This window comes from Bufo bufo, chromosome 4 (genome assembly GCF_905171765.1).
Source record: "Bufo bufo chromosome 4, aBufBuf1.1, whole genome shotgun sequence".
NCBI lineage: Eukaryota > Metazoa > Chordata > Amphibia > Anura > Bufonidae > Bufo > Bufo bufo.
In genome coordinates, this window is record NC_053392.1 from 598,840,951 (window position 1) to 598,913,039 (window position 72,089).

Sequence of the window (72,089 nt, forward strand, 5' to 3'; positions counted from 1 at the left end):
TCGGTCAAATGCCAACTTTGTATAAAAAAATGGTAAAAGTTGTCATTTGCCAAGATATTTCTCTCACCCAGCATGGGTATATATTAAATGACACCCCAAAACACATTGCCCAACTTCTCCTGAGTACGGAGATACCACATGTGTGACACTTTTTTGCAGCCTAGGTGGGCAAAGGGGCCCACATTTCAAAGAGCACCTTTCGGATTTCACCGGCCATTTTTTACAGATTTTGATTTCAAACTACTTACCACACATTAGGGCCCCTAGAATGCCAGGGCAGTATAACTACCCCACAAGTGACCCCATTTTGTAAAGAAGACACCCCAAGGTATTCGCTGATGGGCATAGTGAGTTCATGGAAGTTTTTTTTTTTTTTGTCACAAGTTAGCAGAATATGAGACTTTGTAAGAAAAAAAAAAATCATCATTTTCCGCTAACTTGTGACAAAAAATAAAAAGTTCTATGAACTCACTATGCCCATCAGCGAATACCTTAGGGTGTCTACTTTCCGAAATGGGGTCATTTGTGGGGTGTTTGTACTGTCTGGCCATTGTAGAACCTCAGGAAACATGACAGGTGCTCAGAAAGTCAGAGCTGCTTCAAAAAGCGGAAATTCACATTTTTGTACCATAGTTTGTAAACGCTATAACTTTTACCCAAACCATTTTTTTTTTACCCAAACATTTTTTTTTTATCAAAGACATGTAGAACAATAAATTTAGCGAAAAATGTATATATGGATGTCGTTTGTTTTGCAAAATTTTACAACTGAAAGTGAAAAATGTCATTTATTTGCAAAAAAAATCGTTAAATTTCGATTAATAACAAAAAAAGTAAAAATGTCAGCAGCAATGAAATACCACCAAATGAAAGCTCTATTAGTGAGAAGAAAAGGAGGTAAAATTCATTTGGGTGGTAAGTTGCATGACCGAGCAATAAACGGTGAAAGTAGGGTAGGTCAGAAGTGTAAAAAGTGGCCTGGTCATTAAGGGTGTTTCAGCTAGGGGGGTTGAAGTGGATAAAACCCTAAGAGCTCTCCCTGACTGCTAAGCACATGCAAGGGTCTCAATGGTAGACGATTGCATGCCCATGTACTTAAGACTGTGTGACACCTGAAAACCCTATAATAGTGAGGGGACACGACCACCGGCTCCCTGCACTTTTTTTTTTTTTTTTTACAAACAAAATATATATATAATTTATTAATACTATATATTTTTTTTTTTATTAAATGTTTTATTTGTTTTATTATTATAATACAAAATTTATATCGATATTGCATTTGTGACATTATAAAATCCATAAGTTCATCAAATCTGATTTATGATCATAATTAACAATAATTGCATACGAGTATCCATAATTATGTGAACATTTAAAAGTCAAGTGGATATCTCTTGCTGAGGAGGATAGCAGGACTCACCCGCATGCGAAAGCTTAATAAAGCGGATGGACAAAGCATCTCATTTAGCGTAATATTATCTATTAGGGGCAGGGATAAGAGACCCGCGGCCCAGACGGCCGCCAAGCAGCGAGCGCGCATCGGGCACGCCCCTCCCCAGACACGGGCAAACACGATCGGCAGGGTTGACACTCATGTGGCCAATCACTTGGTACTCACATACTCCGTGCAAGGAGGGCTTACGGCGATCCTTAATCGCAAACATTTCATAAAGCAGAAAACAGAAAAAAGGGGGTCCAGCAGTCTTCGATCACAGTGGTGGAAAGCCCACTCACATATTTTACTGCCTCATCCCCATGTAGTTAAATTAAATATTAGTGCCGTGATTAGCCGAACCTCGCATATATTCACATTGGTATCTCATGTGCCAAAGAACTCGATTCGAGTATCGCTCGGCGGTCACCGGCAATTAAGAGGATGTAAACAAAAAAAACACAGCCAGAGGCCCACTCTGTCCCATTCAGAACACATGGTAGCACGCCTGCCACACGTGTCATATCTCTGCCCGCAGTCAAACCACATGTCTGGCAGGAAGAGCCGCACCCCGAGTCGCACCCGGTGCCCAGGCGCCCCAAGGTCCCGAGCCCCAGTCCCCCGCCCGTGTGCCGCTCAGTATCATGAATAAAATAAAAATTTCAACCATTGTTTAATGCCGGGAAGTCCTCCCATCCTCCAAAATTCCCAGAGATACTCCTATGCTCCAGTATAACTTTACATTCTTCACCAATACAATGCATATAAAAGAAACCAGACTGATAGGATTTTCCCCAACCCATCCCACCAACCCACCCCACCACCTTGCAGGAAGAAAAAAAAAAAAAAAAAAAAAAAAGGGGAAGAAGGGTCCTAATTAATTGGCCGTGTCCCAATCCTTCCACATATTATTCCACTTTAAGTAGGATCCTCTTTGTTTATACAGAATCTTCTCATAGCTTTTCACTTTCTCAACCAAGCCCAGCCAGTTATTACAATCTGGGGAGGAAGAGGAAAACCATGATCTAGAAATAAGGAGCCTAGCCAAGAACATCACCTTGATCAACAAATGGCATTTAATAGGCTGAAAATTGACCTCCGATAAATCTCCCAGGACCCATATTCTGGGGGACAAAGGGACAACAATATTAAGTTTACGAGCCAGGTTCTTTTGGACCAAACTCCAATACCTACTCACCATTGGGCAGTCCCAAAACAGATGTAAGTGATCTGCCTCGGAATCGCCACAACGTGGGCAGTCAGAGGAGGCTCTTAGTCCTCTTCTATGTAGCCATATGGGTGTCACATAAATTTTGTGCAAAATATTAAATTGTACGACGGTGTGGTTAAAGTTATGTGAAACCAACTTTGAATTTTCCCCTATGTTCTCCCAGTTTGGAGGGCCCACCTCTGAAAGAAGAGAAGACCAGGCTCTCTGTCCTGGAGAAAGAACATCCAAAAAGAAATTATCCATTAAGTGTCTATAACAATGTGATAGTTTGATTCTCGTAACAATTTTCTTACAAATTAAGTCATGTAGAAATACAGGAGTATCTATAGTAAAGAGGTGACTATTCGAAGTGCTAGAGAGTGCGGACCTCAATTGAAAATATGCGTACCAAGCCACCTCCCCTAAATTTGCCCTTAATTCCATGAGGGGCAAAATTTGTCCGCCACTGACTACTTGATGTAAGTACTGAACATTTTTGGTCCTCCAATACTGGCAACAGCTTAGGTCATTTAAGTAAAAAGGTTTTGGGTTATGCCACAATGGGGTGCAGATAACTGATGCCTTAACTCCGCACCAACTCCTTATGGCCAACCAAGTCTTTATAGCCATTCTGCAAAAAAGTGTATACCCACTTAGTGTATTTGATAAATAGTCAGATTCCAGTACTGTAAAAAAATCAGAAAAACCCGAATCTTTCACCACTTTGCTGCAGAAAGGGCTATTTTCCCAGTCGTTAAAAAGGCAGAGTTGGGAGGCCACAAAATAGCCCCTAAAATGCACTTAATACGGACGGAGTCAGGGTCACCTAGAATCAAGCCAGCAAGGAAACACAATAAAGGAAAAGACTTATCTGAGCAAACAGCAGCAGCAGCCTCCAGCAGTGAACACTTCATCCAGGAAGTAGTATAAACTGCAAAGTGAGGCTGTATGGGAGGGAATATAAAGGAAGACAATTAGTCTAAATAAGTGACACCTGGCAGAAGGAAAGGAGATGACAAAGTGAAACCAAAACAAAGAACGTCATACAAGAGGTAGAGAAGAACGTCTGTCAGACCTTCTCACAGAACTGGCGGTGACATCTGCTCATCTTGCATCATGTGCCCAATAGCCATGATGCAAGGGCAGCAGGTCACCACTGTGGCCAGCAGTGGGGTCAAAGTGGATTTTGACAGCGGGGAACCGAGCAAGTTCTTCCTACACCTTGCACTGATTCCTATTGTGATTATTGCATGCTTTGGTGGAAGACCTTTCCAAGTCAAACACAGAGCATTTGGAGTGGTGATTGGGAATCAAACTGTAAATTGTAAAAAAAAAATCTTAGCAAGCAAAATATAGCGATGAGATGGATGTAAGGAGACTACCTTGCTTGCCTCGGTGGTGTAACATGGTTAATATTAAAGGAAGATTTTCAAAAACAAAAATGGGGTCATTTACTTACTGCGTTATGCCAGATTTTGGAGTAAAGAAAGTCGCAAGACCCAAGCCTGTGTGACAATACTTTATCAGACATTTTTTCACTCTGGTGTGGAATCTCGGACAAATACCCCGCTTTTCATGAATATGAGTCTACTATAAAGAGGAAGAAAAAGGAATTTTTCCACTTCACAAAGACCTCAAGACGTCATCTACCTGCGCCTGAAGTCGTAAATACGTGACTCTCACACCGAGTTAACCTCGGAATCAGCTGTGAGATACACGTGGGACGCGACAAACTCCATAGCCGGGACGCCGGCATACAACACGGAGTAAAGGCTTATTCGCGAGTCCCAGCAAACCAAGAATCGAGGCAAAGGTAAGCCCACATAGTGGGTAAAAACTTATGAGGCATCACATTAAGTTATTAGAAGAGGAAAATAACGAACTGTACATATTAAGGACTTCTCTTGCCAGTAATTGAATCCGGATAAATTGGAACATTGTTATACAATAGAGACTGGATACATCTTTTTGCATAAAAGCATCAAGCGCAGAGGAATGCCATATATGTGCAGTGCTATTTGTATATCTACACTTGGATATACCTTACATTAATTAAGGTCAACCAGCGGCATCTCAGCACACACGTGCGTCTTTTATTTAAATATAGGACTGACCTATACCACCATATCTGGTGTGCTTTTAGGATTGGTGTGTAATTATTTTATGTGAAATTTGTAGGAGATATATCACCCATTTGGGCGAAGGCTGACCACACAAATTATCCTCTTCCCTATGAAATCTAGGATCCAGCGGATCCACATTGTGGAAATTGTAGTGAGGATATTTTGGGTCATCGACCTCTGCCTAAACAGTGCAAGCATCCATTTCTCCAATTGTGTTTTATTATATTGTATTTTACCATACTGGTGTTTTACATGTTTTAATAATAAATTTGTCCTATATTTCCGTATATGAGTGCCCATCCATACTTTATTATATTTTTTTTACTCTCGTCGCCATTAGGGAATGACTGGGCCAGCAAGTTGGCCCTGGCACATTCACAAACATTTACGCCAATTTCAGGTGTACAAGTTGACTAACATTTACTCCACTCAGGGAGTGGAGTAGAAGTTCACTTCAGGCGCACACTGCCAGAGTTTACGCCTAAGGCTTCATTCACATCACCGTTCAGCCTTTCCATTCTCCTGCTGCCTTTAGGAGCAGGAGAACGGAAAGGACGGAGAAGGCACATAACTGAGCCAAACGGAGCCTAAGTACTCCATAGTTGTGCATGCAGTACTTTTGTCTCCTCTTCAAAATTATCTTCTGAGCAGAAACATAACGGACTCCATTATAGTCTATGGGGTCCTAAGGGCTCCATTTGGCTCAGTTATGTGCCTTCTCTGTCCTTTCCGGAATGGCTGAATGGTCATGTAAACGAAGTCTAAGGCTACTTTCACACTAGTGTGTTTGCTGGATTTGGCAGGGTTCAGCAAAACCCTTCTGTTACTGATAATATAACCATCTGTCTCAGATTGTGTCAGAGAAAACAGATCCGTCCCCATTGACTTGCATTGTGGGTCATGACGGATCCGTCTTGCTCCGCATCCCATGACGAAAAGCAAACTGCAGCATGCTGCGGTTTGCTCTCTGGTATGAGAACGAAACGGAATGCATTTTGGAGCACTTTGTTCTGTTCAGTTACATCTTGTCCCCATTGACAATGAATGGGGACAAAACTAAAGCGTTTTTTATGGTATTGAGACCCTATGACGGATCTCAATACTGGAAAATATTAATGCTAATGTGAAAGTAGCCTAAGTTACTGTATGATGAGACGTATGTTTTGTGATAAATCAGGCACATCCTCTATAAGTGTAGCGGCTATCAAAGACCAGAGTAAGGCCTCATGCACACGACCGTAGTTTTTTTCCGCATCCGTTCCGCATATTTAGCGGTTATGATGCGGAGCTGTTGAAAATGCGGTTAGTGAACGAAGCCTAAGGCTACTTTCACAGTAGCGTGTTTGCTGGATCCGGCAGGGTTCAGCAAAACCCTTCTGTTACTGATAATATAACCATCTACATCCGTTATGAACAGATCCGGTTGTATTATCTTTAACATACCCAAAATGAATCCGTCATGAACTCCATTGAAAGTCAATGGGGGATGGATCTGTTTTCTATTGTGTCAGAGAAAACAGATCCGTCCCCATTGACTTGCATTGTGGGTCATGACTGATCCGTCTTGCTCTGCATCCCATGACGAAAAGCAAACTGCAGCATGCTCTCCGGTATGAGAACGAAACGGAATGCATTTTGGAGCATTCCGTTCTGTTCAGTTACGTTTTGTCCCCATTGACAATTGATGGGGACAAAACGGAAGCGTTTTTTTTTCTGGTATTGAGACCCTATGACGGATCTCAATATTGGAAAATATTAATGCTAATGTGAAAGTAGCCTTAGTTACTGTATGATGAGACGTATGTTTTGTGATAAATTAGGCACATCCTCCATAAGTGTAGCGGCTATCAAAGGCCAGAGTAAGGCCTCATGCACACTCATTTTTCTCCCGCATCCGTTCCGCATATTTTGCGGTTCTGATGCAGAGCCGTTGAAAATGCGGATAGTCAGCCGTGTGTTTTTCGCGTCCGTTGTCCGTGGTTCCATTCCACAAAAAAAGTAAAGCATGTCCTATTCTTGTCCGCAATAAACGGTCCGCAGCCCCATTCAAGTCAATGGGTCAGCAAAAAATATGGATGCCAAAACGGAAGCCATCCGTATGTCTGCATTTTTTGCGCATCGGTTGCCAGGAAACCGGTGTCCAAGGCCTGTGAACTTGTACAGGAAGTTGAAACTCAGTTTTGCCAGAGTTTTGTCATTAAAGGAGAGTGGATGTCAGTCCTTTGGAAATAATTCCCCGTTGGGATGTTGAGAAGCTGATAACACTTGTCCGGGAACGTCCAGAGCTCTGGGACACCAGGACCAATATATACCATGACCGTATAAAAAAAGATAGGTCCTGGGAGGAAGTGGCTCGATGCATCAAGTCTTCTGAATGAGACAGAGCAGACAGCAGAGGTCGTGCTGATTTAGGTTAGTGCAAGCTATGTCGTTTTGTGTCCTGCCCCTTGTTTTCCCTAATTCTTTTGCTAGTATGTATGGCCAACGCAGGATGATGTGAACACTCTATCAGCATGATGATGGCGTGCCCAGAGAAAAAACAACAGAGCTTCTCAGACAACACTACCTTTAATCTTTGCATGTCATTTGGCTGTTAAAATAAAATAAAAATTTTAATAGACAATGGCACAAAGAAATAAGGGACAAAGACTGGTAACTTGAGCTGACATTAGCACATGTCTAACATCAGGCACTTTAAGAACCATGTTACTAATGACAGAAGCCCTAGACATTACTGTTAGCAATACAATAACATATTGCTTACCTCAGAGTGATGATGAGCCTTTCCTCAGGAGTAATGCAGCACCTCATGTTGGTGTTCTGGAAGCTGAGGACAGTACGGAGAGACAACAGCAGGCAATCAAAAGGTAGACACTGACATCCGACAGGACACCATGAACTTTTCCGGATGCTGACGAAGATCAGTGTAGAGGGTATGGAAGTGGCCTTTCCTGTACCGTTGAGGAAATAATGGGATAAACACAAAGTCTCCTCTTTCTCCTCGGTTCCTCGTCCAGCAGAAGTGACTGCTGTCCGCAACGCCTAGAAAAAAGCCAGTGCAGTAGGGCCTCATCCTCAGAGTCATCTGCCATGGTAAAACCAAGACCCAAAACGCAAGAATCCTATGATAGCAAAGCCAAGGAATCAAACGACACTCTGTAGCCTGGAAACACTGCAGAAAATGGCCACCAAACAGTCAGATGACCAGCATATATGCCTGTATCCTCAGTGGGGATACTTAAAATTCACACAATTTCCTTCTTCCGTTTTTTGGGGTCCACAAAAAGAACAGAACACACACGGAAACACTAATTTGCGGACAGACGGAATAGATGCGGAAGCACAACCGAAACAAAAAACGGAAAAACACGGATCAGCGATCTGCGGACCGCAAAACATATATGGTCGTGTGCATGTAGCCTAAAAAGTCTCTTTGATAAATTACCCTCAAAGTCTGGGATCCATGGTTGAATTCTCTTCTCACCATTTGCACACACAGTGACCACCAACTCTTCCTTAACTCCGTAGGTTCTGGGGCCATATCTTAACATCTAAAGAATAAAGAGACACAGGCCCAAAATGCTGATATTTATTAACAAATGGTAACAACATGTTTGACACAGTTATATAAAGTCTAAAGGAATCATGTGATAGATTCCCTGATTACAGCGCAGAGTCATTTACTTTGTTTCATGCAGTACTTCCCTTAAAATTACTCAGGACCTAAGAGCTTGTGCATGGCTCATTCACACTAATGTATGTTCGCCGTGCCCCTGTTGCAGACTGCAACTAGCGGTCTGCAAGACAAGGGTACCGGTCGTGCGAAGTCCATATGGCAGTGCTGACCTATTGACTTAAATGGGTCCAAGATCCGCAAAATACACTGAGTAAAAATATAAACACAACACTTTTGGTTTTGCTCCCATTTTGCATGAGCTGAACTCAGAGATCTGAAACATTTTCTACATACACAACATTTTCTACATACACAATAGACCCATTACTCTTAAATATTGTTCACAAATCTGTCTAAATCAGTGTTAGTAAGCACTTCTCTTAAATAAATGTTCATTTCTCTACCATAAGCCGTCTCCAAAGGCGTTTCAGAGAACTTGGCAGTACATCCAACCGGCCTCACTACCCAGCCCACGTGTAACCACACCAGCCCAGGACCTCCACATCCAGCATGTTCACCTCCATGATCATCTGAGACCAGCCACCAGGACAGCTGCAGCAACAATCGATTTGCATAACCAAAGAATTTCTGCACAAACTGTCAGAAACCGTCTCAGGGAAGTTCATCTACATGTTCGTTGTCCTCATCGGGGTCTGGACCTGACTGCAGTTCGTCGCCGTAACCGACTTGAGTGGGCAAATGCTCGCATTTGATGCCTTCTGGCACATTGGAGAGGCGTTCTGTTCACGGATGAGTCCCGTTTTTCACTGTTCAGGGCAGATGGCAGAGAGCGTGTGTGGCGTTGTGTAAGTGAGCGGTTTGCTGACGTCAACGTTATGGATCGAGTGGCCCATGGTGGCGGTGGGGTTATGGTATGTGCAGGTGATGTTATAGACAATGAACACAGGTACATTTTATTGATGGCATTTTGAATGCACAGAGATACCGTGACAAGTTCCTGAGGCCCATTGTTGTGCCATTTATTCACGACCATCACCTCTTGTTGCAGCATGATAATGCACGACCACACATTTCTAGGATCTGTACACAATTCCTGGAAGCTGAAAACATCCCAGTTCTTGCATGGCCAGCATACTCACCGGACATGTCACCCATTGAGCATGTTTGAGATCCTCTGGATCAGCGTATACAACAGCGTGTTCCAGTTCCTGCCAATATTCTGCAACTTCGCACAGCTATTGAAGAGGAGTGGACCAACATTCCACAGGCCACAATGAACAACCTGATCAACTCTATGCAACGGAGATGTGTTGCACTGCGTGAGGCAAATGTTGGCCACACCAGATACTGACTGGTTTTCTGACCCCCCCACCCTCCTCCCTTCCCCCCAGTAAGGCAAAACTGTGCACATTTCAGAGTTGTCTTTTATTGTGGGCAGTCTAAGGCCCACCTGTGCAATATTCATGCTGTCTCAGCACCTTGATATGCCACACCTGTAAGGTGGGATGGATTATCTTGGCAAAGGAGAAGTGCTCACTAACACAGATTTAGACAGAGTAGAAGGTCTTTTATGTAGAATTTTTTTTCAGATCTTTGATCGTTCAGCTCATGCAAAATGGGAGCAAAACCAAAAGTGTTGCGTTTATATTTTTGCTCAGTGTACATCAAAAGGTAGGACATGTCCAATCTTTTACGGTGAAGAGGCACGGACTCCAAAGTCCTCGGACGAGCTTCTGAGTGTTTCCGGGGGCTTCCGATCCGTGACTCTGCTCCTCAAAAAATAGGACATGTCCTATCTTTTGATGTATCTTGCGGATTTCAGACCCATTCAAGTCAATGGGTCCGTATCTGTCATATGTAGTAAACACGGTCGGTACCTGAGTTTTGCAGACCCGCTATTTGCTGTCCACAACACGGGCAAGGCGACCATACTGTCATGTGAATGAGCCCTTAAAAAAAAGTACTGAAAGCAAAAATAAAATCTTCACATATTTGGTATTGCAGCATCCTTAACAACCTGCACTACACAATTATCATGTCATTTATCCCTTACAGAGAACGTCGAAAAATAAAATGCCAGTATTACTGCTTTGCCTAAAAAGGAAACCTATGAAAACTACAAGTCGTCCCAGAAAAAATTAAGCCTTCACACAGCTCCATGGAAAAAAAAAAAAGTTGTGTGTCTTGGGATGCGGCAATGCAAAAACATTTTCTACTTTTAAAAAAATAAGGCTTTTATTGTGTAATAGTAGTCAAACTTTTAAAAAAAAAAAACTATGTATTTGGTATCACTATAATCAAATAATGAATAAAGTTATCATGTAATTTGTGCCTAAAAATAAACGCTGCAAATGTTATAGCGTAAAAACAGAGTTAAAGGAGTTGTCCGGGTTCAGAGCTGAACCCGGACCGACTCATATTTTTACCCAGGCAGTCCCACAAAGATGAGCATCGGAGCATTTTGAATCGCGCAGGGAAAAAGTATTTTTAGGAGATCTGGTGACATATCGGGCTCTCCATAGGGCTGCCAGGTGGAGGCTTCTGTCCAGCATGGTCTCCCAGCATGATCACTCGGTGATGTCATCACACTAAGCGCAGGTACTTCAGTAGGGCAGACTGCCTCTGTGCGAGCAAATGGATGAGGTGAGTGATTTTTTTTTAACCCAAAAGGCCATATTGCAGTAGCGCAGGTATGCCCAACGTGCGGTCCTCCAACTGTTGGAAAACTACAACTCTCAGCATTCCCAGACAGCCTATAGCTATCAGCCTACAGCAAGGCATGGTGGGAGTTGTAGTTTTATAACGTTAAAAATGATCCCACTGATTGACAGGCTGAATGGGGTTTTAACATAGTTATTCATGACAAATTAATTCAGAATGAATCAAATTCCTTATCGAATTCCTGACCAAGCTGCAGAATTAAATTTTTGAAAAGTTCCTTCATCTCTCGTTATCACATTCTGAACATTAAAATCGTTTCTTTCCAGTGTGATTTCTCTGATGTGTAACAAGATTTGATTTCTGTATGAAAGATTTCCCACATATTGAACATGAAAATGGCTTCTCCCCGGTGTGAATTCTCTGATGTATAGTAAGATATGATTTCTGTGTGAAAGATTTCCCGCATTCTAAACAAGAAAATGCCTTCTCTCCTGTGTGAGTTCTCAGATGTGAAACTAGACTTGATTTCTGTGTGAAAGATTTTCCACATTCTAAACAAAAAAATGGCTTCTCCCCTGTGTGCTTCCTCTCATGTATAACAAGATTAGATTTTTGGCTAAAACATTTTCCACATTCTGAACAAGAAAATGGCTTTTCCCCTGTGTGAGTTCTCTCATGAGCAACAAGATCTGATTTGTGGTAAAAACATTTTTCACATATTGAACATGAAATCGGCTTTACCCCTGTGTGAACTGTCTGATGTTTAAGAAGATGTGATTTCTGGTGAAAACATTTCCCACATTCTGAGCATGAAAACGGCTTCAGCCCTGTGTGAATTCTCTGATGTCTGACCAGATGTTCTTTACACTTAAATTTTTTTTCACATTCTGAACATGAAAATGGCTTCACCCCTGTGTGAATTCTCTGATGCTTAAGGAGATTTGATTTCCGGTGAAACCATTTCCCACATTCTGAGCATGAAAATGATTTCTTTTCTGTGTGAATTCTCTTATGGCTAAGAAAATATGATTTATCTGAAAAACATTTCCCACATTCTGAACATGAAAATGACCTCTCCTTTGTGTGAATTCTCTGATGTTTGGCAAGATCTGATTTACAGTTAAAATGTTTTTCACATTCTGAACATGAAAATGGCTTCTCCCCTATGTAAATTTTCTGATGGTTAAAAAGATGTGATTTCTGATGAAAACATTTCCCACATTCTGAACATGAAAATGGCTTCTCCCCTGCGTGAGTTCTATGTCTAACAAGATGTGACTTATATTTACATTTCCCACATTCTGAGCATGAAAGAGCATTCTCCCCTGTGTGACTTCTGTGATGATGAACACTTCTGTGGCTTTTATTTTGCTTAACAGTCTGTGATGAATCAGAAGATTGAAATCCATCCAAAGGATCAGATGATAGACCTTTGCTGTGAAAGGCTGAGGATACATCTGGGATAATGGCATGCTCTTCCTGTGTATCTTCTGTGACACCACAATTATCTGTTCTAAAATCTGTCAATATCACATGTTTCTCTGAGGTCCTGGTACAGTTATCTGCCAAGAATAAATCTGAGTTTTATAATTTTTAAATAATATAACCTTAAAATAATATTGCTATTAATATATATATATATATATATATATATATAAAAATAATATTGCTACTAACATTTCTATATTAAAAAAATCCATACAAATTACAAGTCATGGATAGGGATTAGCAAACCCACATTCAACAAGTGATTAAGCTGTGGGTACATGGAAGCCACCACAGTCATGTCTAGTATTGCTGCTGCAGGCAGGGAGAGTGTTAGGCTTTTATTAGTTTTAAAAAGTGTGCTGGTGACCTGTAGGCATTATTGATGGGTGCAATAAAGCTCCTTTGCATCAGTGAGACAGAAATACCATACTTAAATCGTGCTGTTAAGTCCGAGGGCGACCTGCTGAGCTTTTGTCATTTTTCTTTTGGTGCCATCCTACTCTTTTGCACCAGTGACAGGGAAATATAATAGTTAATCAGTCTGTTAATTGTGTGGGCGAGACAAAACAATTCTTTTTTGAGTGAAAAAACCTTTACTTGCCACCGTCACAGGGATATACAGTATAATAGTTATTCAGCCGGCTAATTGGGTCAGTGTGACCTACCTATTGTTTTGGTTTAAAATACACTGTACTTGCCACCGTTATAGGAATATATAATTGTTATTCAGCCGGTTAATTGGGTCGGTCTGACCTACCTATTTTTTTTTGTTTAACACCTTAAGGACCCAGGACGAGAATGCTCATCCTAAATGGCCAGTACTTTGTGCCCCAGGACGAGCGTTCTCCTCCTGCGGTCCTTCCCTATCCCCATGAGCGGTCCGGCAATCAGCAGCACGGATCCGGCTGTTACTGACAGCTGGATCCCTGCTGCATCCACCAGCATCGGTTATCATGCCGATGCTGGTGGATTAACCTCTCATACGCCACGGTCAGCGCTGACCACGGCATATGGGAGGTTTTCACTCCCTCTCCTTAGCCATCGGGTCCCCACGTTGCGGTGGCGGGGACCCGATGATTGCCATGGCAGCCCCAAGCCATTTCAAGGCCTTGGGGCCTGGCATGTACGGAGGCTATGAGGCCCAGCCCCCAGGCTGGGTTTCATAGGCAAACTATCAGTGTATTACACTGATAGTCAAGGCAGTACAATACAGATGTATTGTGCTGCATTAAAACAGGGATCAGACCCTATAATGTTGAAGTCCCATAGTCCCATAGTGGAACATAGTCCCATAGTGGAACAAAAATAAAAAATATTAAAAGGAAATAAATTAAAGTTTCAATAAAAAAAAAAAAAAAAACCTTTCCCATAAAAAGAGACATATAAAATTGTAAAGAAATTGAAAAAAAACAAAAAAAAAACAGACATATTAGGTATCACCGCGTGCGTAACAACCTGCTCTATAAAAATATCACATGATTCACCCCGTCTGGTCAACACCGTGAAAAAATAATAATAAAAATTGCTAAAAAAAAAGAAGATTACAAAAAGTGTAATACCAAGTGAACAAAAAGTAGCATTTACCCTAAAATAGTACCAATCAAACCATCTCACCCTGCAGAAAATGATCCCCTACCTAAGACAATCGGCCAAAAAATAAAAAAAACTAAGGCTCTCAGACTATGGAGACATTAAAACATTTTTGTTTCAAAAATCCTTCTATTGTGTTAAATGTACATATTGTTAAATAGACATATTAGGTATCGCCGCATCCGTAAGAACCTGCTGTATAAAAATATCACATGACCTAATCCCTCAGATGAACACCATAAGAAAAATAAAATAGGAGTGTCAAAAAAGCTATTTTTTGTCACCTTACATCACAAAAAGTGTAATACTAAGCGATCAAAAAAAGTCATATACACCCTAAAATAGTACCAATCAAACCGTCATCTCATACCGAAAAAAATGAGCCCGTACAAAAGACAGTCGCCATAAGAAAAAAAAAATCGTCGCGTCCGTAACAACCTGCTCTATAAAAATACCACATGATCTAACTTGTCAGATGAACATTGTAAATAACAAAAAAAAAAAAAATGTGCCAAAACAGCTATTTTTTGTTACCTTGCCTCACAAAAAGTGTAATATAGAGCAACCAAAAATCATATGTACCCTAAAATAGTACCAACAAAACTGCCACCTTATCCCGTAGTTTCCAAAATGGGGTAATTTTTTTGAGTTTCTACTCTAGGGGTGCATCAGTGGCTCTTCAAATGTGACATGGCAACAAAATTATCCCAGTGAAATCGGCCTTCCAAAAACCATATGGCATTCCTTTCCTTATGCGCCCTGCCACATGCCCGTACAGCAGCTTACGGCCACATATGGAGTGTTTCTGTAAACTACAGAATCAGGGTAATAAATATTGAGTTTTGTTTGGCTGTTAACCCTTGCTTTGTAACTGGAAAAAATGGATTAAAATGGAAAATCTACCAAAAAAGTGAAATTCTGAAATTTCATTTCCATTTTCCTTTAATTCTTGTGGAACACCTAAAGGGTTACCAAAGTTTGTAAAATCAGTTTTGAATACCTTGAGGGGTGTAGTTTCCAAAATGGGGCCATTTATGGGCGATTCCCATTATGTAAGCCTCACAAAGTGACTTCAGACCTGAACTGGTCCTTAAAAAGTGGGTTTTGGAAATTTTCTGAAAAATTTCAAGATTTGCTTCTAAACTTCTAAGCCTTCTAATGTCCCAAAAAAAGAAAATGTCAATTACAAAACGATCCAAACATGAAGTAGACATGTGGGAAATGTAAAATAATAACTATTTTAGGAGGTATCACTATCTGTTTTAAAAGCAGAAAAATTGAGCAAGAGCTTTAATCCCAGCTCTGACTGCACGTGTATATACGTGCTATCTGCACGGGGCATGTGCAGATAGGACGTGTACATACACAGTAGGCAGTCGGGAAGGGGTTAAACTACATAGACACAAACAAATTACTCATTAACATTAACATTGAGCATTACTCATTAACATTACATGCTTATAAAGTATGTGTGTGTGTATATATATATATATATATATATACACACACATACATACATACACACACACACACACACACACACATACATATATACAGTTGCAAGAAAAAGTATGTGAACCCTTTGGAATGATATGGATATCTGCACAAATTATTCATAAAATGTGATCTGATCTTCATCTAAGTCACAACAATAGACAATCACAGTCTGCTTAAACTAATTACACACAAAGAATTAAATGTTACCTTGTTTTTATTGAACACACCATGTAAACATTCACAGTGCAGGTGGAAAAAGTATGTGAACCCTTGGATTTAATAACTGGTTGAACCTCCTTTGGCAGCAATAACTTCAACCAAACGTTTCCTGTAGTTGCAGATCAGACGTGCACAACAGTCAGGAGTAATTCTTGACCATTCCTCTTTACAGAATTGTTTCAGTTCAGCAATATTCTTGGGATGTCTGGTGTGAATTGCTTTCTTGAGGTCATGCCACAGCATCTCAATCGGGTTGAGGTCAGGACTCTGACTGGGCCACTTCTGTTTAAGCCATTCTGTTGTTGATTTACTTCTATGCTTTGGGTGGTTGTCCTGTTGCAACACCCATCTTCTGTTGAGCTTCAGCTGGTGGACCGATGGTCTTAAGTTCTCCTGCAAAATGTCTTGATAAACTTGGGAATTCATTTTTTCTTCGATGATAGCAATCCATCCAGGCCCTGACGCAGCAAAGCAGTGCCAAACCATGATGCCCCCATCACCATACTTCACAGTTGGGATGAGGTTTTGATGTTGGTGTGCTGTGCCTCTTTTTCTCCACACATAGTGTTGTGTGTTTCTTCCAAACAACTCAACTTTGGTTTCATCTGTCCACAGAATATTTTGCCAGTACTGCTGTGGAACATCCAGGTGCTCTTGTGCAAACTGTAAACGTGCAGCAATGTTTTTTTTGGACAGCAGTGGCTTCCTCCTTTTCTTGTTTAGTGTTTTACGTATCGTAGATTTGCTAACAGGGATGTTAGCATATGCCAGAGACTTTTGTAAGTCTTTAGCTGACACTCTAGGATTCTTCTTCACCTCAATAAGCAGTCTGCACTGTGCTCTTGCAGTCATCTTTACAAGACGGCCACTCCTAGGGAGAGTAGCAGCAGTGCTGAACTTTCTCCATTTATAGACAATTTGTCTTACCGTGGACTGATGAACAGCAAGGCTTTTGGAGATACTTTTATAACCCTTTCCAGCTTTATACAAGTCAACAATTCTTAATCGTAGGTCTTCTGAGAGCTCTTTGTGCAAGTCATCATTCACATCAGGCAATGCTTCTTGTGAAAAGTAAACCCAGAACTGGTGTGTGTGTTTTTAAAGGGCAGGGCAGCTGTAACCAACACCTCCAATCTCATCTCATTGAATGGACTCCAGTTGGCTGACAATTAGCTCTTGGAGATGTCATTAGTCTAGGGGTTCACATACTTTTTCCACCTGCACTGTGAATGTTACCATGTTTTTATTGAACACACCATGTAAACATTAATTTTTTTTGTGTGTTATTGGTTTAAGCCGACTGTGATTGTCTATTGTTGTGACTTAGATGAAGATTAGATCACATTTTATGACCAATTTGTGCAGAAATCCATATCATTCCAAAGGGTTCACATACCTTTTCTTGCAACTGTATATATATATATATATATATATATATATATATATATATATATATATATATATATATAGTGACACAGTGAGAGGTTTTGTCTGGGAAACTAGGTATTTTCCTCCTAGCATGTGCTGCTGGGCTGATTTACAGCCAGATGAGGTCAAATACTGGACTGGATTTTACATGCCGGTCCGGGTTTTGGCAGAACCTGGCTGTCCTTAAATAGGCAGCTCGGCTTAGAAGCGAGGTCTCTGTGTTGGCATCTGGGAGCCATGTGTCTGGATGAAGGCTTGCTACCTGTTTGGCGTGAAAACAGGTTGGTGTTGCTATGGTCAAGGACTCTGAGGCTGAATTGCCACATGGTGTGAATTACCACCAACACCGCAAGGTGACTTTTCCTTTGATTATGACTGCTTGTTTTGTCACTTGCCTAAAGTGTGAATAAAACACTGAACTGTTTGATCCAAAGAACTTGTTGTTGCCTCTATACTGCGTCCGCTAATCCGGTCTACCAGAGCGAAACCCCACAATTGGTGGAGGATGGATGAGCAGCGAGGCTGGCGTGAACACCGATTTTTTTGGTTTCTGCATTTTTCAGGCACGGTTGTATGTCGTACATTAAACCAGATGTATTACAACCAGTGTCCCATGACAAAATGGAGGCTGTTGTGAAGGCCCTCATGGAGGCTAATCTGCAGCAGCGAGAGACAAACCTGCAGCAACGCGAGGCTAATAAGCAGCAGCAGGAGACTAACCAGTTGCTGCTACATGTGATGGCTTTGCAGACAGCAGGAGCAAGCCAGAGCGTCCACGATCCCCGGAACGCAGTCCGTGCCACGATTCGTAAGATGACCCCCGCAGACGACATTGAAACCTACCTGGCGATGTACGAGAAAGTGGCCATCAGGGAAAAGCTACCCCGTGACCAATGCGCTGAGGTCATCGCTCCGTTCCTGGCATCCGATTCCCAGCAGGTGTATTTCGACTTGCTGGACAATCAAGCGGCCGACTACCAGAAAGTCAAGGGTGAGATTCTGGCAAGTCTGGGGGTGAATGTGTTGGTCCGGGCCCAGCGGGTGAATCAGTGGCGGTTTAACCCGGCTGAGTCTGCAAGACCCCAGTATTATAACTTCACCTCTTGCAAAAAATGGCTACAGCCTGACATGCTGAGTCCCACTGCTATGCTGGATCGTATGTTAGCCGATATGTTCTGGAGGGCTTAACCATACCCTCTCCAGCACTGGATCGGTCAGGTGTCTCCTGGCAATGCCCTTGAGATGGTGGACCTGGTGGAACGCTATGAAGCCACCAGGAATCTAAAGGAGGGTTCTGTCGGCGGGGGGGGGGGGGGGGGGGATTCGCCAAACCGCAGAAATCTCCACACCAGGCCCGGAGTTTTGAGCCAATAAAACCCGCCCGGGATGTACCCACAGCAGACCTAGCTCCGATAGTCTGCTGGCGGTGTCAGGATCCTGGCCATTTAAGGGCCGACTGTCCCCATCGGGTTGAGCCCATGGACCCTAACTATGGCTACCGTCAGTCGCTATATGCCAGGAGGCTGTGTGCAACAGGTACCCCAGAGACTCTAGATTATTTGTGCCAGGTGGAAGTGGGAGACACTCTGGCAGAGGCTCTGCTGGACTCAGGGAGTCTGGTGACCCTAGTAAGGGCTACCCTGGTGCGGTCCCCTGAGTATACTGGCCGGAAAGTCGGGGTGATGTGCATCCATGGAGACTTAAAGAGGACCTTTCACTTGTATAAACTATGTGAACTGAGTATGCTGCCATATAGAGCGGCGCCCGGGGATCTCACTGCACTAACTATTATCCCCGGGCGCCGCTCCGTTCTCCCGTTATAGGCTCCGGTACCTTTGCTCCTTAAGTTATAGTAGGCGGGTCTTCCCTTGTCCTGTGGGCGTCTCCTTCTCCTAGGCTGCAGCGCTGGCCAATCGCAGCGCACAGCTCACAGCCTGGGAGGTTTTTTTTCTCCCAGGCTGTGAGCGGTGCGCTGCGATTGGCCAGCGCTGCAGCCTAGGAGAAGGAGACGCCCACAGGACAAGGGAATACCCGCCTACTATAACTTAAGGAGCAAAGGTACCGGAGCCTATAACGGGAGAACGGAGCGGCGCCCGGGGATAATAGTAAGTGCAGTGAGATCCCCGGGCGCCGCTCTATATGGCAGCATACTCAGTTCACATAGTTTATACAAGTGAAAGGTCGTCTTTAAAAGACTACCCCACAGCGCTGGTGTCTCTAACTACGGTGGCCGGTAGATGGACCCACGAGGTGGCTGTCGTCACAAATCTACATTATGAACTCATCATAGGGAGAGACTTCCAGTCACTGTAGCCTGCTATGAGTGTGACTGATACCCATGAGACGAGGGTAACCCTAGCACAGTGGCCCGGCTCAGGGTGGAGACCAGAACCCTCGGAGCCTGAGACCAGACCAGCAGTGGGGGGTGACAACCACTTCGGTGGAAGAGGGAGAGACAACCCTGCTAAGTGTGATGGTGGGAGACGTGGAGGACTTGTCGCCGGGTCCCGAATTGACAGACCTCAATGTCTCCAGGGATAACTTTGGTAGCGCCCAACGTCAGCACCCAACCCTATCCCACTCCTGGGAAAATGTGTTAACAGTAGATAGGATATGTTGTATCGAGTTAACCAACTACGGGGTGAGCCTATTGAACAGTTGGTGGTCCCCAAGGCTTATCGCAAGCTTGTGTTAGATCTAGCCCACCAACACGTTCTCGGAGGTCACCTGGGGCTGCAGAAAACTCAGGATCGTATTATACAGCGGTTTTACTAGCCCAGCATATTCAGAGAGGTGGAAGTTTTGTAAATCTTGCCTGACCTGCAAGATAACTAGTCCCCAGCCACATTTCCGTAGTCCCCTAGTACCTCTCCCGATTATCGAAGTACCACTTGACCGAATAGCTATGGACCTCATAGGCCCAGTACCGAAGTCCGCCAGAGGGCATCTTAGTCATTCTAGACTTAGTCACTAGATACCCGGAGGCGGTGCCACTGCGACATACCTCGGCCAAACTCATAGCAAAGGAATTAATGGAGATGTTTTCCAAGTAGGACTACCTAAAGAGGTTCTGACCAACCAAGGGACCCCTTTTATGTCCAAGGTGATGAGGGAACTTTGTAAGTTGCTGCATATAAAACAGCAACGGAAGTCCATTTACCATCCGCAAATGGACAGTCTAGACAGGTTTAACCAAACATTAAAAAATATGTTGAAAAGGGTGGTGGCTAAAGATGGGAAGGACTGGGACCTCCTTCTGCCCTATCTCATGTTCGCAGTGTGAGAGGTACCCCAGGCATCTACTGGGTTCTAGCCCTTCGAACTGCTATATTGCAGACACCCTCGCAGTCTCTTGGACGTTCCAAAGAGGCGTGGGAACAACCCACTCCACATAAAAAAAGTGTCATTGAATACGTTACCCAGATGCAAGATCGGATAGACAGTGTTGCCTCTTGTTAGGGAGCATATGGAGGCAGCTCAGCGAACCCAGAGTAGGATATATAATCAGAAGGCTCGGGTCCGGATATTTAACCCGGGTGATCGGGTTTTGGTTCTGGTGCCGACCGTGGACAGTAAGTTCCTGGCTAGGTGGCAGGGGCCCCTACGAGGTACTTGAAAAAATTAGAGATGTAAACTACAAGATACACCAGCCAGGGCAGCGAAAGCTGGAGCAGGTTTACCATGTGAATTTACTCAAACTGCGGAAAGATAGGGAAACCTGTACAGAAGATAGCCCACGGCCGGGATTTCTAGGAGAAGAGGTACCCGCCCCTATGTCTGATGCAAGAGAGGCGGCTGCCACAGTAAGAATTGCTGACAGCCTCTCCTCTAAACAGACTCAGGAGGCCAGGTAGTTAGTCGGAACATGGATGTGTTCTCGGACCTCCCTGGACACACTTCCATAATCCAGCATGACATTGTCCCTGAGCCTCAGGCAAAAGTCCTGGTACCCGAGGCTCGGCGACAATGTTGCAGCTAGACGTCATTGAGGAATCAAAAAGTGAGTGGGCCAGTCCTATAGTATTGATATCTGTGGCTGGCACAGCACTATGAAGTGCCTTTTGCGCTGTGGCATTAGAAGAATTTTGATATCTCTAACCTTTTTAGTCCAACCAGACTGTCTAATTCTTCTAGCTCCAGTTCTATGGAAACAGTAGGTTTAAAGAGAACACCAAATGCTTGAAATAACTTTTAGTAACTTCAACTTTTCTTCATATATAACACTGCCGCCTCCACAGCAGATAGTCCATGTACAAAACACGTGTTGAATAAAGTATCACAAAATGGCGGTATGCATAAGATGGTGGTTCAACTGTTCAATCTTGTCATTCAACATAAAATGGTGGATATACACTGCTCAAAAAAATAAAGGGAACACAAAAATAACACATCCTAGATCTGAATTAATTAAATATTCTTCTGAAATACTTTGTTCTTTACATAGTTGAATGTGCTGACAACAAAATAACACAAAAATGAAAAAATGGAAATTTAAATTTTTCAACCCATGGAGGTCTGGATTTGGAGTCACACTCAAAATTTAAGTGGAAAAACACACTACAGGCTGATCCAACTTTGATGTAATGTCCTTAAAAAAAAGTCAAAATGAGGCTCAGTAGTGTGTGTGGCCATCACATGCCTGTATGACCTCCCAACAACGCCTGTGCATGCTCCTGATGAGGTGGCGGACGGTCTCCTGAGGGATCTCCTCGCAGACCTGGACTAAAGCATCTGCCAACTCCTGGACAGTCTGTGGTGCAACCTGACGTTGGTGGATAGAGCGAGACATGATGTCCCAGATGTGCTCAATTGGATTCAGGTCTGCGGAACAGGCGGGCCAGTCCATAGCATCAATGCCTTCGTCTTTCAGGAACTGCTGACACACTCCAGCCACATGAGGTCTAGCATTGTCTTGCATTAGGAGGAACCCAGGGCCAACCGCACCAGCATATGGTCTCACAAGGGGTCTGAGGATCTCATCTCGGTACCTAATGGCAGTCAGGCTACCTCTGGCGAGCACATGGAGGGTAGAAATGCCACCCCACACCATTACTGACCCAATGCCAAACTAGTCATACTGGAGGATGTTGCAGGCAGCAGAACGTTCTCCACCGCGTCTCCAGACTCTGTCACGTCTGTCACATGTGCTCAGTGTGAACCTGCTTTCATCTGTGAAGAGCACAGGGCGCCAGTGGCGAATTTGCCAATCTTGGTGATCTCTGGCAAATGCCAAACGTCCTGCACGGTGTTGGGCTGTAAGCACAACCCCCACCTGTGGACGACGGGCCCTCATATCACCCTCATGGAGTCTGTTTCTGACCGTTTGAGCAGACACATGCACATTTGTGGCCTGCTGGAGGTCATTTTGCAGGGCTCTGGCAGTGCTCCTCCTGTTCCTCCTTGCACAAAGGCGGAGGTAGCGGTCCTGCTGCTGGGTTGTTGCCCTTCTATGGCCTCCTCCACGTCTCCTGATGTACTGGCCTGTCTCCTGGTAGCTCCTCCATGCTCTGGACACTACGTTGACAGACACAGCAAACCTTCTTGCCACAGCTCGCATTGATGTGCCATCCTGGATAAGCTGCACTACCTGAGCCACTTGTGTGGGTTGTAGACTCAGTCTCATGCTACCACTAGAGTGAAAGCACCGCCAGCATTCAAAAGTGACCAAAACATCAGCCAGGAAGCATAGGAACTGAGAAATGGTCTGTGGTCACCACCTGCAGAACCACCCCTTTATTGGGGGTGTCTTGCTAATTGCCTATAATTTCCACCTGTTGTCTATCCCATTTGCACAACAGCATGTGAAATTGATTGTCACTCAGTGTTGCTTCCTAAGTGGACAGTTTGATTTCATAGACTTGGAGTTACATTGTGTTGTTTAAGTTTTCCCTTTATTTTTTTGAGCAGTGTATTTCTCTCTTCAGTATCTGTACTCTCACTTTAAGTTATTTAAGCACTTTATGATCTCTGAGAGGTATATCTGAGGTTTAACCAATAGTTCTACTTGCTCTTCTCTAAATACCCATTTTGGCCTCTTGTTCCCATAAAACTGAACTCTGACTGGAACTGTGTGTCTGTTCAGCTCCTCTCTCTGGTGAATAATGATTCCAGCTAGGGGGATTTCCCACACAGGCTGTGTGTAAGGCTGGCTGTGATTGGTCAAGACTCCTGCTCAGTGTGAGGCTGGCTATGATTGGTCAAGACTCCTGGGCAGTAACAGTTTAACTCTATGCTTTCTGTTGTGTCATTGAGATTACCTTACATTCATATAATGAATCTTAAAGGCATCTTTAAAGGAATCTTTTCTGCTTCTGTGAACACAATATATGACTGTTACATGACATCCAAAACATGAAATCACAGTAAATAACTCTGCTTTTGTCTAACATATAAACATGTAAACTGTATTACATTATTAGCAGGTTTAGCTATATACACATGTAAGTCATATTAGCAACCTAGGACAGGTCTTAGCTGTTCAGCTACACTCCCACCAAAATTACCTATAATTCTATGTTCTCAGTAGTAGAACTTAAACATGAATTTGAGGAATTTTCCATCATGTTCTCAACTTCCAAGTGTCTTATCACTCTCAAGTAGAACAACTAACTTCTGTCTAGGACGTTCCAGCTTGAGTGGAGTAGCGAGACGTTTTCCTTTTTTGTCAAGTTTTGAGTCTCCTATTTGTAACAACACTCTTCTTACTAGTTTGTCTTCATCCTTTTGAACTTCTAGAACTTTGGCCAATTTCCATTGACTTCTAGGTAAATCTTCTTCTTTTACTAACACTATGTCATCTTGACACTTGGCAGCAGTGCTCAATGCTTTTACAACTTTTACTTCTGGATCGCCCATTGACAATTCTGTGTAACCTTTACTGGGCGTGATTTCCTTTTCCCACTTGAAGCATGGTCTGCTGGGTTATGCTTTGTGTCAATGTGATGCCAATGTTCTGGATTTGTTATTTCCCAAATTTTCTGAACTCTGTTGGCGACAAAGATATGGAATCTTCGAGCTTCGTTGTTTATATATCCTAGGACAACTTGTGAGTCTGTTCAAAAATATTCTTCATCTATTTTTAACTCCAATTCTTCTCTCAGAAACTAGCTTACTGATGCTAAAACAACAGCTGCGGTCAGTTCATGTCTTGGTATTGTCTGAATACTGGTAGGTGCAACTCTGGCCTTCCCCCTAACCAGGGCACAGTGTATCTTTTCTTCTCCTATTACTCTGATGTAGAAACACTGACCATAACCATAACTACTGGCATCTGAAAAGTGATGAAGTTATATTTTCTTGTACTTTCCGAAATAATTAGGTACAAAACATCTGGGTATTCGAACTTCTCTCAAGTTTTGCAAGTCTCTTATCCAACTTATCCAACCAATTTTCAGATATGGGCTCGTCCCATTCCAACTTCTGTCTGCATAATTCTTGCAGTATTTCTCTTGCTTTGAGGATTACTGGGGCCAAGAATCCCAATGGATCATATATAGAAGCCACTGTGGAAAGAATGGTACTTCTAGTTGCAACGCTCTCTTCAATAGATACTTCAAAGAAGAACTTGTCATTCTTTACATTCCATCCCAATCCAAGTACGTTCTGGACTGGAAGATGATCATAATGGAGATCTACATTCTTTATTGTTGCTGCACGTTCAGAGTAACTGATGGATTCCAGTACCTCTCTGTTGTTTGAGATTAATTTATGAAGGCGCAGGTTTCTTCTTGCACATAACTCTCTTAACGCTTTATTTCATTAGTTTGATTACAGATTCTGTAGACTCTAGACTTATGAGACCATCATCTACATAAAAGTTTTTCTTCAGAAAATTTGCTGCTGATGGGCAACCCTTTTCATTCTGATTGGCCAGGTACATCTTTTCAACGTCACACATGACCGCTACAGAATACTTTCTGAATCTACAGAGTACTCCAGGCAGAGTCTTTGTAAGAGCTGTTTTTTTTAGTAGATGATCATCCAATGCAACACCATCATACTTTGCTGAGCAATCAAATACTACTCTAATCTTATCTGGTTTCTTTGAGTGGTAAACACCTTGCTGTGAGATGTACCACACTTCTTCTTTAGGTTGGTTATTAACTTTCTCTGTATGTCCTTAGTCGAGGATGCCTTCCATGAATTTCAAATAATCATTCTTGAGTTTGGAATCTCTAACCATCCTTTTCTTCAAACATTTCAATCTTGCTAGGGCAAGATTCCTGTTATGTGGCAGAAGAGGTCGTTCTCTAATAGGTAAGGGCATTTCAAGATGACCTTGTTGATTCTGCTGAATACTTTCTTCTAGAGTGTGTACGAACTTTATGTCTTCTTGGGATACACTCTTTTCTTTAGAACTTATGTCTGCAAAGTCGGATTCAAGGATCTTGATTACTTTTGCTGGACTTACAGTTGGTAACTCTTGGACAGATATTCGATGACATAATCCTATCACCTTTCTTAAAGGGAACCTGTCACCTCTACTATGCTACCCTCACTGAGCATTTCTAAATGTTCATTGTGTTACCCTAAACATATAAAATTACACTTTTAATTTAATTTGCAGACGAACTCAATAAGTATTATGCATTTTTGTACTTCCCGCCTTTTATGCAAATTAACATAAAATAGTCATATCTTACTTGTGTGACCAGAGAAGAGTCATATTTTCAAGCTCTGACTCATCTCAGAGTAATTTGCATATGTATCAAATAGTTTTTTTTTTACACAATAAAAGCACACAGAGCTATGGGGACTGGGTATTGTGGATGTGCTAAAGGGCATCTAGCAACCCATGTCCTCAGCTCTATACATAAAATCCAGATGACAGGTTCCCTTTAAGTTTGCAATGTGCCGTTTTCCTCCAACAACAACCCATCCTAGATCAGTTTGAACAGCGTAAGGTTCACCCTTTCCTCCTGTGATTACCTTTCATGGTACCAAGGCTTCAGGACAATCGTAACCTATCAACAGTCCAACACCAAACTCCTTCAGCGGGGACATTTCATGATATATGACAGATACGTGCTCCCATTTATTGGCTGTTTTACAGGTAGATATGCGATCTAGAGGTATATCGTCTTTTGTATAAGCTAGAGGTAGATCTAATGTGAAGTTTGAATCAAGTTCTCTAACTCGGTCCTTTGACCCTTTGACTGTTCACTAATGTGTCTCTTCCCATCATTGTGGTGAGTTTGAGCTTCACTCGTTCTGTAGCTACTTGTCATTTCTTGCAGATTTCTTGATCAATGAAGGTGACGTCATTCTGGGTATCCAGTAGCGCATAGGCGTATACCTTCTTGTTGCTCCTTTTAGGATTTGAAATGCACACTGGTACAACCATTGATGTGCCACTACCTTCTCCTTCCCTCACTCTGCAAGAGAATACCGATACTTTCTTTTCTTCCTCAGTATCTTTAGGTATTGAGGATTTATCTTTCTTTGGACGTTCTTCACGTAGTGGTGTAGGATGGCATCTTTTGCAAACGCTGCATGTGGCCTTTTTCTTACACTCCTTAGTAACATGGCCTTTTCTTAGACATGCGAAACACAGTTGGTTATCTAGTACAATTTTTTTCTTTTCTTCTGGGGACTACTTCAATTGTTGGCACTTGTGTATGGAGTGGTTCTCTCCACAGAACATACATTTAAAAGTAGTCTGAAGATTTGTTAGTTCTGTCTCTCTACTGATCCCAGTAGTGACTTTAAACTTGCTCTCGTAGGTATCTGGACCTTTAGCTGATGTGTCGGTTGCAAAGCTAGTAGCTCTTGCGCATCTAATCTCTCTTGCAGGCCTTTCTTCTAAGAATTTTAAGACATAAGATGATGCTACTGGATTACATGCTATCTGTGCTTCCTTATTGACGAACTCAGTGAACTCTTTAAAACTTGGGAAGTTCTTGCCTTGATCTAACTGTTCAGTCACATAGCGATTCCTTATAGAAGCCACTTCTTCAGGTAGCTTAGTTAGCATCCTGTGGTTTTCTAGATAATCGTTCAGTACTTCTAGTCCTCGTACATGTGGGATGGCATTGCTACTTGCTTGCAGGAGGTCACTATACTTTTGGAGTCTAAAGTGTTCTTTAGGACCTATTTTAGGTCTGCCTTTATGTAAAGTCCGGTCTAAAGCCCACACTCCGTGAAGATATAAGTGAGGGACATGAACATGTGGAGTCACTGTGGGTAGAGATACATGGAGCTAAAAACAACAATAAATTACTAATAGGAGTTTACTATAAACCACCTAATATACCAGAGTCCACAGAAAATCTACTACTAAACGAGATAGACGAGGCGGCAAATCATAATGAGGTGGTTATTATGGGGGACTTCAACTACCCAGATATAGACTGGGAAACTGAAACTTGTATATCTCATAAGGGAAACAGGTTCTTGGCAATAACCAAAGACAATTACCTCTCCCAACTGGTTCAGGACCCGACTAGAGGGACGGCCATACTGGACTTAGTATTAACCAATAGGCCCGACAGAACAACAGACGTGCAGGTTGGGGGACACCTGGGAAATAGTGACCATAACGTAATAACCTTCCAATTATCATTCACAAGAGCGTTTCTACAGGGAGGAACAAAAATACCAAACTTCAAAAAAGCTAAATTTAGCCAACTAAGAGAGGCCATAGGCCTAACTAACTGGGACAAAGTCCTCAAAAATACAGCCACAAAATGGGATATCTTTAAAAACATCCTAAAAGCTCATTGTGAGAGGTACATACCGTATGGTAATAAAAGGTTAAGGAACAAAAATAAACCAATGTGGATAAATAGAACTGTAAAGAAAGCAATAAATGACAAAAAGAAAGCATATAAAACACTAAAACAGGAGGGTAGCACGGAAGCACTGAAAAACTATAAGGAAAAAAATAGAACATGTAAAAAACAAATAAAAGCGGCCAAACTAGAGACCGAGAGATTAATTGCCAAAGAGAGTAAAACTAACCCTAAAATGTTCTTCAATTATATAAATGTTAAAAAATATAAATCTGAAGGTGTCGGCCCTTTAAAGAGTAATGAGGGGGAAGTCGCAGAGAGCGATGAGGAGAAAGCAAAGCTGTTAAATATTTTTCTCTCCAATGTATTCACTGAAGAAAATAAATTGTCAGATGACATGCAGAATGCAAAAATAAATTCCCCATTAAAAGTGTCCTGTCTGACCCAGGAAGAAGTACATCAGCGACTTAAAAAGATTAAAATAGACAAATCGCCAGGACCGGATGACATACACCCCCGTATCCTAAAGGAATTAAGTAATGTCATAGCCAGACCCTTATTTCTGATATTTGCAGACTCTATACTGACAGGGAATGTCCCACAGGATTGGCGCATGGCATATGTGGTGCCAATATTCAAAAAGGGGCCAAAAACAGAGCCTGGAAACTATAGGCCGGTAAGTTTAACATCTGTTGTGGGTAAACTGTTTGAAGGTTTTCTGAGAGATGCTATCTTAGAGCATCTCAACGGAAATAGGCAAATAACGCCATATCAGCATGGCTTCGTGAGGGATCGGTCATGTCAGACTAATTTAATCAGTTTCTATGAGGAGGTAAGTTCTAGACTTGACAGCGGCGAATCAATGGATGTCGTATATCTGGACTTCTCCAAAGCATTTGACACTGTACCACATAAAAGATTAGTATATAAAATGAGAATGCTCGGACTGGGAGAAAACATCTGTATGTAGGTAAGTAACTGGCTGAGTGATAGAAAACAGAGGGTGGTTATTAACGGTACATACTTAGATTGGGTCACTGTCACTAGTGGGGTACCTCAGGGGTCAGTATTGGGCCCTATTCTCTTCAATATATTTATTAATGATCTTGTAGAAGGCTTGCATAGTAAAGTATCAATTTTCGCAGATGACACTAAACTGTGTAAAGTAATTTACACTGATGAGGACAGTATACTACTACAGAGGGATCTGGATAGATTGGAGGCTTGGGCAGATAAGTGGCAGATGAGGTTTAACACTGATAAATGTAAAGTTATGCACATGGGAAGGAAAAATGCAAGTCACCCATACATACTAAATGGTAAAACACTCGGTAACACTGACATGGAAAAGGATCTAGGAATCTTAATAAACAGCAAACTAAGCTGCAAAAACCAGTGTCAGGCAGCTGCTGCCGAGGCCAACAAGATAATGGGTTGCATCAGAAGGGGCATAGATTCCCGTGATAAGAACATAGTCCTACCACTTTACAAATCATTAGTCAGACCACACATGGAGTACTGTGTACAGTTCTGGGCTCCTGTAAACAAGGCAGACATAGCAGAGCTGGAGAGGGTTCAGAGGAGGGCAACTAAAGTAATAACTGGAATGGGGCAACTACAGTACCCTGAAAGATTATCAAAATTAGGGTTATTCACTTTAGAAAAAAGACGACTGAGGGGAGATCTAATTAATATGTATAAATATATCAGGGGTCAGTACAGAGATCTATCCCATCAGCTATTTATCCCCGTGACTGTGACGAGGGGACATCCTCTGCGTTTGGAGGAAAGAAGGTTTGTACACAAACATAGAAGAGGATTCTTTACAGTAAGAGCAGTGAGACTGTGGAACTCTCTGCCTGAGGAGGTGGTGATGGGGAGTACAATAAAGGAATTCAAGAGGGGCCTGGACGTATTTCTGGAGCTTAATAGTATTACAGGCTATAGCTACTAGAGAGGGGTCGTTGATTCAGGGAGATATTCTGATTGCCTGATTTGAGTCAGGAAGGAATTTTTTATTCCCCTAAAGTGGAGAAAATTGGCTTCTACCTCACAGTTTTTTTTGTTTTTTTTTGGCCTTCCTCTGGTTCAACTTGCAGGATAACAGGCCGAACTGGATGGACAAATGTCTTTTTTCGGCCTTATGTACTATGTTACTATGTTATTCAATTTCTTTGAGCATGTTTGGGATGCTTCGGATCGGCGTATACGACAGCGTGTTCCAATTCCTGCCAATATTCTGCAACTTTGCACAGCTATTGAAGAGGAGTGGACCAACATTCCAATCAACAACCTGATCAACTCTATGCGACGGAGATGTGTTGCACTGCGTGAGGCAAATGTTGGCCACACCAGATACTGACTGGTTTTCTGACCACATACACACATACTATCACTGTGTATAATATATATATATACAGTTGCAAGAAAAAGTATGTGAACCCTTTGGAATGATATGGATTTCTGCACAAATTGGTCATAAAATGTGATCTGATCTTCATCTAAGTCACAATAGACAATCACAGTCTGCTTAAACTAATAACACACAAAGAATTAAATGTTACCATGTTTTTATTGAACACACCATGTAAACATTCACAGTGCAGGTGGAAAAAGTATGTGAACCCTTGGATTTAATAACTGGTTGAACCTCCTTTGGCAGCAATAACTTCAACCAAACATTTCCTGTAGTTGCAGATCAGACGTGCACAACGGTCAGGAGTAATTCTTGACCATTCCTCTTTACAGAACGGTTTAAGTTCAGCAATATTCTTGGGATGTCTGGTGTGAATCGCTTTCTTGAGGACCTCAATCGGGTTGAGGTCAGAACTCTGACTGGGCCACTCCAGAAGGCGTATTTTATTCTGTTTAAGCCATTCTGTTGTTGATTTACTTCTATTCTTTGGGTCGTTGTCCTGCTGCAACACCCATCTTCTGTTGAGCTTCAGCTGGTGGACAGATGGCCTTAAGTTCTCCTGCAAAATGTCTTGATAAACTTGGGAATTCATTTTTCCATTGATGATAGCAATCCGTCCAGGCCCTGACGCAGCAAAGCAGCCCCAAACCACGATGCCCCCACCACCATACTTCACAGTTGGGATAAGGTTTTGATGTTGGTGTGCTGTGCCTCTTTTTCTCCACACTTTGGTTTCATCTGTCCACAGAATATTTTGCCAGTACTGCTGTGGAACATCCAGGTGCTCTTGTGCAAACTAAACATGCAGCAATGTTTTTTGGGATAGCAGTGGCTTCCTCTGTGGTATCCTCCCATGAAATCCATTCTTGTTTAGTGTTTTACATATCGTAGATTTGTTAACAGGGATGTTAGCATATGCCAGAGACTTTTGTAAGTCTTTAGCTGACACTCTAGGATTCTTCTTCACCTCATTGAGCAGTCAGCGCTGTGCTCTTGCAGTCATCTTTACAGGAAGGCAACTCCTAGGGAGAGTAGCAGCAGTGCTGAACTTTCTCCATTTATAGACAATTTGTCTTACCATGGACTAATGAACAGTAAGTTTTTTGGAGATATTTTTATAACCCTTTCCAGCGTTATGCAAGTCAACAATTCTTAATCGTAGGTCTTCTGAGAGCTCTTTTGTGCGAGGCATCATTCACATTAGGCAATGCTTCTTGTGAAAAGCAAACCCAGAACTGGTGTGTGTGTTTAATAGGGCAGGGCAGCTGTAACCAACACCTCCAATCTCATCTCATTGATTAGACTCCAGTTGGCTGACCCCTCACTTCAATTAGCTCTTGGAGATGTCATTAGTCTAGGGGTTCACATACTTTTTCCACCTGCACTGTGAATGTTTACATGGTGTGCAATAAAAACATGGTAACATTTAATTGTTTGTGTGTTATTAGTTTAAGCAGACTGTGATTGTCTATTGTTGTGACTTAGATGAAGATCAGGTCACATTTCATAACCAATTTGTGCAGAAATCCATATCATTCCAAAGGGTTCACATACTTTTTCTTGCAACTGTACAGGTGAAACTCGAAAAATTTGAATATTGTGCCAAAGTCCATTCATTTCAGTAATGCAAATGAATCGGAATTGCTTAAAATTTGAATTTTGTGAAAAGGTTCAATATTCTAGGCTTAAAGTGTCAGACTCTAGTCAGCTAACTAATCCATTCCCCTGAGCAAAGGGTACCTCAAAATTGTGACTTTGGGGTTTCATAAGCTACAAGCCAGAATCATCCAAATTATAACAAATAAAAGGCTTGAAATATCTCACTTTACATGTAATGAGTCTATCTCATATATTAGTTTCACCTTTTAAGTTGCATTACTGAAATAAATGAACTTTGCACAATATTCAAATCTTTCGAGTTTCACGTGTGTGTGTGTTTGTACACATACATATATATATATATATATATATATATATATATGCAAAAATGGGACACAATATATATTGGCGGGATTCTCTCTGGTAGGCATGGTAAGAGGATGCAATACAGAGGCAAAAAAAGTTTGTAAAGCAAAACTTCAGTGTTTATTCACACATAGGGCAAAAACAAAATGACACTTTGTAGTCTTGTTGTTAGTTCACACAATGGAAAGTCCACAGAAAAAAATAAAATAAAAATCACCTTGTTGGCAGTTCTTTCTCCAGCAGGCTTTAGGGGGCCTGTTTCCCCAGCATGCGGCTCTCAGCCCTCCAGCACGGCACAAAGCCTCAGATCCCAAAACAGACTGAACCAGGTGCTGCCAAAACCCGGCACTTAAACTCCGGTCCGGTATTTGACCTCACCTGGCTGGAAACCAGCCCAGCCACACATGTTGGGAGGAAAATGCCTGCCTTCCCAGACAAAACCCCTAGCTGTGTTCCACTGAAAACTTAAAGTTTTGTAAGGACAGAAACCATCGGGTGACCCGGGCATTTCTGTCCTTGGCCTGGCTCATCCATTTGAGAGGGGAGTGGTCAGTCACCAGGCGGAACTTTCTCCCCAACAAATAATACCGGAGAGAATCGAGTGCCCACTTGATGGCCAGGCACTCTCTCTCCACTATACTATACCTGGTCTCGGCTGGGGTGAGCTTACGGCTGAGAGACAACGGGATGCTCCTACCCGTTGACTTCCTGAGACAGTACAGCACCGAGGCCTACTTCGAAGGCATCGGTCTGTACTATAAACTCTTTTGAAGTCCACCAAAACCGGGGACCCGCACAGGGCTGACTTCAAAGCGGAGAAAGCCTCTTCCGCCCGATCATCCCAGCGAACCATCATTGACTTGTGTCCCTTCAAGAGTCCTGTCAAGGGCGCGGCTAGGGTAGCAAAGTGGGAAACAAACCTCATGTAATAGCCCACTATTCCCAGGAATGACTTTATTTGCCGAGTGGTGACAGGTCGGGGCCAATTCCGTATCGCCTCTATTTTGTTCACTTGGGGCTTGATGACTCCGCGCCCAATGACATACCCCAGGTAGTTAGTCTCTTCTAACCCTATCACACATTTTTTTCAGGTTAGCGGTTAGGCCAGCTTTCCGAAGGGAGTCCCCTACAGCCTGCACTTTTGGTAGGTGACTTTCCCAGTTGGTACTGTGGATGACTATATCGTCCAGGTAAGCAAAAGCATACCGATAATGTGAACAAAGCACAATGTCCATAAGTCGCTGAAAAGTGGCGGGGCGCCATGCAGACCAAAGGGTAACAACTTATAGTGATACAGCCCCTCAGGTGTGATGAAGGCAGTTTTCTCTTTGGAAGCCTCCGTTAAGGTCATCTGCCAGTACCCTTTCGTGAGGTCCAAAACATTAAAGTACTGTGCTTGTTTTAACCTCTCTACTAGCTCATCCACCTGAGGCATGGGATACGTATTGAACTTAGAAATATCGTTAAGTTTACGAAAGTCGTTACAAAACCGCAACGTCCTGTCTGGCTTGGGTATCAATACTATAGGACTGGCTCACTCACTTTTTTACTCCTCAATGACATCTAGCTGCAACATTAGCTGCACCTCCTCTGAGATGGCTTGTCACCGAGCTTCGGGTACCCGGACTTTTGCCTGAGGCTCAGTGACAATGTCATGCTGGATTATGGAAGTGCGTCCAGGAAGGTCCGAGAACACATCTGTATTCCGACTAACGAACTCCCTGGCCTCCTGAGTCTGTTTAGAGGAGAGGCTGTCAGCTATTTTTACTGTGGCAGCCGCCTCTGTTGCATCAGACAGAGGGGCCAGTACCTCATTTCCTAGAAAACCCAGCCGCGGGTTGTCTTCTGTATAGGTTTCCCTATCTTTCTATGGCTTGAGTAAATTCACATGGTAAACCTGCTCCGGCATTCGCCACCCTGGCCGGTGTACCTTATAGTTTACATCTCCAATTTTCTCGAGTACCTCGTAGGGCCCCTGCCACCTAGCCAGGAACTTACTGTCCACGGTCAGCACCAGAACCAAAACCCGATCACCCTGGTTAAAGATCCAGACCCGAGCCTGAGGATTAGGCTGGTTTCTCACGGGGCGAGATTTCCGCACGGGTGCAATGCATGAGGTGAACGCATTGCACCCGCACTGAATCCGGACCCATTCATTTCTTTAGGGCTGTGCACATGAGCAGTGATTTTCACGCATCACTTGTGCGTTGCGTGAAAATCGCAGCATGTTCTATATTGTGCGTTTTTTACGCAACGCAGGCCCCATAGAAGTGAATGGAGCTGCGTGAAAATCGCAAACATCCGCATGCAAGTGCGGATGCGGTGCGATTTTCACTCACGGTTGCTAGGAGACGATCGGGATGGGGGCCCAATCATTATTATTTTCCCTTATAACTTGGTTATAAGGGAAAATAATAGCATTCTTTAATACAGAATGCCTAGTACAATAGGGCTGGAGGGGTTAAAAAAAAAATTTAAAAAAATTTAACTCACCTTAATCCACTTGTTCGCGCAGCCAGCCTTCATCTGTGAGGAAAAGGACCTGTGATGACGTCACTGCGCCCATCACATGGTCAATCACATGATCCATCACCATGGTGATGGATCATGTGATGGACCATGTGAGGAGCGCAGCAATGTCACCACAGGTCCTTTACCCAGGTCCTGAAGAAAGAAGACAGAAGAGAATCCAGCCTGCGCGAACAAGTGGATTAAGGTGAGTTAAATTATTATTATTTTTTTAACCCCTCCACCCCTATTTTACTATGCACTCTGTATTAAAGAATGCTATTATTTTCCCTTATAACCATGTTATAATGGAAAATAATACAATATATAGAACACCTAACCCAAACCCGAACTTCTGTGAAGAAGTTCGGGTTTGGGTACCAAACATGCAGATTTTTCTCATGCGCTTGCAAAACGCAATATACAATGTTTTTGCACTCGCGTGGAAAAATTGCGCATGTTCCCGCAACGCCCGTGTAAAACCAGCCTTATAGACCTGACTCTGGGCTCGTTGCGCTGCCTCCATATGCTCCCTAACAAGAGGCAAACACTGTCTCTATCCGATCTTACATCTGGGTAATGTACTCAATGACACTTTTATGTGCAGTGGGTTGTTGTTCCCACGCCTCTTTGGCCACACCCAATAGACCGCGAGGGTGTCTGCCATATTGCTGTTCGAAGGGTGAGAACCGAGTAGAGGCCTGGAGTACCTCTCGCACTGCGAACATGAAATAGGGCAGAAGGAGGTCCCAGTCCTTCCCATCATTAGACACTACCTTTTTCAACATATTTTTACCATATTCTACCAGACCGTCCGCCGATGCAAAACGTTTTATGTGCAGCAACTTACAGCGTTCCCTCATCACCTTGGACATAAAAGTGGTCCCTTGGTCGGTCAGAACCTCTTTAGGTAGTCCTACTCGGGAAAACATCTCTATTAACGCCATAGCTACAAGTTTGGTCGAGGTATGTCGCAGTGGCACCGCCTCCGGGTACAGAGTAGCTTAGTCTAGAATGACTAAGATGTGTTGATGCCCTCTGGCGGACTTCAGTACTGGGCCTATAATTTCCATAGCTATTCGGTCAAATGGTACCTCGATAATCGGGAGAGGTACTAGGGGACTACGGAAATGTGGCTGGGGGCTAGTTATCTTGCAGGTCGGGCAAGAGTTACAAAACTCTTCCACCTCTCTGAATATGCTGGGCCAGTAAAACCGCTGTAGAATACGATCCTGAGGTTTTCTGTAGCCCCAGGTGACCCCCAAGAACATGTTGGTGGGCTAGATCTAACAAACTTGCGATAAGCCTTGGGGACCACCAACTGTTCAATAGGCTCACCCAGTAGTTGGATTACCCGATACAACATATCCTGATGAACCACAAAACAGGGAAACACTGACTCTGCCGCAGGTTGTTGTGGTTCACCATCTACTATTAACACATTTTCCCAGGCGCGGGATAGGGTTGGGTCCAGACATTGGGCGGTACCAAAATTATCTACTGAGACTTAGGTCTGCCAATTCAGGACCCCGCTGCAAGTCCTCCACATCTCCCACTATCACACTTAGCAGGGTTGTCTCCCCCTCTTCCATCGAAGTGGCGGTCACCCCTACCGCTGGCCCTTCGGTCTCATGTTCCCAGGGTTCTGGTCTCCCCTCTGAGTAGGGCCACTCTGCTAGGGTTACCCCTGTCTCATGGGTATCAGTCACTCTCATGGCAGGCCACAGTGTCAGAAAGCCCGGGAAGTCTCTCCCTATTATAAGTTCGCAGTGTAGATTAGTAGCGACGGCCACCTTGTGGGTCCACCTGCCGGCAACCGCGGATAGAGACACCATAGCGGAGGGGTAGTGTTTTAAGTCTCCATGAATACACATTACCCCGACTTTCCGGCCAGTATACTCAGCGGGCCGTACCAGTGTAGCCCTTTCCAGGGACACCAGACTCCCTGAGTACAGCAACGCCACCGCCAGAGTGTTTCCTACTTCCACCTGGCACAAGTGGTTGTTGTCTATAGTCTCTGGGGTCCTGGAGGCACACAGCTTCCTAGCCATAGTTAGTGTCCATGGGCTCACTCCGATGGGGACAGTCAGCCCTTATGTGACTAGGCTCCTGGCACAGCCAACAGACTATTGGAGCCGGGTCCGTAGGGGGTACTTCCCGGGGGCGGGTTGTGTTGGCACAAGTCGCCGGGCCTGGGGTGGAGATTTCCAGGGTTTGACTGCCCCCCTCCCAACAGAACCCCCCTGTAGATTTCTGGTAGCCTAATAGCTTTTCACCAGGTTCACCATCTCAAGGGCATTACCAGGAGACACCTGGCCGATCCAGTGCTGGAGAGGGTATGGCAAAGCCCTCCAGAATACATCAGCCATCAGACGGTCCAGCATAGCAGTGGAACTCAGCACGTCAGGCTGCAGCCCTTTTTAGCAACAGGTGTAAGAGATCATAATATTGAGGTCTCGCGGGTTCAGCCGGGTTAAACTCCCACTGATGCACCTGCTGGGCCTAGGAACACATTCACCCCCAGTCTTGCCAGAATCTCACCCTTTACTGTCGGGCAATCAGCCGCTTGATCGTCCGGTAAGTCGAAATACACCTGCTGGGGTCCGGATGCCAGGAACAGAGCGATGACCTCAGCCCATTGAGCTCGGGGTAGCTTCTCCCTCACGGCCACCTTTTTGAACACCGCCAGATAGGTTTCGACGTCACCCGAGGGGGTCATTTTGGGGGGATCGCTGCACGGACCACATTCCGGGCATCGTGGATTCTCTGGGAGGCTCCTGCCACCTGTAAAGCCATAACATGTTGTAACAGCAGCTGGTTTGTTTCTTGCTGCTGCTTATTAGCCTCCCGCTGCTGCAGGTTAGCCTCCACGAGGACTTTACTGGTGCTGCCAACCAGTTCCATTGGCAGCAATACATGCCCATGCCATGACACTACCACCACCATGCTTCACTGATGAGGTGGTATGCTTAGGATCATGAGCAGTTCCTTTCCTTCTCCATACTCTTCTCTTCCCATCACTCTGGTACAAGTTGATCTTGGTCTCATCTGTCTATGGGATGTTGTTCCAGAACTGTGAAGGCTTTTTTAGATGTCGTTTGGCAAACTCTAATCTGGCCTTCCTGTTTTTGAGGCTCACCAATGGTTTACATCTTGTGGTGAACCCTCTGTATTCACTCTGGTGAAGTCTTCTCTTGATTGTTGACTTTGAGACACATACACCTACCTCATGGAGAGTGTTCTTGATCTGGCCAACTTTTGTGAAGGGTGTTTTATTCACCAGGGAAAGAATTCTTCGGTCATCCACCACAGTTGTTTTTCGTGGTGAACTCTGGACCTTTTATCTGCTCATTGTAATTGGGACAATGAGGGAATAACACACACCTGGCCATGGAACAGCAGAGAAGCCAATTGTCCCATTACTTTTGGTCCCTTAACAAGTGGGAGGCACATATGAAAACTGTTGTAATTCCTACACCAGAATTCAGTAAGAGTCAGCTGAAGTGCAGGTGCAGGGGAGCAATTGACACCCTTCCCCACCTTCTCTCTTCTCAGAAATGCTAAACTTCTGCTGTTCTAGTTCCACATCCTGTGTACGATAAGAGGATGCCCCGCTTCTATGTAGCTGTTTCGTTTCACTGTGTTTTGTAGTTTGTGGTTTTCACTTGAGCGATGTAACGCCCACAGCTGCCGGATGTCTGCTAGTAACATTCTGATATAAGGTTTGTCTGTTAGGCCCCTTTCACATGAGCGAGTTTTCCGCGCGGGTGCAATGCGTGACGTGAACGTGAGAATCGCAGCATGTTCTAGATTCTGCGTTTTTCACGCAGCCCTGGCCCCATAGAAGTGAATGGGGCTGCGTGAATAACGCATTGCATTATTCACGCATGGGGCGCTCTGACGTCATTCTGGAGCGCCCAGGGAGCCGCACGGACGGTAAGAATACTGCTCCCCCGCTCCCCACTACTACTATGGCAACCAGGACTTTAATAGCGTCCTGGGTGCCATAGTAACACTGAACGCATTTTGAAGACAGATCCGTCTTCAAATGCTTTCAGTTCACTTGCGGTGTTACGGATCCGGCGGGCACTTCCGGCAAATGGAGTGCACGACGGATCCGGACAACGCAAGTGTGAAAGAGGCCTAAGAGATGATGTTTGTAAACCTTCAGTTTTTTTATCACGCGCGTGAAAAACGCAACAAAACTATTTGGACCCGCGCAGAAAAAACTGAACGCAATCGCAGACGAAACTTAGTGAACTTGCTTACAAAATAGTGCGAGTTTCACTGAACGCACCCTGAACGCATCCGGACCCAATCCGTCACGCTCGTGTGAAAGGGGCCTTAACCTAATAAACTCAGATTCTGCCTGTATCAGTTTTCTCTATGTGTACACATAAGACTTTCTTTGATTTAATTTGAACCCCGATAATCATAGACGCAGGGGTAATTTCCCCAATACAGGTATTTTTCAAAAGTGGATTTTTCCAACCCGATTGTCAAATTTAACAAAATCCGTTTCTGAAAGTTGGCAGCTTGAACAGTGGGGACATGTAAAGAGCTCCATCGGCCGGTTCTGATGACAGGTTCCCTTTAATGGATTTTTAAGAATGGTCACCATCTATTTCCATCGAAACAGTTATAAACCATTTTCACTGGAATAATAAAAGTTATGTTTTCATGCAAACCAACATTCAGAGAAGAATTACAGTTTGAACTACTAGATAGTCTATAGGTGGCTCCAATATTGATTACACAATTCCCCCCTCCCTGTTTGGGTGCGATACTAGGACACCACTGGGTTTACAATTTGTGTCTAGAACCCGATAACACACGGTGTAAGGCAAATAGAGAACTGCTCCCCTATAAAACCTCTCTGCACATACAATAATCCTATATGTTGTCAGACCAGGACTGTGTTCTCTGAGGTGTCAACAAGGGGACCATTTAACCCCTTCAGGACACAGCCTTATTTCACCTTAGGACCAGCCAGGCCATTTTTTGCAAATCTGACCAGTGTCACTTTAAGTGCTGATAACTTTAAAACGCTTATACAGGCCGTTCTGAGATTGTTTTTTCGTCACATATTGTACTTCATGACACTGGTAAAATTAAGTAAAAAAAGATATTTTCTTTGCATAAAAAAATATCTAATTTACCCAAAATTTGGAAAAATTTGCAAATTTCAAAGTTTCAGTTTCTCTACTTCTGTAATACATAGTAATACCCCCAAAAATTGTGATGACTTTACATTCCCCATATGTCTACTTCATGTTTGAATTATTTTGGGAATGACATTTTATTTTTTGGGGATGTTACAAGGCTTAGAAGCAAATCTTGAAATTTTTCAGAAATTTACAAAAACCCAATTTTTAAGGACCACTACAGGTCTGAAGTCACTTTGCGAGGCTTACATAATAGAAACCACCCAAAAACCCATTCTATAAACTACACCCCTCAAGGTATTCAAAACTGATTTTACAAACTTCGTTAACCCTTTAGGTGTTGCACAAGAGTTATTGGGGATGAAATTTGAGAATTTCATTTTTTTGCCTAATTTTCAATTTTAACCCATTTTTTCCACTAACAAAGCAAGGGTTAACAGCCAAACAAGACTGTATCTTTATTGCCCTAACTCTGCCGTTTACAGAAACGCCCCATATGTGGCCGTAAACTACTGTACGGGCACACAGCGGGGCGTAGAGTGAAAGGTGCGCTGTTTGGTTTTTGGAAGGCAGATTTTGCTGGACTGGTTTATTTACACCATGTCCCATTTGAAGCCCCCCTGATGCACCCCTAGTGTAGAAACTCCCTAAAAGTGACCCCATCTAAGAAACTACACCCCTCAAGGTATTCAAAACTGATTTTACAAACTTTGTTAACCCTTTAGGTGTTGCACAAGATTTAATGGAAATTAGAGATACAATTTCAAAATTTAACTTTTTTGGCAGATTTTCCATTTTAATATTTTTTTTCCAGTTACAAAGCAAGGGTTAACAGCCAAACAAAACTCATTATTTATGGCCCTGATTCTGTAGTTTACAGAAACACCCCATATGTGGTCGTAAACTGCTGTACGGGCACACGGCAGGGCGCAGAAGGAAAGGAATGCCATGCGGTTTTTGGAAGGCAGATTTTGCTGGACTGGTTTTTTTGACACCATGTCCCATTTGAAGCCCCTCTGATGCACCCCTAGAGTAGAAACTCCAAAAAAGTGACCCCATTTTAGAAACTACGGGATAGGGTGGCAGTTTTGTTGGTACTAGTTTAGGGTGCATATGATTTTTGGTTGCTCTATATTACACTTTTTGTGAGGCAAGATAACAAGAAATAGCTTTTTTGGCACAGTTTTATTTTTTGTTATTTACAACATTCATCTGACAGGTTAGATCATGTGGTAATTTCATAGAGCAGGTTGTCACGGACGTGGCGATACCTAATATGTATACACTTTTTTTATTTATGTAAGTTTTACACAATGATTTCATTTTTAAAACAAAAAAAATGTATTAGTGTCTCCATAGTCTAAGAGCCATAGTTTTTTCAGTTCTTGGGCGATTATCTTAAGTAGGGTCTAATTTTTTGCGGGATGAGATGACGGTTTGATTGGCACTATTTTCGGGTGCATATGACTTTTTGATCGCTTGCTATTACACTTTTTGTGACGTAAGATGACAAAAAAATGGCTTTTTTTACACCGTTTTTATTTTTATTTTTTTACGGTGGTCACCTGAGGGGTTAGGTCATGTGATATTGTTATAGAGCCGGTCGATACGGACGCGGCGATACCTAATATGTATACTTTTTTTTATTTATGTAAGTTTTACACAATGATTTCATTTTTGAAACAAAAAAAATCATGTTTTAGTGTTTCCATAGTCTAAGAGCCATAGTTTTTTCAGTTTTTGGGCGATTATCTTGGGTAGGGTATGATTTTTGCGGGATGAGATGACGGTTTGATTGGTACTATTTTGGCGTACATGCGACTTTTTTGATCACTTTTATTACCTTTTTTGGGAAGTAAGGTGGGCAAAATTTCAATTTCATCATAGTTTTTTATTTTTTATTTTTATGGCGTTCACCGTTCGGGTAAAGAAACATGACCATTTTATAGATCAGGTCATTACAAACGCGGCGATACCAAACATGTGTAGGGAATTTTATTTTTTTCATTTTTAATTTTTTTGATTTTTACTTTTTTCTCACTTTTTTTTACTTTTTTTTTTACCCAGACCCACTTGGTTCTTGAAGATCCAGTGGGTCTGATGTCTGTATAATACAGTACAACCATATAGTGTTTTGTACTGTATTTTACTTATACTTTGTCTGAACTGATCTATGCCTTTAGCATAGATCTGTTCAGCACCATGGACAGCAGGATGCCTGAGAAGGCGTCCTGTTGCCATGGGAACCTTCCCCGTCTGCTCAATTGGACCGCGGTATGGAAAAGGGTTAAACGGCTGACATCGCATCACAGATGTCAGCCGTTTATACCAGAGTGTCAGCAATGTGCTGACACCCTGGTATACTTACTGGCCACCAACGATTATTCAAAGGGAGGCGGGCAGGGGATCGCGATCCCGCCTCCCGCACCGCCTTTAACCCCCCCCTGCACCTCCCGCCGCCATAAAATCCTTCAGGGGTGCAGGGGGGGTGAAACATATATATTTTATGCATATTAAAGTTTCTGATCCCCGCGGTCAGGGACCGCGTGGGATCAGAAACTGCAGAAAGCGCATCAAACCGCAGGTCTGAATTGACCTGCGGTTTGTTGCGATCGCCGACATGGGGGGGGGGGGGTCACGGGACCCCCCACGCATTTAGCCGAGGTGCCTGCTCAATGATTTGAGCAGGCACCTTGTTCCGATCACCGCAGGCCGGGCGGCAGTGATCGGAACAACACATCACGTACCAGTACATCATGTGTCCTTAAGTACCAGGACATCATGACGTACCGGTACGTCATGTGTCCTTAAGAGGTTAACAGCTGCCATGAGATATTTTGGGGCCCCATATACTGGGATTGGTCAGAGCCCTTGGGGAGAGTGGGGTATAGCATTGAAGTCTTTAGCAGGAAGGGGTGAGCAGAATGGCCGGCAAGCTGTCACTGACCACTGGGGATTTGTCCTCCTATGATTACTTCTTTAGGGCAGAACATTGTGAGATCTTTATGGTCAGACAGGCAGCGGCTACTGTTCATTGGTGGCTCTTTTTATTTCAGCTCTTTTTATTTCGGCTCTACCATAAGGCTTCTCCTATTCCCAGAAAAATTCTGAAGTGTCAGTAAAGCCTCTAAGTACTACGGAAAGAGGGTTCATAGAAGTTAGAAGAATGGGTGATATCCCCCAACCTTCTGATCAATACTGAGGGACACCTGGTATCGGTAACAATTGTGTGCTAATAAAGGAAAACCTGTCAGAAAGTACAATATGTGACCCCCAAACTGCCACCACTACCTGACTATACAAGGAGTCATCAGTAGCCAGTGAAGGAGCAGAATCTGTGAGTCTTCTCTGCTTTATGTAGTGGTTACTACTCACCTGGGTGGTTATCGGTGGGAACGTCCTCTATGATCTGCTCATCACCCCTCACATATGTATCTTCAGCCTTAATATTGGTCAGATCTTTACCCAGATTTAAAAGCTGTAAAACAGAAATGGTAAAAGTCAGCAGACTGATGGAGAAGTCGTGTGGAATGTTTGATGTGACCAGAAAAGATCATTAATTACAATTACAATAAGTGATGAAATGACAGCAGAGTTATCTGCTATGGCAGTGGTCCATGCCTATAGCTCCTCTCCTTCCTGCTGGTGGGCACGCCTGCTGCCTGGTTTACCTGCTCCATAGCTTTAGGGCTCCAGCGGTCCAGTCCCACAGACATCCCTCTCTCCCTTCCCATTGGTTCCGGCTGGACACTTTGCTGCCTGACCTGACCCTTGCCTGACCTCCGTTCTGATCCTGAGCTGCTTGCCCTGACAACGGACCATTTATCAGACTGCATGTATTCTGCCTTGCCTGACCCCGTGGGTCACCAGTCACTTGTACAGAAACTACTTCAAGTGCAGCAACCTAGTGGTTCCCCTGCAGCAGAGTCCAAATCCCTGTACAGGGGATAAAGTTAGAGGGAAGGATGGGGAAGGGGGGTGTCACTTATATAATACACTTTGGAGCAGAACCATGTCAAATCTGTTCAAGGAACACAGCGGATCTACATGTGCCATGTTTCATTTTTGACCCAAAAATATCTGCAGGTCCCCTGTATATATGCATCTGGTTGGTTCCTTATTCCAACCAGCAGTCTCTACAGACCAGAAAACTGTGAGAAGATCTAGACCAGTGTTTCCCAACCAGTGTGCCTCCAGCTGTTGCAAAACTACAACTCCCAGCATGCCCAGACAGCCTTTGGCTGTGCGGGCATGCTGGGAGTTGTAGTTTTGCAACAGCTGGAGGCACACTGGTTGGCAAACACTGATCTAGACGACATGTATTAGGATTCGCGTCCCCACCTATCCCTTGGTTGAACTTGATGGACTTATGTCTTTTTTTAAACCGTACTATGTGACTATGTAACTATGGTCTATAGCAGACATGGCCAACCTGCGGCTCTCCAGCCGTTGTAAAACTGCAACTCCCACCATGCTCTGCTGTAGGCTCATACCTGTAGGCAGTCTGGGCATGCTGGGAGTTGCAGTTTTAAAATAGCTGGAGAGCCTCAGGTTGGCCATCCCTGGTCTATAGTTAGCTGTAATCCTGCCATCTCTACCTTTCTCATTATACAAGGATAAAACATATAATACTGGTTTATAAAACAAGACTGAACACAAGATCTTCACAGCACTTCTACAGATCATAGGGAACCTTTCATGAGACCTTATTTCCATCTATCTGATGATCATATGGAATGCTTTGATGTTCTTCTGAACCATCTTGTAGAAGAAGAGGACTAGGACATCTCTCATCCTGTAGAAGAAGGGGACTGGGACATCTCTCATCCTGTAGAAGAAGAGGACTGGGAGTTGTTCTCTCTTCTTTAACTGTAGGAAAAACATACGGTGACAATTAACCTCTTACATATAACTAGAGAGAGGATGTGTGTATTTAGTCATGTCTTTTACCTGGTGGCTGGTGATCCTCCATCATGACGTTCTTGTACAGTTCTTTGTGTCCTTCTAAATACTCAGACTCCTCCATGGAGAAATAGACGGCGACATCCTGACACCTTATAGGAACCTGACAACACAATGATACAGTCATCACCCATATCCCATCATAGTGTTACTGTATAATGTCCCGGCATTCCCAGCGATGTCACCTCTCCAGTCAGCAGCTCAATGATCTTGTTGGTGAGCTCTAGGACCTTCTCTCTGTTGATGTTCTGATGTATCGGGATGTGAGGTCTCGGCCTGGACATTGGGCTCAGGATTCCTCCCCGTCCTTCAGATACCGGGGCCTGACAATGCTCACTAGAGGTCTTCTTCACTACTGTGTATTCCTGGTTATGGAGAGACGCAGTAATAAATATCACTCCATACATCTCCAGAGTCCCTCACCTCTCCAGTCATGTCCGTCTGTTAGTAACATAGAGAAGATGATGTAATGTGACATCATCAGAATCTCTCACCTCTCCAGTAAGCCGGAGGAGGATCTCTAGGGTGAGATTTATTATACTCTCTGCCATCTTGTCCCCATCCCTATCCATCCTTGAAGGGTCAATCAGGAGAATGATCTTATATAGGAGATATACGCTGAGCAGATCCTATATTGTAGGAACCTGAATGGAAAGAAGATGAACCGATGTAAAATCATAGAAAATCCCATGTAAAATACAATTACTGGAGATAAGAAGAGGAAACACTGGAGGAGATAATAACGTGTATCAAGGCAGCTCCTCCATGTTTCAGGTCAAAGCCTGTCACACCTTCATATTACCACTATAGTCAGTTACAGGACACAGCGGTAATACCAGTATAAAGCTGTAATGTGGTAGATCACTACATAGATCTAGAGCTCAGACTGCCCTCGTCCAATCAGTTGGAATCACAAGAATAAAGGGCATCTGTCAGCAGATTGGTACCTGTGACACCGGCTGACCTGGTACATGTGCGCTTGGCAGCTGAAGGCATCTGTGTTGGTCCCATGTTGATATGTGCCCGCACTGCTGAGATAATTATGTTTTATTATATGCAAATGAACCTCCAGGAGTAACGGGGGTGTTGCCTTTTTACCTAGAGGCTCCTCCTTTCTGCACCTGCCACGCCCTTTTCACTTTGATTGACAGGACCTGGCAGTGAAGACGTAATCACACCTGACCCTGTCAATGAAACTGAAATGGGCGTGGCAGGTGCAGAAAACGAGGAGCCTCTAGGTGTAAGGGCAACACCCCCTATTTGCATATATTAACCCCTTCTACCCAAGGCCAGTTTTCAACTTCCTGCTATTTTTGCAAATCGGACGTGTCAATTTATGTGCTAATAACTTTGGAATAGTTTTACTTATCTATTCTGAGATTGTCTGGTGACACATTTCACTTCATGTTAGCTGCAATATTTGGTCAATATTTTTTTCCTTAACTTCCTTAAAAACAAACAAAAAAAACACAAAACTCCTAAAATACTTATCAGTCAACATTCCCCATATCTCTACCTTATGTTGGCATCATTTTGTAATTGTCATTTTATTTGTTTAGGATGTTAGGTTTAAAATTTTAGAAGTAATTAAAAATAATAATAATAATATTTTTTTTTTTTTTTTTTTAGCACCAGTTTAGTTAAAGTAATTTTGAGGGGCTTACATAATAGAAACCCATAAATTACCCTATTTTAGAAACTAAACCCTTTAAATTATTCAAAACTGATGTTACAAACTTTGTTAACCCTTGAGGTGTTCCACAGCAGTTTCAATGAAAATGAAGGTAAAATTTATAGCCATATATGAACATGTCTGCCGGTCAGTAGCCCAAAGTCATTTAACCCTTTAAATCACACTCATGCCCACGTTGATGCCCATCTGTGTGCCAGTCATTTCTGTGGTCATACCCAGGACCGCTCAGTGCAATTTATTTTATCAATGGGAAAAGTTCTTATAATTCATTAACAAAACACGAAAAATACAAATTATGATAATAAGAAACTAATGAATAAGAAACCTTCAGCTGCGTCCATCGCACAGTACAGAAATAATTCCGCCATATAGCACATAGAGAGCGGCTGCAGTGCAGTATAAGGCGGGGTTCACACGTGACTGGTCAGCTGCAGATTTACTTTGCGGATTTCTGTGCGGTAAATCTGCAGCGTTGTACAGAACCAGCAAAGGGAATGAGCTTTTAGTAATTCTCAGTCACACGTCGGGCGGTCACTTCCACAACCCCATAAAGGAGGACATTGTACCAGGGACAGTGGCACATAATGCTTCAATACTTCAGCATGCCCGATACTAAAATACATACTTATAGCAAAGACAGGTGCACTCTGCGGTCTTCCTAAACCCTCAAACTGATGTTAAAATTGAGAGATTAGCCAACATATCCTACTGTGGCGGACATGTCTGAGCCCGAGCTCCGCGCCAAGGTTTCTCAAGTAGCTCGGGTCCTAACACTCACCTACCTGAGCCGTATATAGAGATGCCTGGAGGTGTATAAACTCCAATTTAAATGTGCCTGTTTTCCATCCACAGGCTACATTTAGGTGCACCTGTGAGGCCTGGGCCATATCAGCCAATCTTGAGTGGGACTCGCAGACTCCTCCCATTGCTAGCATGGTTACATGCTGGAGGTAACTGGTGAGTTGTCTGTGAGTCGGACCTCACGCTCCTGTAATTCGCCCACTGGCCCCTGGTATTGCCTATACGGCTCAGGTAGGTAAGCTCAGGTACTTTTTGCACAACTTGCTGTTCTCTAACAAGGAGCTTAATGGCAAAATTCACAACAGGTGTTTTCTCCATGAATCTCCCAATAAATTCCTGGTTCAATTAGAATTGGTATTTAAACAGTCCTTCTCATCATGCTGTTCACATTTTGACATCATGAGGCCAAGAAGACACCAAACAGTACCTTGACATTGCAAGGCTTCAAGGAAGATGTTCTCAGACAGAAGTGGCAACTGAGCTTAGAGTGTCAGAGTGTCATCAGCAGGTTGCAACAGAGGTACAGAGATACTTGAAGAGTCACAGAAGTGAACATCCTTCGGCAAAATCCTACACGGATGACGGCTTCAGTACGAACAATGCCCTGTGGAACAGGATGATGAATGCCACACAACTCAAGGCACAACTAAAGAGAGGTGAGAGGCAACCAAGTGTCAAGTCAGACCATTCGAAACAATTTACATTAGCGTGGTCTGCGTGCTAGACTACCTTCTTATCGAGGGCACATCATTAGAGAACGGCTGCTGGAGACTGGGGGACCTCAAATGGAGTGGCGTGCACCTTCTCCAGACCTGAATCCCATTGAAAACCTATGGGATCAGCTGAGTCGTCGTGTAGAGGCTCGTAACTCTGTACCCCAGAACCTCAAAGACATGAGGGCCGCGCTTCAAGAAGAGTGGGATTCCATGCCTCAGCAGACAATAAGTGGACTTGTGAACAGCAGCAGACATCGCTGTCAAACTGTAATTGATGCTCAAGGTCACATGACAAGTTATTGAGACCCTGACATTTTTGTGGAGGTACACCCAGCAGCAGGGTCGGCTTTTGTTTTAATAAATTGTGTTGAGATAAGGAAATCACCATGCTGCTTCTACTTAAATGCCCAACATTCATGACATAATATCACTGGAGCGGGAACTTTTTACGTTTTCCATAAATTTATTGTATAGTGTAGTGTATATAATTATATTTAGGGGATACCCAGGTTATAACAGCAAAGTATATACTATAATTAGGGATGAGCGAATCGACTAAGTCGATTCGCATAAAACCAAGGTATTACTTGGAACCGAACCCAAGTTCGGGAAATGTTTTTTTACAGTACAAATTAATTTATGAAGTTATTACCCTAAGTCTTACGAGACTTCGCGAAGCAATAACTTCAGCTTATCGGAGCCAATATATTCTAATACTGTACGGAGCTCCTGCTCAGTATTAGAATGAAGTTTTATGCGAATCGACAGATATATACCTGCGCTGTACATATAGAATTATACTCAGATAGACCCAGGTTATACCAGCATAGTCTATACTATAATACACAGGAGGATGACTATGTATATACCTGTACATATAGATTACACTCAGATATACCCAGGTTATACCAGCATAGTATATACTATAATACACAGGAAGATGACTATGTATATACCTGTACATATAGATTATACTCAGATATACCCAGGTTATACCAGCACAGTATATACTATAATACACAGGAGGATGACTATGTATATACCTGTACATATAGATTACACTCAGATATACCCAGGTTATACCAGCATAGTATATACTATAATACACAGGAGGATGACTATGTATATACCTGTACATATAGATTACACTCAGATAGACCCAGGTTATACCAGCACAGTCTATACTATAATACACAGGAGGATGACTATGTATATACCTGTACATATAGATGACACTCAGATAGACCCAGGTTATACCAGCATAGTATATACTATAATACACAGGAGGATGACTATGTATACACCTGTACATATAGATGACACTCAGATATACCCAGGTTATACCAGCATAGTCTATACTATAATACACAGGAAGATGACTATGTATATACCTGTACATATAGATTACACTCAGATAGACCCAGGTTATACCAGCATAGTATATACTATAATACACAGGAAGATGACTAGATATATACAGTACAGACCAAAAGTTTGGACACACCTTCTCATTCAAAGAGTTTTCTTTATTTTCATGACTATGAAGGCATCAAAACTATGAATTAACACATGTGGAATTATATACATAACAAACAAGTGTGAAACAACTGAAAATATGTCATATTCTAGGTTCTTCAAAGTAGCCACCTTTTGCTTTGATTACTGCTTTGCACACTCTTGGCATTCTCTTGATGAGCTTCAAGAGGTAGTCCCCTGAAATGGTTTTCACTTCACAGGTGTGCCCTGTCAGGTTTAATAAGTGGGATTTCTTGCCTTATAACTGGGGTTGGGACCATCAGTGGCGTTGAGGAGTCAGGTGGATACACAGCTGAAAGTCCTACTGAATAGACTGTTAGAATTTGTATTATGGCAAGAAAAAAGCAGCTAAGTAAAGAAAAACAAGTGGCCATCATTACTTTAAGAAATGAAGGTCAGTCAGTCAGCCGAAAAATTGGGAAAACTTTGAAAGTAAGGGCTATTTGACCATGAAGGAGAGTGATGGGGTGCTGCGCCAGATGACCTGGCCTCCACAGTCACCGGACCTGAACCCAATCGAGATGGTTTGGGGTGAGCTGGACCGCAGAGTGAAGGCAAAAAGGCCAACAAGTGCTAAGCATCTCTGGGAACTCCTTCAAGACTGTTGGAAGATCATTTCAGGGGAGTACCTCTTGAAGCTCATCAAGAGAATGCCAAGAGTGTGCAAAGCAGTAATCAAAGCAAAAGGTGGCTACTTTGAAGAACCTAGAATATGACATATTTTCAGTTGTTTCACACTTGTTTGTTATGTATATAATTCCACATGTGTTAATTCATAGTTTTGATGCCTTCATAGTCATGAAAATAAAGAAAACTCTTTGAATGAGAAGGTGTGTCCAAACTTTTGGTCTGTACTGTATACTATAATACACAGGAGGATGACTATGTATATACCTGCGCTGTACATATAGATTACACATACATAGTATATACTATAATATACAGGAAGATGACTATGTATATACCTGTACATATAGATTATACTCAAATATACCCAGGTTATACCAGCATAGTCTATACTATAATACACAGGAGGATGACTATGTATATACCTGTACATATAGATTACACTCAGATAGACCCAGGTTATACCAGCATAGTCTATACTATAATACACAGGAGGATGACTATGTATATACCTGTACATATAGATTACACTCAGATAGACCCAGGTTATACCAGCATAGTATATACTATAATACACAGGAAGATGACTATGTATATACCTGTACATATAGATTACACTCAGATAGACCCAGGTTATACCAGCATAGTCTATACTATAATACACAGGAGGATGACTATGTATACACCTGTACATATAGATTACACTCAGATAGACCCAGGTTATACCAGCATAGTATATACTATAATACACAGGAGGATGACTATGTATATATCTGTACATATAGATTACACTCAGATATACCCAGGTTATACCAGCATAGTCTATACTATAATACACAGGAGGATGACTATGTATATACCTGTACATAAAGATTACACTCAGATAGACCCAGGTTATACCAGCATAGTATATACTATAATACACAGGAAGATGACTATGTATATACCTGTACATATAGATTACACTCAGATAGACCCAGGTTATACCAGCATAGTATATACTATAATACACAGGAGGATGACTATGTATATACCTGTACATATAGATTACACTCAGATATACCCAGGTTATACCAGCATAGTATATACTATAATACACAGGAGGATGACTATGTATATACCTGTACATATAGATTACACTCAGATAGACCCAGGTTATACCAGCATAGTATATACTATAATACACAGGAGGATGACTATGTATATACCTGTACATATAGATTACACTCAGATAGACCCAGGTTATACCAGCATAGTATATACTATAATACACAGGAGGATGACTATGTATATACCTGTACATATAGATTACACTCAGATAGACCCAGGTTATACCAGCATAGTATATACTATAATACACAGGAGGATGACTATGTATATACCTGTACATATAGATTACACTCAGATAGACCCAGGTTATACCAGCATAGTATATACTATAATACACAGGAGGATGACTATGTATACACCTGTACATATAGATTACACTCAGATAGACCCAGGTTATACCAGCATAGTATATACTATAATACACTGGAGGATGACTATGTATACACCTGTACATATAGATTACACTCAGATAGACCCAGGTTATACCAGCATAGTATATACTATAATACACAGGAAGATGACTATGTATATACCTGTACATATAGATTACACTCAGATAGACCCAGGTTATACCAGCATAGTCTATACTATAATACACAGGAGGATGACTATGTATACACCTGTACATATAGATTACACTCAGATAGACCCAGGTTATACCAGCATAGTATATACTATAATACACAGGAAGATGACTATGTATATACCTGTACATATAGATTACACTCAGATATACCCAGGTTATACCAGCATAGTATATACTATAATACACAGGAGGATGACTATGTATATACCTGTACATATAGATTACACTCAGATAGACCCAGGTTATACCAGCATAGTATATACTATAATACACAGGAGGATGACTATGTATACACCTGTACATATAGATTACACTCAGATAGAACCAGGTTATACCAGCATAGTATATACTATAATACACAGGAGGATGACTATGTATATACCTGTACATATAGATTACACTCAGATAGACCCAGGTTATACCAGCATAGTATATACTATAATACACAGGAGGATGACTATGTATATACCTGTACATATAGATTACACTCAGATATACCCAGGTTATACCAGCATAGTATATACTATAATACACAGGAGGATGACTATGTATACACCTGTACATATAGATTACACTCAGATAGACCCAGGTTATACCAGCATAGTCCATACTATAATACACAGGAGGATGACTGTGTATATACCTGTACATATAGATTACACTCAGATAGACCCAGGTTATACCAGCATAGTCTATACTATAATACACAGGAGGATGACTATGTATATACCTGTACATACAGATTACACTCAGATAGACCCAGGTTATACCCGCATAGTATATACTATAATACACAGGAGGATGACTATGTATATACCTGTACATATAGATTACACTCAGATAGACCCAGGTTATACCCGCATAGTATATACTATAATACACAGGAGGATGACTATGTATACACCTGTACATATAGATTACACTCAGATAGACCCAGGTATACAGAACATGGAGAGGACGCCCCACAGCCCAACACACAGGACACTTACCTGAACCTCACTTATCACCACCGATCTCAGAGTCACATTACCTCACCAAGGTGATTCTGTGTGGGAGGAGTCAGGCTCCAGGCTGTGTTGCCGGAAGAGGTAAAGGACCTGTGTGATGATATGACCATGTGATCCTGTGTGGGAGGACCTATGCTTTTGACTATGCTGCTGGAGGAGGTAAAGGACCTGTGATGATGTCATGACCATGTGATCCTGTGTGGGAGGAGTCAGGCTCCATGATGTGCTGCTGGAGGAGTTAAAGGACCTGTGATGATGTCATGACCATGTGATCCTGGGTGGGAGGAGTCAGGCTCCATGATGTGTTGCTGTTGGATGTAAAGGACCTGTGATGATGTCATGACCATGTGATCCTGGGTGGGAGGAGTCAGGCTCCATGATGTGTTGCTGTTGGATGTAAAGGACCTGTGATGATTAGAGATGAGCGAAGTTTTATAATATTTGATTCAGACGATTCTAAATGTGCTTTAATACGAATTGATTCGTCATGAAGAGCTATTAATTGTATGGAGCGGGTTGCTGCAGTGAGCCCGGTCCATTCGCAGTAGGTGGCGGCTGTAATGACAGGGAAAGACAATGAGCCCCCAACATTTGATCCCTCATATGCCGCAATGAACACCAACAGCGGCATCTGTGAGGTGAGGCAGAGGGATGCGGCTCTCTCTGCCTTCTGATCGGAGCCCCCGCAGTGTAATCATGGGGTTATTATCGGTTACCATGGCAGCCTGGACTCTTATGAAACTTTCCAGGCCTGCCACAGTAAGGGCTCATGCACACGACTGTACGTATTTTACGTTCCACAAAACATGGATGCGTAAAAAATATGGATGACGTTCGTGTGCATTCCGTATTTTGAGGAATTGAACAGCTTGGTCATAATAGAACACTTCTATCCTTGTCCGTTATATGGGCAATATGAGGAGACTTTTTTATTTTTTGTGAAACGGACATACGAAAGCGGTATGCACATGTAATGACCCGGAGTGCCATTACCACCTCCTTTTGTACCCCCACTATCTTTAATGTGTGATCCTGTGTCATCTCTCATATTTAACCCTTTAAGGACCTATGACGTAGCTGTACGTCATGGGTCCAATCCCTAAACATGGCGTCCGTTTGCGCGTGCAGCGGGAGCCTTAGCCGCTAGGTTTCTGCTATTTTAAATAGCAGAGACCCACGGCATATGTATGCGATCAGCCATAAGGCTGATCGCATACATCTTAGCTATCAAATGCTGTGGTCAAATGTGACCTCGGCATCTGCGTAGACCGGAACCGGAAGTCGCGCGCTTCTGGTCCGGTAACAGCGTTCCCCAGCTGAGATTGGGGGACCTGTTATCTCATTCTAATTGACCGAAGCCTCAAGCCGGCTTCAGAGTCTATTAGATGTATATATCAATACAGGCCACTAGGTGGCAGCCTTGTATTGATATAGTGCAATTGAAGTCTTCAATGATGGCTATTTAGCCATCACTGAATACTATGGGCAATCAAATCATTGCCAGTTATTGTCACCCAAGGTGACTTAAAAAAGTTTAAAAAAAGTTTTTATAAATAAAAAAAAGTTCAAATCACCCCCTTTTCCTTAACCGTCTCTGGACCGCCTAACGCAGGATCGCGTTCCGGAGGCGGCAGCCCTGCGCACAGTCACGCATATATGCGTCATCTCGCGAGAAGCGAGATTTTCTGTGAACGCGTGCACACAGGCGCGCGATCGTTCGCTGGCAGGCTGGAGATGCGATTTTTTTAACCCCTAACAGGTATATTAGACGCTGTTTTGATAACAGCGTCTAATATACCTGGTCCTCTGGTGGTCCCTTTTGCTTGGATCGACCACCAGAGGACACAGGCAGCTCAGTAATAAGTAGCACCAAACACCACTACACTACACCCCCCCTGTCACTTATTAACCCCTGATCACACCTGATCACCCCATATAGACTCCCTGATCACCCCCCTGTCATTGATCATTCCCCTGTCATTGATCACCCCCCTTGTAAGGCTCCATTCAGACGTCCGTATGTTTTTTACGGATCCACTGATACATGGATCGGATCCGCAAAACACATACGGACGTCTGAATGGAGCCTTACAGGGGGGTGATCAATGACGGGGTGATCACCCCATATAGACTCCCTGATCACCCCCCTGTCATTGATCACCCCCCTGTCATTGATCACTCCCCTGTAAGGCTCCATTCAGACGTCCGTATGTTTTTTACGGATCCACGGATACATGGATCGGATCCGCAAAACACAGACGTCTGACTGGAGCCTTACAGGGGGGTGATCACCCCATATAGACTCCCTGATCACCCCCCTGTCATTGATTACCCCCCTGTCATTGATCACCCCCCTGTAAGGCTCCATTCAGACGTCCGTATGTTTTTTACGGATCCACAGATACATGGATCGGATCCGCAAAACACATACGGACATCTGAATGGAGCCTTACAGGGGGGTGATCACCTCATATAGACTCCCTGATCACCCCCCTGTCATTGATCACCCCCCTGTCATTGATCACCCCCCTGTAAGGCTCCATTCAGATGTCCGTATGTGTTTTGCGGATCCGATCCATGTATCCGTGGATCCGTAAAAAACATACGGACATCTGAATGGAGCCTTACAGGGGGGTGATCAATGACAGGGGGGTGATCACCCCATATAGACTCCCTGATCACAACCCTGTCATTGATCCCCCCCCTGTAAGGCTCCATTCAGACATTTTTTTGGCCCAAGTTAGCGGAAATTTTTTTTCTTTTTTTTTCTTACAAAGTCTCATATTCCACTAACTTGTGTCAAAAAATAAAATCTCACATGAACTCACCATACCCCTCACGGAATCCAAATGCGTAAAATTTTTTAGACATTTATATTCCAGACTTCTTCTCACGCTTTAGGGCCCCTAAAATGCCAGGGCAGTATAAATACCCCACATGTGACCCCATTTCGGAAAGTAGACACCCCAAGGTATTCACTGAGGGGCATATTGAGTCCATGAAAGATTGAAATTTTTGTCCCAAGTTAGCGGAAAGGGAGACTTTGTGAGAAAAAAAAAATAAAAAATCAAATTCCTCTAACTTGTGGCAAAATTTTTTTTTTCTATGAACTCACCATGCCCCTCATTGAATACCTTGGGGTGTCTTCTTTCAAAAATGGGGTCACATGTGGGGTATTTATATTACCCTGGCATTTTAGGGGCCCTAAAGCGTGAGAAGAAGTCTGGGATCCAAATGTCTAAAAATGCCCTCCTAAAAGGAATGTGGGCCCCTTTGTGCATCTAGGCTGCAAAAAAGTGTCACACATCTGGTATCGCCGTACTCAGTATAACTACCCCACAAGTGACCCCATTTTGGAAAGAAGATACCCCAAGGTATTTCGTGATGGGCATAGTGAGTTCATGGAAGTTTTTATTTTTTGTCACAAGTTAGTGGAATATGAGACTTTGTAAGAAATGTTTTTTTTAAAAAAATCATCATTTTCCGCTAACTTGTGACAAAAAATAAAAAATTCGAGGAACTCGCCATGCCCCTCACGGAATACCTTGGGGTGTCTTCTTTCCAAAATGGGGTCACTTGTGGGGTAGTTATACTGCCCTGGCATTCTAGGGGCCCTAATGTGTGGTAAGTAGTTTGAAATCAAAATGTGTAAAAAATGACCTGTGAAATCCTAAAGGTGCTCTTTGGAATGTGGGCCCCTTTGCCCACCTAGGCTGCAAAAAACTGTCACACATGTGGTATTGCCGTACTCAGGAGAAGTTGGGGAATGTGTTTTGGGGTGTCATTTTACATATACCCATGCTGGGTGAGATAAATATCTTGGTCAATTGCCAACTTTGTATAAAGAAATGGGAAAAGTTGTCTTTTGCCAAGATATTTCTCTCACCCAACATGGGTATATGTAAAATAACACCCCAAAACACATTGCCCAACTTCTCCTGAGTAACGGCGATACCACATGTGTGACACTTTTTTGCAGCCTAGGTGGGCAAAGGGGCCCACATTCCAAAGAGCACCTTTCGGATTTCACCGGCCATTTTTTACAGATTTTGATTTCAAACTACTTCGCACGCATTTGGGCCCCTAAAATGCCAGGGCAGTATAACTACCCCACAAGTGACCCCATTTTGGAAAGAAGACACCCCAAGGTATTTCGTGATGGGCATAGTGAGTTCATGGAAGTTTCTATTTTTTGTCACAAGTTAGTGGAATATGAGACTTTGTAAGAAAAAAATAAAAATAAATCATCATTTTCCGCTAACTTGTGACAAAAAATAAAAAGTTCTATGAACTCACTATGCCCATCAGCGAATACCTTAGGGTGTCTACTTTCCGAAATGGGGTCATTTGTGGGGTGTTTGTACTGTCTGGCCATTGTAGAACCTCAGGAAACATGACAGGTGCTCAGAAAGTCAGAGCTGCTTCAAAATGCGGAAATTCACATTTTTGTACAATAGTTTGTAAACGCTATAACTTTTACCCAAACCATTTTTTTTTTTTACCCAAACATTTTTTTTTTATCAAAGACATGTAGAAAAATAAATTTTGAGAAAAATTTATATATGGATGTCGTTTTTTCTGCTAAATTTTACAACTGAAAGTGAAAAATGTCATTTTTTTTGCTAAAAAATCGTTAAATTTAGATTAATAACAAAAAAAGTAAAAATGTCAGCAGCAATGAAATACCACCAAATGAAAGCTCTATTAGTGAGAAGAAAAGGAGGTAAAATTCATTTGGGTGGTAAGTTGCATGACCGAGCAATAAACGGTGAAATTAGTGTAGTGCAGAAGTGTAAAAAGTGGCCTGGTCATTAAGGCCTCATGCACACGACCGTTGTGTGCATCCGTGGCCGTTGTGCCGTTTTCCATTTTTTTTCGCGGACCCATTGACTTTCAATGGGTCCGTGGAAAAATCGGAAAATGCACCGTTTGGCAGCCGCATCCGTGAGCCGTGTTTCCTGGCCGTGAAAAAAATATGACCTGTCCTATTTTTTTCACGGCCAACGGTTCACGGATCCATTCAAGTCAATGGGTCCGTGAAAGAACACGGATGCACACAAGATTGGCATCCGTGTCCGTGATCCGTGGCCGTAGGTTAGTTTCTATACAGACGGATCCGAAGATCCGTCTGCATAAAAGCTTTTTCAGAGATGAGTTTTCACTTCGTGAAAACTCAAATCCGACAGTATATTCTAACACAGAGGCGTTCCCATGGTGATGGGGACGCTTCAGGTTAGAATATACTAACAGAACTGTGTACATGACTGCCCCCTGCTGCCTGGCAGGTGCTGCCAGGCAGCAGGGGGCAGCCCCCCCCCCCTGTAGTTAACACATTGGTGGCCAGTGCGGCCGGCCCCCCCCTCCCCTGTAGTTAACTCATTGGTGGCCAGTGCGGCCCCTCCCCTCCCCTGTAGTTAACTCATTGGTGGCCAGTGGGCCCCCCCCTGTAGTTAACTCATTGGTGGCCAGTGCGGCCGGCCCCCCCCTCCCCTGTAGTTAACTCATTGGTGGCCAGTGCGGCCCCCCTCCCTCCCCTGTAGTTAACTCATTGGTGGCCAGTGCGGCCCCCCTCCCTCCCCTGTAGTTAACTCGTTGGTGGGCAGTGGGCAGCAGTCATGTACACAGTTCTTTTAGTATATTCTAACCTGAAGCGTCCCCATCACCATGGGAACGCCTCTGTGTTAGAATATACTGTCGGATTTGAGTTTCACGATGTAACTCAAATCCGACAGTATATTCTAACATAGAGGCGTTCCCATGGTGATGGGGACGCTTCAAGTTAAAATATACCATCGGATTGGAGAAAACTCCGATCCGATGGTATATAAACTCCTGACTTTACATTGAAAGTCAATGGGGGACGGATCCGTTTGAAATTGCACCATATTGTGTCAACGTCAAACGGATCCGTCCCCATTGACTTGCATTGTAATTCAGGACGGATCCGTTTGGCTCCGCACGGCCAGGCGGACACCAAAACGTCCGTGGATCCTCCAAAAATCAAGGAAGACCCACGGACGAAAAAACGGTCACGGATCATGGAAAAACGGAACCCCGTTTTGCGGTCCGCAAAAAAATACGGTCGTGTGCATGAGGCCTAAGGGTGTTTAAGCTAGGGGGGCTGAGGTGGTTAAAATAAAAATACTTAACCAATAAAAATAATAAACATGGGCATCGCCGCGTGCAAAAATAGCCATTATAACAATATTAATGGCATGCGGCAAATGGCGTAGTGGGGAAAAAAATAAAAACAGCCAATTTGCCATTTTTTGTCACTTCAACTACCCAATATTTTTTTAATAAAAAGTAATCAAATGGTCGCACACACTTAAAATTTGTATCACTGAAAAGAACAGATCGTCCCGCAAAAAATTTGCCATTACACAGCCCCGTACACATAGCTACAAAAATGTTATAGGAGTCAGAATATGGTTATGAAAGAAAATATGTTTTTTTCCTCAAAGGTTTTAATATTATTATTTTTTCAGTATTAAAAGGCAAGAAAAATTATACAAGTGTGGTATCGTTGGAACCAGGGGCGGATTAAGTGCATGATAGGCCCGGGGCTGTCTATCCAACTTGGGCCCCTCCCTCCCTCCATTTTAGTTTAGTTTTTTTTTTTTGTATGAAGAGGCTGCGGTGCTTCATGAGCGCCACAGTCTTTTCCTAGGCCATATGACATCTTCAGACTAAAAAAAAATTCCCCAAATTGGGTCCTAAACTGAAAAATTTGGTCGCCAAATTTAAAATACATATAATTATAATAAAAAAGACATGGAGGCACAACATACCTCTTACATCCAGGGACATCTCCTGTCATGTAGACATCTTCTCCTCCATTTGACCCAGACCACCATGGCAAATTCTTTCAGCCGCATCTCGTCAATACAGACACGTTAGATTTCTCAATTTTTCCATCAACCTCCTCACTCTGCTGCCACCCCTAATACTGTGCCTGTTTTTCTCCCCAATGCCCCAGGTACTATACTGCTGAAAAAATAGTGACCCTAATAGACATAATTGGGGTAATTTATCAAACTGGTGTAAAGTAGAACTGGATTTCCAAAAGAGCTGTCAAATATGAAATGTGAGATCTGATTGGCTGCTATGGGCAACTAAGCCAGTTCTACTTTACACCAGTCTGATAAATTACCCCAGATGTTCCTATAGTGTCCACAGCAGCTATAATGTCCCCTAGAGACCCCCAGTAATAATAACACCCTCAATTGTGCTCCAGGCAATAATCCCTGTATAGTGTCCCCAGAAATAATAGAATTACCCCTACAGTGCCTCCCCAATAGCAACACCCCCATATAGTAATTTCCACCACACTGCCCCACATAGTAATCCCCAATAGTAATTTGCCTCCAGACAGTAATTTCCCCTACATAGTAATTTGCCCCACATAGCAATTTCCCCCACACTGTCCCCACATAGCAATTTCCTCCACATTGCCCCCACACAATAGTTTCCCCCACACAGCAATTACCCCACACTGTCCCCACATAGCAATTACCCCACACTGTCCCCACATAGTAATTTGCCCCCACACTGCCCTATATAGTAATTTTTCCCCACATAGTAGTCCCTCCCATAATAATTTGGCCCCACACAGCCCCCACATTCCCCCCATGTACTCGATGTCTCTTCCCTAATATGTCCTCCTATGTGCCCCCCCCCACATATCCCCCAAAGTAGGCACATGAAATAAAAAAATGAAAAGCTAAATACTCACCTATGTCTAGAAACAGGCGCTTGCTCGCAGAGGAAGGCGGGATGAGGCAGGCGTGCACACGTCACAGTGCTGCATCCCGGCACAGGCGCGCAATGACGACATCACGCACGCCTGCGCCGGGATTTCACTATCGCATTGGCCTCAGGCCTACTGCCGCCGCCTCGGCCTCTTCCTCTGCCTCTGGAGGAACGTTGGCACCTGCCGCCCAGCAAACAGAGGATGTACCACCAACACCACCACCACCTCCGTCACCAAGCATCTCAACCATGTCACACGGCAGAGTTCAGCTCTCCATCTCACAAACATTTGAGAAAAAGCGTAAGATCCCACCTAGCCACCCTCGATCCCTGGCCCTGAATGCCAGCATTTCTAAACTACTGGCCTATGAAATGCTGTCATTTAGGCTGGTGGACACACACAGCTTCAAACAGCTCATGTCACTTGCTGTCCCACAGTATGTTGTTCCCAGCCGCCACTACTTCTCCAAGAGAGCCGTGCCTTCCCTGCACAAACAAGTGTCCGATAAAATCAAGTGTGCACTGCGCAACGCCATCTGTGGCAAGGTCCACCTAACCACAGATACGTGGACCAGTAAGCACGGCCAGGGACGCTATATCTCCCTAACTGCACACTGGGTAAATGTAGTGGCGGCTGGGCCCCAGGCGGAGAGCTGTTTGGCGCACGTCCTTCCGCCGCCAAGGATCGCAGGGCAACATTCTTTGCCTCCTGTCTCCTCCTCCTCCTCCTACTCAGCTTCCTCCTCCTCTTCTTCCACCTGCTCATCCAGTCAGCCACACACCTTCACCACCAACTTCAGCACAGCCCGGGGTAAACGTCAGCAGGCCGTTCTGAAACTCATATGTTTGGGGGACAGGCCCCACACCGCACAGGAGTTGTGGCGGGGTATAGAACAACAGACCGACGAGTGGTTGCTGTCGGTGAGCCTCAAGCCCAGCCTGGTGGTGTGCGATAATGGGCGAAATCTCGTTGCAGCTCTGGGACTAGCCGGTTTGACGCACATCCCTTGCCTGGTGCATGTGCTGAATTTGGTGGTGCAGAAGTTCATTCGCAACTACCCCGACATGTCAGAGCTGCTGCATAAAGTGCGGGCCGTCTGTTCGCGCTTCCGGCGTTCACACCCTGCCGCTGCTCGCCTGTCAGCGTAACTTCGGCCTTCCCGGTCACCGCCTCATATGCGACGTGCCCACCAGGTGGAACTCCACCTTGCACATGCTGGACAGACTGTGCGAGCAGCAGCAGGCCATAGTGGAGTTTCAGCTGCAGCACGCACGGGTCAGTCGCACTGCGGAACAGCACCACTTCACCACCAATGACTGGGCCTCCATGCGAGACCTGTGTGCGCTGTTTCGAGTACTCCACCAACATGGCCAGTGGCGATGACGCCGTTATCAGCGTTACAATACCACTTCTATGTCTCCTTGAGAAAACACTTGGGGCGATGATGGAAGAGGAGGTGGCCCAGGAGGAAGAGGAGGAAGAGGGGTCATTTCTAGCACTTTCAGGCCAGTCTCTTCGAAGTGACTCAGAGGGAGGTTTTTTGCAACAGCAGAGGCCAGGTACAAATGTGGCCAGACAGGGCCCACTACTGGAGGACGAGGAGGACGAGGATGAGGAGGAGGTGGAGGAGGATGAGGATGAAGCATGTTCACAGCGGGGTGGCACCCAAAGCAGCTCGGGCCCATCACTGGTGCGTGGCTGGGGGGAAACAAAGGACGATGACGATACGCCTCCCACAGAGGACAGCTTGTCCTTACCTCTGGGCAGCCTGGCACACATGAGCGACTACATGCTGCAGTGCCTGTGCAACGACAGCAGAGTTGCCCACATTTTAACGTGTGCGGACTACTGGGTTGCCACCCTGCTGGATCCCCGGTACATAGACAATGTGCCCACCTTACTTCCTACACTGGAGCGTGATAGGAAGATGCGCGAGTACAAGCGCACGTTGGTAGACGCGCTACTGAGAGCATTCCCAAATGTCACAGGGGAACCAGTGGAAGCCCAAGGCGAAGGCAGAGGAGGAGCAAGAGGTCGCCAACGCAGCTGTGTCACGGCCAGCTCCTCTGAGGGCAGGGTTAGCATGGCAGAGATGTGGAAAAGTTTTGTCACCACGCCACAGCTAACTGCACCACCACCTGATACGGAACGTGTTAGCAGGAGGCAACATTTCACTAACATTGTGGAACAGTACCTGTGCACACCCCTCCACGTACTGACTGATGGTTCAGCCCCATTCAACTTCTGGGTCTCCAAATTGTCCACGTGGCCAGAGCTAGCCTTTTATGCCTTGGAGGTGCTGGCCTGCCCGGCGACCAGCGTTTTGTCTGAACGTGTATTCAGCACGGCAGGGGGCGTCATTACAGACAAACGTAGCCGCCTGTCTACAGCCAATGTGGACAAGCTGACGTTCATAAAAATGAACCAGGCATGGATCCCACAGGACCTGTCCATCCCTTGTGCAGATTAGACATTAACTACCTCCCCTTAACCATATATTATTGTACTCCAGGGCACTTCCTCATTCAATCCTATTTTTATTTTTATTTTACCATTATATTGCGGGGCAACCCAAAGTTGAATGAACCTCTCCTCTGTCTGGGTGCCGAGGCCTAAATATGTGACAGTGGCCTGTTCCAGTGGTGGGTGACGTGAAGCCTGATTCTCTGCTATAACATGAAGACTGATTCTGTGCTGACATGAAGCCAGATTCTCTGTTACGGGACCTCTCTCCTCTGCCTGGCTGCCTGGGCCTAAATATGTGACAGTGGCCTGTTCCAGTGGTGGGTGACGTGAAGCCTGATTCTCTGCTATAACATGAAGACTGATTCTGTGCAGACATGAAGCCAGATTCTTTGTTACAGGACCTCTCTCCTCTGTCTGGGTGCCAGGGCCTAAATGTGTGACAGTGGCCTGTTCCAGTGGTGGGTGACGTGAAGCCTGATTCTCTGCTATGACATGAAGACTGATTCTGTGCTGACATGAAGCCAGATTCTCTGTTACGGGACCTCTCTCCTCTGTCTGGGTGCCAGGGCCTAAATGTGTGACAGTGGCCTCTTCCAGTGGTGGGTGACATGAAGCCTGATTCTCTGCTATGACATGAAGACTGATTCTGTGCTGACATGAAGCCAGATTCTCTGTTACGGGACCTCTCTCCTATGTCTGGGTGCCGGGGCCTAAATATGTGACAGTGGCCTGTTCCAGTGGTGGGTGACGTGAAGCATGATTCTCTGCTATGACATGAAGACTGATTCTGTGCTGACATGAAGCCAGATTCTCTGTTACGGGACCTCTCTCCTCTGTCTGGGTGCCAGGGCCTAAATGTGTGACAGTGGCCTCTTCCAGTGGTGGGTGACGTGAAGCCTGATTCTCTGCTATGACATGAAGACTGATTCTGTGCTGACATGAAGCCAGATTCTCTGTTACGGGACCTCTCTCCTCTGCCTGGCTGCCTGGGCCTAAATATGTGACAGTGGCCTGTTCCAGTGGTGGGTGACGTGAAGCCTGATTCTCTGCTATAACATGAAGACTGATTCTGTGCAGACATGAAGCCAGATTCTCTGTTACAGGACCTCTCTCCTCTGTCTGGGTGCCAGGGCCTAAATGTGTGACAGTGGCCTGTTCCAGTGGTGGGTGACGTGAAGCCTGATTCTCTGCTATGACATGAAGACTGATTCTGTGCTGACATGAAGCCAGATTCTCTGTTACGGGACCTCTCTCCTCTGTCTGGGTGCCAGGGCCTAAATGTGTGACAGTGGCCTGTTCCAGTGGTGGGTGACGTGAAGCCTGATTCTCTGCTATGACATGAAGACTGATTCTGTGCTGACATGAAGCCAGATTCTCTGTTACGGGACCTCTCTCCTCTGTCTGGGTGCCAGGGCCTAAATGTGTGACAGTGGCCTCTTCCAGTGGTGGGTGACGTGAAGCCTGATTCTCTGCTATGACATGAAGACTGATTCTGTGCTGACATGAAGCCAGATTCTCTGTTACGGGACCTCTCTCCTCTGTCTGGGTGCCGGGGCCTAAATATGTGACAGTGGCCTGTTCCAGTGGTGGGTGACGTGAAGCCTGATTCTCTGCTATGACATGAAGACTGATTCTCTGCTGACATGAAGCCAGATTCTCTGTTGCGGGACCTCTCTCCTCTGTCTGGGTGCCAGGGCCTAAATGTGTGACAGTGGCCTGTTCCAGTGGTGGGTGACGTGAAGCCTGATTCTCTGCTATGACATGAAGACTGATTCTGTGCTGACATGAAGCCAGATTCTCTGTTACGGGACCTCTCTCCTCTGTCTGGGTGCCGGGGCCTAAATATGTGACAGTGGCCTGTTCCAGTGGTGGGTGACGTGAAGCCTGATTCTCTGCTATGACATAAAGACTGATTCTCTGCTGACATGAAGCCAGATTCTCTGCTATGGCATGAAGAGACTGATTCTCTGCTGACGTGAAGCCAGATTCTCTGCTATGGGACCTCTGTCCAATTGATATGGTTAATTTTTTTTTTTTTTTTATTCATTTCCCTATCCACATTTGTTTGCAGGGGATTTACCTACATGTTGCTGCCTTTTGCAGCCCTCTAGCTCTTTCCTGGGCTGTTTTACAGCCTTTTTAGTGCCGATAAGTTTGGGTCCCCATTGACTTCAATGGGGTTCGGGACGAAGTTCGGGTCGGGTTCGGATTCCGAACCCAAACATTTCCGGGAAGTTCGGCCGAACTTCTCGAACCCAAACATCCAGGTGTTCGCTCAACTCTAGAGGAGAGGCAACCGGCCTCACCTTCCAACAGAAGCCGGAGATACCGGGAAAAGGGGAACACAAACTTCTCTACACCGGCACAGATGAGACCGCGGGCTCTGTGCCAGTCCTACAGGGATGCTGGACGGTCGGTCCAGATCCCCAGCCATCTCCGCAGGGATACCAGGAGGAGGAGGTAAGCGAGCCCTCCCCTTCCCAGCTACTTCCCAACCGAGTTCTGGGGGCAGGGGATGAGCCTGCGATGCTCACTGATCCCTCCAGCTGAGTTCTGTTGGCAGGGGATGAGCCTGCGATACCCACTGATCCCTTCCCAGTGGAAGAGCTGGCATCCGGGCAGAGCGCCGCTAGCCTCTGCTCCACCGACCCCTTGTTACAGGACTGGCTTGCACCCCCTTTGCCCTAGCAGAAGTGCTGGCATCAGTGCAGAACACCGCTGGCCGCTTTTCCCGAAGTAGCCCCAGCTGTTTGCCTAGCTACACCAGGGAGACTGAGGATGCGGAACTGTTTCACCACAACCTGGGACCTACAGACCAGTACTGTCCCTGGTGGGTGAGCTACCCTGTTAACTATTTACCATGGGTGGGCAACTCTGCTAATTTTTCTGTGTGGGTGGGCTTCCCGACTAATCTAGGTACTGACCGACAGGAGGTCAGATACCTGTTTAGTCTTAACCCCAAAGGGAAGATATGTGACAAACTCCCCTCTTTTGAGGTTGCCACGAGTGCTTGGAGAGGACTACTTGCCCGCCTCTTACCATGCGATTATGGTCCCATGTTGTATGCACCGGTTTTGTGCAGAAAAGCCAGGCCAAAGAGACTTGTACTAACTTTTGAATTCCTGGTCTAATTCGTGTCATTTTGGGATGTGTTAAATGTCTATGTGTATTGTAAAGGGTGGGACATTGTATGTTTGAGTAAGTGATGTCTGTTCCATTGTCTCTCTGTGTGTATTGGCGATTGTCCTCTGTCCTGGAGACAACCGAGTTGTAATTCGATTGTCTCTCAGGACAGAGGGCAATATGTATTCTCCTGCCTGTGTTGATTATGTTAACCATGGTGTCTATGTGGGTTGTAACCTTTGTGTTATGGGTTAATGTATGTTTGTTGTGGGTGTCTCCCTTGCATGGGAGCAGAGGATAAAAGCAATTGTATTTTTCAATGTGAGGCCTTCCAATAAAGTATTTCTAGCATTCAGCTTGGGCTAATGTATAGAATTATTTGGCGATACTAGCGATAATAGCGATCTATAGCTCTGTGGATTACTTGGCGGTGCTATTTCAAGGGGAGAAGGGAATTCTAGACGGGACACGGATGATACCGTCACATATATCTTTTACGATTTTGAATGCATGCAAGAAACAGGCTTGCATATACCCAATTTCATTTACACAACCACACTATACGGCCCAAACTCCTGGCATTTTTCGCGGAAAATCCTGTACTCGTGACTTTGTGCGATTTTTTGCCGACGGTAAGTTTTCGAGGTACACGTTCATAGCTCACATTGCAGGCCACTTATTTTGTTTAACAGGCGTTGATTAATCAAAATGTAAAATTGATATTATAAATCAAGGCGGTTGGTTAATGTGCGTTACCCTGAATGACTTAAAAATTAGATTCATAGACTCGCTGAATTTCATGCCTATGAAGCTCAGCAAGATGCCCGAGGCTATGGGTTTTTCAGGCGCCAAGGGTCACTTCCCGCATTTTTTCAACACGGCAGAAAATCAAAACTACATAGGCGTCCTACCGGCCGCTAGGTATTACAGCGTCGATTTACATGATGCCCGGTGAGAAAAAAGAATTCATGGATTGGTACGAGAAACATAAAAATGACACCTTTAGTTTTCAGGCAGAGTTAAAAGCCTACTGTAAGCAGGATGTTGAGGTTTTGAGAAGGGCTTGTGAGTGTTACAGGGACCCGATTATGGCCATGACGGAACAGAAAGTTCTGCAATACATTCAACGTGAAAAGAAATAGAGAACAATCACTAAATGTATTGATCCGCTCCAACTTATCACACCGGTTTAAATTTCTACCCAAAAATACCATAGCGATTGTCCCTGCAGATAATTACCACAAGACCCAGAAACGATTATCAACACCCGCTATACAGTGGCTCATGTACATTGAACATGCTGAAGACATTTCTATACAACACGCGTTAAAGGGCGGTGAATAAAAGGTCGGTAAATATTTTTTGGACGGGTATGCGTTTGTTAACGGTAAACACACAGCTTTTGAATTTCAGGGCTGTTTTTATCACGGGTGTCCTGTGTGCTATAACGAGCATGACAGCAACGAGCTTACTAAATCGTCCTATGGGCAGCTGTACCAATCTTTCCTAGTCAGGAAAAGCCGGCTACAGAGACAAGGATTTACGGTCCGCATCCTGTGGGAACACGAGTGGTGGGAAATGATTGCAAACGATTCGGGGGTCAAAGACTTTCTGATTAAAATGAAATTCCCGACTCCTTTAGAACCTCGTGACGCGCTTTACGGCGGTCGCATTAACGCCATTAAACTTTATCACAAGGTGCAGTCCGATGAAACAGTGCATTATTAAGATTTCACCAGTCTGTACCCTTAAACTTAAGACTAAAACTAAGACTTACCCTGTAGGACACCCAAAAATCATTTATGATCATTTTGGTTACATCAAAAAATACTTTGGCATTGCCAGAGTTAAAGTGTACCCGCCCAGAGATTTATTTTTTCCGGTCCTGCCTGTAAAGCTAAATAAAAAACTAATGTTTCCGCTATGTTATACATGCGCCTCAAACTGTCAGAAAGACATTTGCAGCCACACAGACGACGAGCGTTCCCTGATCGGTACATGGTGCACCATAGAACTAGTTTTAGCTGTTGAAAAAGGTTACAGGATTGCCGAGATCTACAAGATCTGGCATTTTCCGAACACAACAGACGATCTGTTCGCCCCGTACATCAAATTACACCTCAGAGATAAACAGGAGGCTTCCGGTTATCCCAGTTGGTGTAAAACGGATTCTGAAAAAACGGCTTACATAGATGCATTTTTAAAAAAAGAAGATGTCCGCTTGCGATCTGATAAGATAGCTGTAAACCCAGCAAAAAGACAAATTTTAAAACTGTTCTTAAACTCTTTGTGGGGTAAGTTTGGACAGCGTTCTAACAAGTCACGTACCAGCATAGTCACGGACCCTGACGAACTTTTAAAATTAGCTTTTGTGCCGTACTACGACCTCTCCGAGGTTAATTTCATAGATGACGATACGGCCGTAGTCAATTGGCGCTATGTAAAAGAGCGCTACACCCACAACAAAAACACAAACATTTTTATAGCCTGTTTTACAACCGCCTATGCCAGACTTGAATTATACAAGCTCCTAGACAGATTGCAGGAACGTTGTCTTTATCACGACACAGACTCTGTCATATTCGTAAGTAAGGGGTCTGAATGGACTCCACCCTTGGGTGATTTTCTCGGTGAACTAACTAGTGAAATACCCGACGACGCCCACTTAACCGAGTTTGTATCCGCTGGCCCAAAGACTTACGGATACAAACTTAACAATGGAAAAACCGTATTGAAGGTTAAGGGTATAACACTCAATGTCGCTAACACACGGCTTGTTTGACAGTTTAAAAGACTTTGTGTTGGATTACTCACACAACACCGACCCCGAGACGCAGAAAACAATAGGTATCGAGCAAGACGGCATTTTCAGAAATAGGAAGCGCTTGACCATAGAGACAAGACCGTTACATAAAACGCAAAAGTGCGTCTACACAAAGAGACAGCTTACGGCTGACTTTACAACGTTGCCTTTTGGCTATTAAACATGACTGCGCAATTTCAACACCCTTTTTCGTGTATTCTAGCAGGACCCTCAAATTCCAGAAAGAGTTTTTTTGTTAAAAATTTATTATAAAAACTAATCTGAAGGCCCGAAAATCAATATTACGTAACGCCAGTAATGATTTGATATTGGCTATTGGCGAGATCGCTCTCAATATCCTTAAAGGAAAGATCCCTCTTAAAGAGCGCCAAAAAAATATATTAAAAAAATGGCGTAGGGCTATAAAGAAATTAAGCGATAAAAAGTACTCCATTAAAGGAAAGAAGCGCATTGTGAACCAGAGTGGCAGTTTTATAGGAGCTTTGCGCGGCTTTGCAATACCTTTAATCACTAGCCTGATAGCTAATACAGCCGGTGGTTCATAATGCACTATGCCGATAAAATGTTCCTGGTTTCCAAAAATGAATTGGACAGGCTTAAAAAAACATCCGTAGATGCAACAAATATACGCCAAACCGCCATACGACGATTAGATGATGAGATTAGCAAAATACTACACAGAAATGACCTTTCAGATGATGAAAAAGAGATGAAAAAGAGATACACAGCAGTGTTACAGAGGTACTTAATGCTCAACAAACAGTCTGGTAAAGAAATGTCGACTTTAACCCTGATTACAAAGCCGCAAACCGATCAACAACAATTGTCAAATGCAGCCTCAATCAGCACAGATACTAACGAGATACTTGACAGTGTTAATACACGTTATAGAAAAAATGCAGAACTATTGTTAAGTAAACTGTACCGCTTAGGTAATAAGCCGTACTGGAACGCTATGGGTGAATTCATTTACAAAGAGCAAACTGTACCCGGATCCAACATTATTGACCTGATTCGAACAGCTACCCAGAGTCATGGGTTGCCTAAGATTAAACCTCATGGTTGAGACTATATTATGGAGACTATCGCACAGCTGTTATCGGTAATACAAGAACAAGAGAACTTTTCGATAATTAGAAAAAGCGGTCGCTGAGTGAGCCCTTTGACGAGGCTTGAAGCCCTTTTACACCGCCGGTGTTATTAATATCGCCTACTGTGTCGACGCGTGGCTCATTACTACCTAAAAAGAGGCTCCCGCGGCTTGGTTAACGTTGTAAATTTTCTTACTTAGATTGTATATAAACTTTCTTTGTATTAAACATCTTATAATGTTTTTATTTGTTTTACATACATTTTTACTTTGCATGTATATAAAATTTCTTTGTGTGTAATGTCTTATAATGTTTTATTTACTATACAAAACTGTTTTAAATAAAATGTAGTCTGTTTTTTCTTTTTACAATAAATATAATAGCTTGATTATTTAAATACTGACAATGCACCTTTGGAATTCTACATCACGGGCAGCGGTGAATATTATTACGACCTTAATAGCACATTGTTACACGTCGTTTGCAGAATCGTTAATCCTGATAACACATCCATACCAGAAGGATCCCGCGTTGCACTTATTAACTACCCTATAGCGAGTCTTTTTAATCAACTGGATATAACGCTCGGCGACACGTTGATTTCAAGAAGCGACAACCTTTATACGTATAGAGCGTATATAGAGGCCCTAATAAATTATAATTCATGAAACTTTAGCGTCCCAATTTACAGCCGGTTTATTTTATAAAGACACAGCAGGACATCATGATGACCGGGTTCTCGACGGGCGTAATGTCGGTTTCAGCAAGAGAGCACAGTATTCCGCACGCTCTAGAAGTGTGGAATTAATGGGACCTATTTACACCGATATATTTAATCAACCGAAGTTAATATTGAACGGTTTAGATCTAAAGATAAAATTGACCAGAAACAAAGACACTTTCTGCCTTATGTCGGCCGAGGCGCCCCATTTTAAAGTCCAAATACAACACGCTTCCCTGTTTGTCAAAAGAGTACAAGTATCGCCCACTGTAAGAATCGGTCACAGTCGCGCTCTGTTAACAACTAACGCAAAGTACTCGATCGATCTGGCGTCGCCTAAAGTGTATAGCGTACCCGCCAGTACTCGCATATCTAACCACGAAAATATTTTTCTCGGAAACCTACCAAAACCAGTAATACTAGCGTTTGTGGATAACGAATCATTTTCCGGGAGTTACCAAAGAAATCCTTTGTGCTTCAACCACTATAATGTGAATTATGCAGCCTTATATTTGGATGGTCAACAGATACCGGCAAAACCTTTTCAACCTAACTTCCAAGACGAATCAGGTGTTTGTGAATATATGGCCTTAGTACATATTTCGGGGAAACACAGGGCCGACAACGCTTTATCCGTGGATCGACACGAGTTTTTGAACGGTTACACTTTGTTCGCTTTTGATTTATTGCCGGATCAAGAGCCCGGCGGTCATTTCTCTCTAGTAAAAATTGGCAATCTGAGAGCTAAAATTAGATTTGCCGAACCGATTGCAAACACAATTAACATAATTGTATATTCAGTTCATGAAAATATTATTGAAATAAATAATCGGCGGGAGGTATTATATGATTTTTAATAAACATGAATAATTATGAAAATGCTTGTGTTATTAAAGCTGATATTAACGCCAGGCGCATATTTAAAGGTGTATCTCCGTGCGATTTATTACCGGGGGGTAAAATCATCGACAGGCCCGCTGCATACATTGTAAACACGGATA

At 43.6% G+C, this 72,089-nt stretch overlaps 1 protein-coding gene across 4 annotated transcripts; it reads right to left on the minus strand.

The window, feature by feature from the left end:
- Positions 1 to 10,859: 10,859 nt before the first annotated feature.
- On the minus strand, positions 10,860 to 59,932 carry LOC120999539 (zinc finger protein OZF-like). Of its 4 annotated transcripts, none has more exons than XM_040430504.1 (7): positions 53,093 to 53,141; positions 45,529 to 45,678; positions 45,023 to 45,399; positions 44,900 to 44,941; positions 44,778 to 44,833; positions 43,448 to 43,550; positions 10,860 to 12,628 (listed from the first exon to the last, which is right to left on the minus strand). In XM_040430504.1, the coding sequence occupies exons 3-7, from the start codon at positions 45,159 to 45,161 to the stop codon at positions 11,373 to 11,375; spliced, it is 1,596 nt and encodes a 531-aa protein (XP_040286438.1). In that variant the 5' UTR covers positions 45,162 to 45,399; positions 45,529 to 45,678; positions 53,093 to 53,141; the 3' UTR covers positions 10,860 to 11,372. The 4 variants fall into 4 exon arrangements, with proteins under 4 accessions (XP_040286438.1, XP_040286437.1, XP_040286436.1 ...); XM_040430503.1 differs by having other exon boundaries at positions 44,778 to 44,859; positions 44,893 to 44,941; XM_040430502.1 differs by lacking the exon at positions 53,093 to 53,141 and adding an exon at positions 59,902 to 59,932 and having other exon boundaries at positions 44,778 to 44,941.
- Positions 59,933 to 72,089: the final 12,157 nt, after the last annotated feature.

Bases quoted from the DNA above. Each gene is read 5' to 3' on its own strand.
- LOC120999539 (XM_040430502.1), bottom strand. From the start codon at position 45,161: ATGACTGTATCATTGTGTTGTCAGGTTCCTATAAGGTGTCAGGATGTC. The intron at 44,942-45,022 runs GTAAAAGACATG...TTTTTCCTACAG, and splicing joins GGAGGATCACCAGCCACCAG to TTAAAGAAGAGAGAACAACT. The intron at 43,551-44,777 runs GTCTCATGAAAG...TCTGTTTTACAG, and splicing joins ATCAGATAGATGGAAATAAG to CTTTTAAATCTGGGTAAAGA.